At 43.7% G+C, this 72,089-nt stretch overlaps 1 pseudogene; it reads left to right on the forward strand.

Moving 5' to 3' along the window:
- Positions 1-14,965: 14,965 nt before the first annotated feature.
- Positions 14,966-41,357, forward strand: LOC145393974 (trypsin V-B-like; annotated as a pseudogene).
- Positions 41,358-72,089: the final 30,732 nt, after the last annotated feature.

Raw genomic sequence — 72,089 nt, forward strand, 5'->3', positions numbered from 1 at the left:
ATGTAGGGGACATCAATATTAGAAATAGATCAGTGGGTGGAGGAACTATTTCAAATACGTCAACTGGCAACCTTAATCAACAGTACTATATATACATTTTTACAAGTGATAAAAACTATAGCGATACAGTAAAAAAGTCACATCTCTCTGATCAGTCCGGTCTCTCTCAGGAAAGCCATCAGTTTATCAGTCATAACAATGTCCCCATCACCCAGGATGGTGGAAAGGGTGAAGGGGACGTCTGCTGCACCGCAGTAATTTATAAGTGAAGCACGTTCACGAATAAATCGCCGACAGCGTAGGATGATATGACTGATAGATAACACCGCATTACAGATGTCACAGTGCGGTGGGAAGCGTCTTTACATACATGGTTTAATGTGAGTTAAAATGGTGGCATTAAGCCGTAGCCGTGCTAATACTTTTTCCTCAAGGTGACTAGGGCGGGTGGCGGTGTCCCAGTCGCCTAGGTGCGGCTTACAAGTTGGAATATTTAGTCTGGTCCACTGACCTTGCCACAGAAGATTTATTGATTTCTTTCCGAGAGATAGACTCGACTGTAGATCACGAGGAACGTCCCAAGTCTCCTCGAGCTCTACAGCCGACTTTGCAAGTAAGTCAGCCTGCTCATTGCCGTAGATACGACAATGACCAGGCACCCAGATCAGCGTGAATGACTTGTTGCATGAATGCAACTTATTAACGATGCAGCCCTGGATCTCGTGAGAGTCCGTAGTACAAGATGCAATTGCCTGAAGGGCTGATTTTGAATCTGAAAATATGACAAATGAGTCATGCCTAGAATTGAGAGCATAGTCTATGGCTTTGTTAATAGCAAAAAGTTCTGAGGTTAACACAGATGCGTGAGTCGGCAACCGATACCTAAGTGCACATTCAGTCGACCACACACTTGCACCCACACATTCACTCGACTTTGAGCCGTCGGTGTACAATTGATGGGACCCCAATTGACAAACAATGATGTTACGAAACAAGTGGTGGACCTCCGCCTCCGACGCCTTGGCCTTTGGTGCTGGGAACCATGAGACATCCACTGTAAAGCCGGGTGGCTCCCAAGGCGCTATATTTTTAAATACCAACTTGTCACAGTCAATGGGGTCCACACCAAGCTCCTGAGTCAGTATTGGAGGCGAACGGCAAGTGGCTGACGCACCCCTAACAGATGGTGGTGGTATTGACGCAGGGGGGTACAGGCCACATTGCCGATATTACTTTTCCTAAATGTCCTTACGCCGTAGGACAAGGCCAGGTGGTCACGGCGAATACGGAGGGGAGGCACATTCGCCTCCACTTCCATACGAGCCACACGGGTACATCGGACGGCTCCAAGACACATTCGCAAACATTTATTCTGTAGCACATCCAATCCTTTCAGCGTGGCATCGGATGCCGAGCCATACACCTGTGCGCCATAGTCTAGCTTCGATCGAATAAGGGACTTATACACCATTAATAAAGATTTTCTGTCGGCACCCCAGGTAGTACCCGCTAGGTACTTGAGGACATTTAACGGTTTATCACAACGAGCAAGCAAAGTATTAACGTGAAGTTTAAATTTCATTTTATGATCAAAATGTATTCCTAAAAATTTTACAGAATTTTGAAAAAATAGGCTACTGCCTGATTATCCAAAGTTAAGAACAAATTATACGTTACGATTAGTGAAGACTACAGCGGCACACTTACGGACGGAAAACTTAAATCCCCACTGCAAGGCCCATTGGTGGACGGAGTCAAGGGCTGCTTGAATCCGCCCAGCCGAAAATTGTGCATTACGGGAAGAGTGCCATATTGCACAATCGTCAGCGTAGAGCGTGTATTTAAGATTCCTTGGGATGGGAGCTGATGACAGAATATCATTGATCATAATACTAAATAAAGTAGGACTAAGCACACTTCCCTGTGGCACCCGGTTTTCCTGGATAAACATATACGATGTTACGTTACGGGGCAATTTGACAGAGAAAGTTCTGTCCCTTAAGAAATTTGAAATAAAAATAGACAAATTTCCTCTTAAACCATAAGCATAGAGCTTCATTAGTATACCGTGTCGCCATGTCATGTCATAGGCTTTATGGATGTCCAAGAACACCCTTATCATGAATTCTTTATTGGCAAATGCCTCTGAAATACAATGCTCCATATTCATGAAATGATCTAGTGAACTTCTGTACTTACGGAAGCCACACTGTTGATCATTTAACAAATTCTTCGACTCTAAAACAAAAAGAAGCCTATTGTTTACCATACGTTCCATGACCTTACATAGACAAGAAGTTAACACAATAGGACGAAATGAAGTGGGATTCATAAGACGACCAGCCTCTTTGGGTATCGGAATGATGTGCACAAAGTGCCACGAGTTTGGGAACGTTCGAGACGCCCAAATCTCATTGTACAATGCTAACATCTTAATCAGGTTGTCCTGATTAAGATGCTGGATCATACCGTACGTGATGGTGTCTGGTCCAGGGCTGGTGCCTTTACAGGATTTAAGAGCAAGGAGCAGTTCATCTAGCGTAAACTCTTGGTTGTACGGGGAATCTACGTCTTCTGTGGCAAAGTCTAATATCTGTAGCTCAGCCATGCGTTTATGATGTTGAAAACGCAGATCATAATTGGCTGAGCTACTTACATGAGAAAAACTCCTGGCGAGGATGTTAGGAACGTCCACAGGCTCGTCATGGATGTTATTATTAACCTGAAGGGTGGTGATTGGAAAATATGGGCCTTTATTATTTAATATTCTTATAGTGGACCAGACTTTACGTAATGGTGTTGTACGAGTCACCGTGGACACAAAGGACCGCCAGGAGTCACGTTTGGCCCTTCTTATTATTCTCCTTGCCTCAGCCTGTGCCTGTTTGTATGCAATAAAGTTTTCCTCAGTGGGCTGACTATCAAAAATCCTGTATCTCCTATTGCGTTTTCTTAATGCTTGTCGGCAATCCGGCACCCACCAATGTACTCTATGCTTCGCATGAACTGTAGAAGTCTTGGGAATAGCGGCCTCAGCTGTGTGTAATATGGAAGTAGTTATATTTTCTACCTTAACATCTATGGTCTCCCCAGATATATCTAAATTGGCGATCCTTGAGAAGGATCCCCAATCTGCTTTCTTATAGTTAAATTTTGGAGGTGGAGGGTCTGAAACGATCTCGCGTGTATAAGAAAGACAGATGGGTAAATGATCACTTCCCAAGGAGTTGTTGTAAGGGTCCCATGAGAGATCTTGATGTATACCAAGGGAGGCCAAAGATAAGTCAATGGCCGAAAAGTTACCAGTACGATCATCTACACGAGTCGCTCTACCATCGTTCAGAAGACAGAGGATGGACTGTAGTATTAGGTCGGCTACTTGCTCCCCACGACCATCAATCCTCAAGCTACCCCATTGATAGTGATAGGCGTTAAAATCGCCCAACACTAACTTATTCCCAGGCAGATGTTCAATTAGTGAATATAAAGCATCACTATCAATGAGGCCATGTGGAGGACAGTACAGAGAGCAAATAGAAAGATACGTGTTATTAAATTTTACTCTGCACACGACCGCTTCCAGAGTAGAATTTAGAATCAGTTCCGTTTGTGGGTGTGATTTGTGTGTGTAAATGGCTACTCCGTGACCTTCATATCTTCTATACAAGTGATAGTGTTTGAACTGTGGAGGATCAGGATGATCCTCCAGGCGCATCTCCTGTAAACAAACAACGTCTGGCCTGTGTATTGACAGCAAGATTGCTATATCTTGTAACTTATTCCCAATACCTCTATAATTCCACTGTAATAGAGTGAATGCGGCAGTTTAAGATTTTCATTGGGGGCCAGTGTGCTTCGTCTTTTTTTGTCACCCGCCAGTAGGCTAGCAACTACCGGGGGACCTATCCCGGTGCTTGTTGATGGAAACCTCCATATTTTCATCAATAACTAGGTTCCCAGCCTCCCCCGAGGAAGAGCTAACCTTTCTCTCCCTCGCTGGAGTAGGAACCAAAAGGACATGAGGACGTGACTGTTTCGTGAGGGTGGTCATGTTATTCTTAGTAGGCCTATCAGGCTTCGCTTTAGGCCGTACTGATGGAGAGGCAGCAGCAGCCTGAGAGTAAGTTGAAGCTTTAGGGATGTCAGTGAGAGAGCTGGAACGGACAGGAGGTCGAGATGGAGATGTACTGTGAGTGGCAGGAGGGAGAAGGACAGGGTCATTCTGCGTCTCGACAGAGCACATCACAGGACGGGATATTACCGCCGAAGCATAGGACCTATTCGGCGTGGGAGTTGCATGCAACTCCTTAACCTTTTTCATAGCTTCGTAGTAGGAAATACCCTCAGTTGCCTTCACTGTGCAGACTTCCTTCTCCTCCTTCCACTTGGGACAATCCCTAGAGGAAGTGGAGTGAGTACCCTTGCAGTGAAAGCAACGTACTGTCTCTGATGTGCAACTTTCCGCATCATGACCCTGGCTTGCACACTTGCCGCACACTGGCTGGGAAGCCCGACAAGTCTTTGTACCATGCCCATACAGCTGGCATTTCAGGCAACGCAAAAGGTTAGGGATGTACGGCCGAACGTGAATAATTTCGTAACCAACTTTGATATCACTAGGAAGAGAAGATTTGGCAAACGTCAAGATGATAGTTGCTGTCTTCGTCCTTATGCCTTCCGAGTAGCGAGTTATGAATTTAGCCTCTATGACATCTTGCTGCGCCAATTCACTTACGATCTCGTCCTCGCTCATCACCATGAGATCCCTGCAAGTGACAACACTCTTGCATGAATTCATGGAGACTGGGATTTTGGCTGCGACATCGTAACAATGGAATTTGCGCAGTTTCAACAAATCCTTTACCTGTGCCGAGTTCACAGTTTTGACCAGGAGATCTCCATTAGCAAGATTTTTAACTTGTTCGACTTCTCCCGCACAGTGGTCAATCACCTTCTTGATAAAGAAGGGATTGAGACTGGACAGGGGAGTGGAACCTAGCACATGAATGATGACGTAGGTCGCATTGGCTACAGGGATGTTAAGTAGGGCTCGAGTCTGGCGTCCGTCAGTCTGGGGGTGGTCAGTCCTGTCATGCCTACTATCGTTAGGACCACCTCCCCCCCTGAAGGAGGGGGAGGCAGTAGGGGCGTCCTCCATAGGTACCACTTCCCCCTCGCAGGGGAAGTGGGAAGAAAGAGAAAAACGAGCAAGGGACAGAGCATCTTGGGAAGACCCACCTAGTCTGAGATTACCCTCTCAAACCACTCTCGGGAGGACGCACCTGTGTGTCACTTACACCCCAGAGCAATCAGTGAGTAATCAGAGGTGAGTAAGCAAAGGCAATCTCAGGAAACAGATATAGACACTTACTATATCTACTAAGGCCAGGGAGGAAAATGAGATCTAGCTAACCTAACTTTTACTCTCCTATTTACAAAACTATTGCCGGTGAGGCAGCCCTAGATCGCTAGAGGAGAGAGCAACGAATACACGACTGCACTCTCCGCAACTATTCATCAAAGTCCCTCCATAACGTGAACAATGGAGACACTTATTATATTCAGATGGACTGCGTTACTGAAGACTAATCTTCAACTGGCATCGTCGTTTTCTTTTCCTTCACTCTTTATTTCTTACTTTTATTCTTTTATTTCACCTTATATACTTCTCACTTCCTTCTTCGATGTTCATTTACGTTGTATTTTATTTCTTATTTCGTCTTGAACCTCTCTCTCTCTCTCTCTCAGTAATATAAACTTCAGTCCCCCCCCCCCACACACACAGACACATTATAAGGTGTAGATATTTCACGAGAGAATCACTCTACAATTAAAATTATCTTAGAGTGGAAAGGAAGAATTGGGGCAGAGGATCAAAGCGGCAGATGGTGAGGAAGTAAATTTCACAAAAGATGCAACTGCCAGGACTTCTGCTCATACTGTAATTGCGTTTGAATAAGTCGTAACACATGTTCATTAGCGATTTAATCTGGACAATACATCGCGTTGTCTTTTTCTCTGATCGTAATAAAGGTTAATGAAGATACTAATATGACATGGAAAACTATACATAAGGATGGTAAGATTTATTATGCTAAATAATTGCCAAGGAAAATGTGCTACATTGGCCTCTGTTGCCCATCGACTGACAGCACATCCGCCACCAGATTTCTCATCGACTGGCGGCTATTGGCACAGACGTCCATCGTAGGATGTCCCGTCGACTGACGGCGATTCGCATGGTCGTCTGCCATCGGATGTCCCGTCGACTGACGGCTATTCGCATGATCGTCTGCCATCGGATGTCCCGTCGACTGACGGCTGTTCGAACGGTCGTCCATCATAGGATGTCCCGTCAACTGGCGGCTATTTGCACACTCATACACCACCAACTGTTCGCACGGTCGTTGTCTCACGGCTATTTGCATGGTGGTCCGCCACCGGATGTCCCATCGACTGACTGCTATTTCACGGTCGTCCATCATAGGATGTCCTGTCAACTGACGGCTATTTGTATGATTGTCTGCCATCAGATATCCCATCAACTGACGGCTATTTGCATGGTTGTCCCCCACCGGATGTCCCGTCGACTGACGGCACATCTGCAACCAGATTTCTCGTCGACTGGCGACTATTGGCACGGACGTCCATCGTACCATGTCCCGTCGACTGACGACGATTCGCATGGTTGTCTGCCATCGGATGTCCCATAGACTGATGGCTATTCGCACGGTCATCCATCATAAGATATCCCATCGACTGACGGCTATTTGCATGGTCGTCCACCACCGAATGTCCTGTTGACTGACAGCTATTCGAACGGTCGTCCATCATAGGATGTCCTGTCGACTGGTGGCTATTTGCACGGTCGTCCGCCACCGGATGTCCCATCGACTGACGGCTATTTGCATGGTCGTCTCCCACCAGATGTCCCATCGACTGACGGCACATCCGCCACCAGATTTCTCATCGACTGACGGCTATTGGCACGGACGTCCATCGTAGGATGTCCCGTCGACTGACAGCGATTTGCATGGTTGTCTGCCATCGGTTGTCCCGTCGGCTAACGGCGATTTGCATGGTCCATTATTGTTATACTCAGTCTCACCTGACTCATACCATCCATCAGTCAATTGACCAACATAGAGAAAATCATGCGGTAGCCTTGATATTTCTATAGCTTTTGACTGAGTGTGGCACCGTTCCCTGCTATCCAAACTCCCTTGCTATGGACTAACGTCTTTTGTTCCTCTGATTGTCTCATATCTCAGCGACAGGAAGATAAGAATTAGGGTAGATGATGTATATTCCAAATTCCACTTGATTAATGCCGGTGTGCCACAAGGACCAGTACTAGCTCCAACCCTATACCTAATTCATATTAATGATCTCTTTTCCGTCATCTATAATCCCTTCCATTCATATGCAGATGACTCAACACTTCATAGTTCATTCACGCTTAAACACCCATTCACAAGGTTCAATATCTAATGAACGACTCAGTACAGCAGTTTCCATAAATCAAGACTTATCTAAGATCACTGAATGGGAACAATAACCTTGTCTCATTTAATGCTGGTAAAACCAAATATATACAATTTACTAATAGATGGATTTTGCCAGATTCGTATATTTCCTCCAATGCTACTATAGACACGGCGCGCGACTCTGAGGTTGTTGTTATCGTGCCCTGGCAACTACCATTCAAAAGTGGGTCTGATTTCGTGTATCGTAAGACGCATGTGCTTCGTGTGTAATATGTTCATGTATAATAATATTCGCATATAATATAGTCGTGTACAATAATATGATTCGTGTATAATATGATAAGAAACCGGACGCACTTTTGAATGGTAGGTTGCCAGGGTACGGTAATAACCACAGAGTCGTGCGCCGCGACTATAATAATCCTATCTCTAAAAGTATTGAAATTCTCTGTGTTTCACTTAACAGTGCCCTCAGCTGGACCTCTAATGTTAGATCACTTGCTAAAACCGCTTCAAAGAAACTTGTATTACTGTACAAAGTCCATAACTTCTTCACTGAAGAAACAGCTAGCTATAATTTGTAAGAGTCATGTGGGCTCTCAGTAGGAATATTGCTCACCCTTGTGGAATGGATGTGGAGAGGTTGCACTAAAACAACTAGACAAAACTCAGAACGAAGCTGTTAGAATTATTTATTGACCCTGCTATTACAAATGAACTACCTCCCTTACAAGTAAGAAGGTATGTTGCCTCCCTTTCATTATTTTACAGATACTTTTATGGCAAATGCTCAGACGAAGTTGCATCCACTGTGCCACCTCTCGATGCCTGCCCCTGCTCTACACGGGCATCTGGTAGCGCCGTGACTGGCTTCCACACTGCCATGCTGCAGATCTCTTGCCTGCCGGAAATCTTTTATTCCCCGAACTAAACCTCTTTGGAACTCGCTTCCTCAGAGTGGTATCCCCCCAGCCTTCAGCCTTCGGCTGTATAAGTCCAACTGTTATAGATTTTTTATAAATGGAGGACACCTGTAATCTGATGTATGTTTTTTTTTTATTAATTTGTTTTTCCATGCTTTGTTCTGTTATTAAAAAAAAAAAAGAAAAAGAAAAAGAAAAGCAAGAGAATTCAGGCTATTTGTCAAAAAAATGCAACACCTTTGTATTTGGGAGCGGCTTACTCGTTATGGCTTATAGGCGCGTTGCAGCCATCCTTACATAGTGTCTACTACTGATGACATGGCGCTCCCTGTCTAGGTACTGTAAATTTCAGTTTGATATGGTTGCTGAGACCCATAATACAAACAAAAAAATACCGTAGCTTTGAGAAGACCAAAGTAAAGCAAGGTTTGGTGAGGGAAGTAACTATATTTAAATTCTTCCAGCTTTATTTGGTATGATAATTAAAAATATACTACTACGGTCAATGGCCACTTCAACCAGACGGCTATTTTGATGTCTTTAAAAAAAATATATTCAGCTAAGAAGAGACTTTTTGTAATTTAGAGTTGGCGATCAGTTACTTCTTCGTAGCAAGAGGCATCGTCCAAGCAGAATAAACTTGTCTGAGGTTAGCTTCAAATACATTACCGGATTGAAAAGGTGAAGATTGTCAGGGAGAGAGGTCATGCATCGAAATGAGTAATTTGCGATAGAAGTAGACGTCAAAATCATCGAAATACTTTCAGATTATGAGTGACAGTCCAAAAGAAATATTAAACCAAATGTTAATAAATTTGTTTACACACCTTTTCCAACGTTCAGTAGCGAATGAGTTATATTGGTGGCTCATTCTGCGTCGATGCATACAGATGAAAATGGCAGCAACTGTAGTAAATTCCAGCAAGAATATTATTCTGAAATTCACTCTTCACTGTAGCTTTCTATAACACTGCCACATCATAGGTGAGAATGTCGATTTTCAGTAAGTAATCATCATTAGATTATTGTACTGAAGACAGCCAACTCTTCAGTGAGAGTGGCGATCTTCAGTCAGTGATCATCATTAGATTATTGTGCTGAAGACAGCCAACTCTTCAGTGAGAACGGCGATCTTCAGTAAGTGATCATTAGAGTATTGTGCTGGTCACAAAGAAATATTTTGGAATGGATCCATTGCCGTAGTATTATCTTATCCCGCTTTTGAGTTACGGAAAACAGGCTGGACAAGGACGAAAATCTCCGCCAAGTAAAGGTGAATGAACTATTGACGATTGCATTGGGCTTAAGGGAGATATTTCGAACTCGATAGGTTAGATACAACCTTCATTTACCTCTTCACTGCAGGAGGTTTCCCCCAAACTGACTAAAATCAGCCGGAGGCAGCAAGAATGAACCAGTACAATACGTCACCGGACTGAAGGGTGAAGGAATGGAGAAAGTGAATGGAACCAAACGAAGATATGACAAACAGAAAGTGCGAATCTGGTCACAGACTACGAGTACAAAAAAATGTATCGAGGAACAGATACCAGTATGGTATTATTAAAAAAAAAAAAAAAAAAAAAAATTAATGCAAAGATATTAGAGTCAGTCTTTTTGCTAAACGGAACTAGGCCACTCCCACACCTTTAATACAGTTCTATGAGCCCATGTAATGCCGACAGATGAGTCAGATCGACCTTTCAGTCTGATTACATTGGGCCATCAACTGAATGTGTTAAGAAATGTTCGTTATGTTATAACAAACGCACTATATTAGTATCATTATCAAAGAGTTTGCTCAGAATTGAGAAATGGTAAACACAGTCCTTCCCAGCAATGTATAAAATGAAGTAGAAAATGCCTCGAAAAGTATCAGCGCTTAAGGCAAGAGGAGATGATGGCTTCACCACTGATGATGATGGTGATTCTGCAGTAAACAAGATGTAAAAAACTCAGAGAAATATCGAAACCAAGGAAAAAGCCTTCATTATAGTGCAGTTCAGTCCTTCACAAAAGGTTATGTTAAAGAATACGAAAATGACATCGTCGTCATCATCATCATCACAATCCCGACACATTTGCTTTTTTAACCTCCACATTGGGTGAGGTATGGTAACGGGCGCCAGGAAAAGGAAAGAACAGGATAGCGGGAGAAATAATCAACAAAAATGCCCGATAAAATGGGTTACACTCTGATTCGCTCACCATTCAACCCCCTGTCTTCACAAGGTAGGTACAACCGTCCACAAGTAGCTTCATATTTACAGCTGAGACAATTCAACGATTGCTAAGTTAAAGGAAAGAGTGGCAAACCCTTGCCATACACTCGTCCGTCCAAAATCATTCATTTAATTTGAACCCTTGTCATTTCCCTAGCCTCGTCAGCTTCCATACCTCTCATTCACACACGCTTCCTTTCTTCTTTACCTACCACGCCTTCTCCCACTTTCAAGCTCACCCACATAACACAGTTTTCACCACCCTATTGATATCCATTCACTTCATCTGACCAAAACAGTCTACGTACGCACACTCTCTTCAGCTCCCTTGTCCACAGACATCTTTCTTCTGTACCTTCCACGAATCACATTACTGTGATCTTAATTTACACGAAACTGAATTACCATTTTATTTTTCTCTATTTTGAAGTACGGCTCTGTAAAAAAAAAAAAAAAAAAAAAAAAAAAACTAATTTTTTGTTTTAAATACACGAATTCTCGAAACACCGCATAAATTTCAGAGTATTTCCGACTTATTGTGGCGTCACATTTGGTAAAAAAAAAAAGGCCGTTTTCACAAGTAATTAGCCATAATAACTAAGAGAGAGATTTTGCTTGCAACGAGAAATGTAAAACAAGTTTGGCTTGCGGATGGCTACTGTGATTATTACCAAAATGAGGTTAATATCAGGTTTGTAACTGTGAGTAAAATATTTTGTTGGGGAATGACGAAATAATAATGAAGATTATTGTAGAAATAGACACTGAATCCTGTGTTTCTTATTTTTTTTTTCTTGTACCATAAAGTCACCCGTCGAATAATCTAGCCACGGACAACATATTGTAAACAGACTTCATCATGGTCTGTTTATTCTTCTCTGAACGTATTAGACTCATTACTCAGATGTTAGAAGAACTGCATCAGTTTGCCGAACCACAAGACACTATGTTAGAGCTTCTCTCACTGCAGAATCAATGCCGACCACCGTCTGCATGTCTCGTTAAGCAACGCAGGACATCACGCCATTCGCAGGTGTGACGATCACTTAGCACTGCCAGTCGTTCTCGCTCGCCATGACCAATATGTCTGTCAATAATGCCTTATTTGAAGATAATAAATACTCTAAACATTGTAAGGTAAGAGATGACTGTATGTACAAAATGGTAGATAATCATTATGTAGGGTAAATATGCGCAGTTATTTACTACTTTACACCTTAACCCCCTCGCTTACCTTTCATTGTTATGGGATAATTATGTATAAATTACACGGAAATCAAATAACACGACCGTATAAAGAACGCAATCCTCCAGTAAACTGAGAGATGGCTGTATTTCTTTTCCTATCCACGCTCAGCACTCGACACACGTTTCTCAAGAATCCAATCGCCACCACTCTAACTCCTGAATTTTTGTTTTCGTGCCACAGGGGAGTCTCATACCCATACAGTAATGTCGGAGCAAATACTCCTTCATGCAGTCCACTTGCACCTGCCACGCGAAGATCTCTGTTTTATATAAAGTCTTTCATAGCATCATTCATTTTTCTTCTCTGTGCCACTCTATTCTCCCTATTCTCCCCTTCCTTTCCACGTTTACCCATTACTTAAACTGTCTCACCAATTCAAGTCTCTCTCCATGTAGGCTACCAAAAGATCGCACTGGGAGTCATCTTCGCTCTGAACAACCGTTATTCTTATCTGTATTAACTTTCAAGGCACAGACATGGACAAAACCAGCATTGTTCCTCTTCACAGTTAGCCACGAACATAGCATCATTTTATGTATCGCATTTGAAATACTTCCTTCTTCGCCATTCATTAATATTCAGATCCCTGTCTTCATCACTGTCCTTCTCATAACCTCACCCATAATAATGAAATGTATTATCAATAAAGTCTTCTGTTTTTTGTGTAAAAACGGTGTCCTGAGCGATATCAGACTAACAACGAAGTAAACGAGACATACAGATATTATGAAACCCTTACGCGTGGTATTTATTGAAAAAAAAAAAAAAAAAATCATTTGGTTCGTATGAAATGCAGTTGTGGTGAGAACTTTTGAATACAACGAGCAGGAAAAAAAAAAACTGTTTAAAGATACTACAGGACTTTTCTGAGATGGTATAATTATCATTAAACTATATATGGATTGCCAGAAAGTACACATAAAGAAAGGTGTGACACACAAAGACAAGTTTTTCAAAATTATTCACAGCTTCAAATGGGACATTTCTTAAAATTACTTTGGTATGGTAAAGGCATAATAATCGACGTTTAGCGAATGAACAGTCTTTGACCTGCTGATATTTTCTTTTTTTAGCATAATTGACTGATGAGGATCGCAGTGCTAACGCAGAGGGAAGAATGCCCAGAGGTTGGCCGAGGGCAACATGGGATGAGGTGCTGGATGGACACTTCCCGGCTCCGGTTCTGAGGATGTTCAAAACTCTGATTGCGACACAGGAACAGTTGCCATCAGGTGATGGGGACCACTGAGCTCTATAATATGGAGGGGCTTTCTCATGAGTAGCGCCGCATACCTTGTGTGCTTGCCGCCAGGGCGGCGCTGATGTAGTGGGAGCCATGTTAATGCACCTCTCCTGACGCCCGCGCTTTTTGAAGTCAGCCGATGAATCTGGAAAATATAGTGTCATGGTCCATTGTGCAGCTTACGGATGCAGAAATGGGCACAGGAATTCATCAAAGAGAGATGGCATTACATTAACGTAACAAATATATCTTGTTACTAATTCTACGAGATTACTGGTTATGTTAAATGACAAGAAAAGATTCTTTCTTCAGAAGATATTTGAGTACTTTTATTAGTAAGAGAGACAGGGGAAGCCTCCTCTATGCAAGTGAGAGTGTAGTTAAAATCTATGATAAAACTGAGAAATGCATTCCAATTTTGCAGAAAGAAAAAAAAACTCTTAAAACATCACTTAACGCCACTAGTTATTTACACAGCTGTGTTACACAACATCTCGCGCAGTAGTACTATTCAGAGGATATTTGATAACCCAAATACGCATATGTTTGACGCCTCAGTTAAGTATAATCATGTTCACAAACCAATAAAACTGGTATCACATTGCTACAGAATTATAAGGGTACATCACATTAAAACATTTATCACAGAGAAAGCTATTGGTACTAGAGCAAGAAAGCACCCGGCTAGGTTGATTGTATTTGAATATCAGTAAGAAATAATTATGGAAATATGTTTATGTATGTGAGGATGTGTACGTTGTACTGTTAACAGCTAATATGTGATGACAATTTTTTACTGTATATAATGTGCTTATATACATTTGATGGGAAATTACATTATTTTCATATATGTGCTCTTTCCATCCACTTCAGTTTTATCTTTACTAGCATACTTAAACAGACATTAGGGTAAGGCGGTCAAAAGGAGAAACGAAAAAAAAAATAATGTTCTGCACTGCAGCAACCTATGACTTTATTTTTTATGTTCATGGCTAAGTGTATCGAATAATTCATAGAGCTGGGCAGAAAAAATCATAATCTATACATATTTTGTATTATGATAAATATGTATACACAGAAGCAACAGCGAAACAGAGACAGCAAGCTAAGAACAGTGTTCCAATTGCATTACCATGGTGGAGGCGACGAGTGCGGGTGTTTCAGTATGGCAGCCAAAGTCACACGCTCGCTGCGAAGATAGCAACTCCATATTATAGAGCTCAGTGGATGGGACCCACACACGCCAACATGGTTAATTATTTATAAACGCAAACGTAAATGTAAATGACTCGGCGGGAGAAACTACGTGAAATGATACTTGAGCTAAGAGCAGCATCTGAAGGAAAGCTTGAAAATGAATATGACGAAAAGGAAAGTCACGTATAACAGACAAGCTCAGGCCTGCAATTAAAAAAAAAAAAAAAAAAAACAGGATATGAAGATGTTGAGTATGCCAAGGTGATATTTACTTAGAAATTTAAACACTCCCATTTCATGACAGTGGAAAAGAGCAAACAATAGGGATGGTGTAAAGTCTTTTGGTAACATAAAGTGACTGATTTGTCTGTCAAAAATAGAGTTGTATATAATGTAAATACAATTATTTCAATGCTTCGTTTTACAAAGGGAATATAGGGACTCAGAAAGTACGCTTGAAACTTTCACACATCAAAGATATCTGGAGATTATGAGTACCCGTACTAACCGTAATAGACTCTTTCAGTGGCAGTTGGGATACATATGGAGCTATACATTGAGAGGAAGATAAATTACCGAGACTGTGACATTTCCACCCACACCCCATCCAATGAGTGAATGGTGCCGTCAATAGGCTATACAACATGTGTGTCTTTAAAGAGCAGAGCTGTGGAGGTCACAGGTGAGGGTGGTGATGAAGTAAGTGGACTGAGTGGTGTATTTAAGGTGAAGGTGGTGGAGAAGAAGGCACAGTCAGGGACATCACCACCCACTGGCTGCCACCCTCCTCCTTCACCATGACCCGTTACTCTCACCTCCTCGTACTTGTCCTCTCCACACTAGTAAGACTGCACCAACCATCAGCTAGTTTCTCTTATACAGTCTCCATCATGACACCTTACTTTCATCGCCTCATATTCGTCCTCTCCACACTAGTGCAATAAGATCTCAGCAACCACCATTTACTCTTTTATTATTTTTTCCACTAAAGGCTTACGGCCATATCACACTGAGGATGGAATTCGACAGATTCTGAGCCCTATTGTCCAAATATTTAGTACAGGGTGATATATGGAAACCGAGCACTTCGTTTCGTTAGCCGATGGAAACGGGACATTTCGTTTCGTTAACTGATTTTCAAGATTGTGTTTTTTCTTTGCTACTAATGTTATGTCTGGAATGGAAAAATGTCCTGAACGAAGTCAGTGTAAAGGGGGGTTTGTGTCGAGATACAAGTAGTCCACTGTAACCTTTCTTATCCTAAACTAACCTAACTAAAGGTATTATAATCTGACACCTTAACCTTGCCTATTCTTCTTTTACAAGCAGTAATGAAACATTAACAGACACAGACTAAGATAATCTCACTCTCACGCAACTAAGCTTGACCAAAAATAACCTAACTTTACTTAACCCCTACACCGCGGGCTTGTTTACCGATGTTTTGCGTGTCCGGCGGGGTTATTCGGGCTCCGATAGACTCTCAAAAAATATTTGCCAAAAATCAGTTATCAGTCCTAGAATAATAAAATTACATATGCTTATGGCACATACCTTCAGCTTTCTCCTGGAATGTTTGTTGAGCCTTCGTCTGTTACCGTAGGACTTGTGGAGACCTCTGAAGTAGGGTAACGAAGTCTCCACTTTACACTTCCCGACAACCCGTAATATGATTACCACAGCCAGATATAAACACTATAAACACTATTCTATAATTTTCAAGTAGTTTGGGATCCATACTCCAAAAAAAAAAAACACTGTGAAAGCAATGGAAATTACGAGCGCGTCTGATCGTCGCACTTGCACTAGTTCGCTCTTGGTACTCTGTCATTTATTATTCATAAAACCCCTCACACCTTATATTTCTATTACTATATCACACTTATATATATCTGGAGTCTTTCTCCATAAGTTTCCTTCAGTCGTATTAGTTTATTGTCACTGAAGTCATTCAATTTTCCATTCAGTAAAATACGTAGAGAGCCACGGATTCACTTTCACTGTTATAACATAAATTATTTGTACTCATATTCTTATATTACTAATTACTTACATTACTATTTACATTTTCTATTCTATTTTCAATATTTACCCTTCTATTTTACTTACACGATGTTATTCACTGTCACTTTCAGTAAGATAAAACTATAATACACTGTTCAATCATATGTACTGAACATCCATTGCTTTCACCTGCTATTTACACATTATTTACACATTATTTCCGAATCATTCTGCTTCCACACTTGCACTGTTAGAACTGCTTCTGGCTGTGGTAATCGAAGAAGCAGGTAACACAGAGGGGAACCTGGCACTCAGCACGCTGCCAAGAGGTGCGTTTGTGCTCAGGTGTGCGGCGGGTGGTATGCACACATACCTGACACCTGCGAATCGCAGCCTTCCTTTTCCCTGTGGCAGGCATAAGCTCAAGTCTGTGCCGATCCATATACGCCCTCTGCTCAAGTCGGTCGGGAAGTGTTACTGGATGGCGCCTTGGAGTTGCTGCTGTCACCCTGCCATATCTTTCCAGCAGCTGCTGGACACAAGTCCTGGCAAACAACCTCAGGGAGAAGGACTTGGGTGGCTTGACCTTCATCTTGTACAGGATGAAGGCGTTCAGCATCGTCATACCTATCAGATGCAGAAAAACTTTCCTGTACCACCTAGTATTCTTCCTGAGGCAGTCGATCTCACCAATCATAATGTCGGACTTGTCCACCAGCCACATGTTGATATTATAGTCCAACACAGCATCAGGTTTCATCACAGGTTCGCCTGTCCTACGGTCGACCTTCCCACTGTCTCTCATCTCCCCCTTATGTACGGTGGTGAGCATGTGCACGACCCTCTTGTCATGCCACCGTATTGCCAGCATCTTCTCAGACTTGCGTAGGTGCACGTCTCCTCGCTGCTAGGTTCCCGCCTCTAGGAATTTGGGGAAGTGGGCACGATTACTTTTCACAGTGCCGCAGGAGCCAATGCCGTGCTCAGAGAGGTATTTGGCAAGTTTCGGTGCTGTATAGTAGTTGTCTGTATAAAGCACATGATTCCCACCAAAATACTTTTCTAGGAGCACTTTCACTACACAGCCTGAGAAGCCAAGGGGGTGTGTTTTATCCAGATCGACAGTGCTGGTTGAATATATGACGAAGTCAAAGATGTACCCCGTCTTACAGTCGCACAGTACAAAGAACTTAATTCCAAAGCGATGGCGTTTGCTTGGAATGTACTGAACAAACCGAAGACGTCCTCTGAACAAAACCAAGGATTCGTCAATGACAACCTTCTGAAAGGGGTGGAAGAATGACATAAACTTATCCTTCATTCTGCTCAGAATCTCCCGGATCTTCCAGAGTGGGTCGGTTTGGGAAGGTACATCGTTGTCGGCAAAGTGCAGGTTTCCCATGATGTTCCGGAAGCGATCTCTGGCCATGTACTTATTGAAGGTGGGTGAGGGTAGTAAGGGATCCATGGACCAGTATTCTTCCAACTCATGCTTCTTGGAGTGTGGCATGAGAAGCATGAGGGCAAAGAACACATACAGCTCCTGCACTCCCAGCATGGACCACTGTTGCATCTTGGCTGCACCTGTACCACTTGCAGCACGTTGTGATTCATACCTGTTGGTCTCATCACATATGTGCTGCATGACTTCGTCATCTAGGAAGGCCAAAAGGTAGTCGACACACTCAGCATTTTCGTCCATAGTGAAGGCAGGCTGAACTCCTGAGGAGCTCTCATCAAAAACTAGATTTTCTGGCACAAAATCTGACCCTTCCGTCCACGCGAAGGCGTCCAGGATTCCCTGTCGTGGTAGTGTAGGGCGGGTGGTGGTGGTGGTGGTGGAGGTTGGCTGTGAGGGAGGTTTATCTCGGTCAAGGTCACTCGCACTGACCCTACGTTGCCGTACAGCACTAGCAGCCCTTACCCTACTAGCTACACTACTTTTCAATCTCCTTGATTTACCTCTACCTCTACGGCCTGCCTTCACTGTTGATGCTGGTGGTGACTCCGACGACGAAGACTCCAGAGATAACTCAGCCGACGATGATGAAGAAATGAGTGAAGTGGGGCTTGGGGAATGGGGAGGTGAATGCACTCGTGACTCATGGCGGGCTGGGTCACGTGGGGGCATTGTTCTGGGGCTAACACGCCGCCTTTTCACTCCCTTCCCAAATTCCTGTCCTTGCTGCAATAAAGGCTCCTTTCCCTTGGAGCTAGACACTGATTCACATACTGTAGCACGATAACCTCACCCGGCTCATCACAAGATTCACCCGAATTGTCATAGTCACTGTCCATCATAATCATGGACAATTCTGCCAGTTCACGTGCCACTGCAGTCACTAAGGCCTTTCCTGCTTGCCTCACTACTTTTCTTAGGAGTAGAGGTCACGGGGCCCTTTGCAATAGGCGCAGAAGCAGCAGGAATGGCGGGGTGTGAGTGCGACATTGTTTCTCTACAGCGGAGGACAAGGAACTAAATGCCGCTGCTTATCTGAGAAGGGAAGGGTTGACAATGACCCTTTTGGCTGACTGATGCTAACTTACATGCTAGTTTTTTATAGGTAGAAAATCTCGGCAATACATAAAGAAATAGGTAGTTCCAGGTGAATGTAATTGTCAATTAGGATTCTCCCTTCCTTTCTGATATATATTTTTATTACAGACATCGATTACAAGGCATAATTCAAAGGGGAAATTACCGTGGTAATGTAGCAAATGAATGCACGTGAGGTTTTGTCAGGTGATAATTAGCCAATTTCTGGTGTATAACACTATCACTTACCTGTTTTTTTTTTGGTATATATTATTTTGTATAAGTATAGGGCATAGGCCTTATTTCAATGGATGAAATCTGTGGAAAAATCTGGGGGAAATTTGCGTAGCACAGCGCGGTGTGGGAGGTGAGAGGACAGGGTAATGGAGGGCAGGTAGGGAGGGGAGTCGCGAAGGGGGTAAAATCGCTAAATTGTCAACAATGGATGGGAGTACAGATGAGATTTGGAGTGCTGACTAGTGTTGGACATTGGCAGTACTGATAGATGATACAAGCCACCACTTGAGAGCCCGGGATAATTCAAAATAACACAGAATCACAAAAGTGACGCCCCGCAGTATGATCCATTGTGGCCGAGCGTCACAAAAGTGACGCCCCGAGGTTAAGGGGTTAATACAACTTAACTCAGTGTAATCTCATCTGACATAACCGACCTAATTTAGACTAAACGGACTTATTTTTGCCATAAATACTCATCTGATACAGCTTAATTACAACGTCACCTTCACCATACCTTCCTTGACCTACCATAGCTCTACTTAATCCAGTTTTTGCTAAACTAACTTAACCTAATATGGCAACTTAATCTATCATGATACAGTTTTGCGTCATCTGAAATATTCTAAGAGATATTTTCAACAAACCCAAATTGAAATAAATTAATATAGCTTCACCTTATCCAACCTAACCTACCCTATTGTCTCATTGCAGTGTGTGTGGGGTGGGAGCCAGGCGTTCCGCACACAATCCAGGTCAGTACGATTTTGTTTCACCTGGTATCACACTGTACTCTCAACTTGTAAATCTGGCTATACCGGTATGGTAGTCTTTCAGTTTTAGGAAACTGATATTTTGTTATTTGCAACAAATCATAATTCTGTTTTAGCATAATCTGAGATTCGACTCTCTTTAGTAATACAATATTATAATGTACACTATCCACACCAGCTATATTCCAACACTGTCTGAACTTCCATCCCGCACAGAGTGAAATCAGAGGCCCTGGCAGAGTTTGATGCCATGCTGCAGAAGTTACTGGGTGCTGGAGGCCACGTCCAACCCCGAGGCAACGAGACCGGTCACATCATACCCAGGAGCGGCCATGGCCATGTACAGCCTAGGCAAGGTGGGTCTCAAGGCAGGCGCTTTTGGTCCCATCACTCTTACAACAGTTATATGTCTTACTGTCTTGTTCTTTGCCTAACCAAACCCTATTTCTCCCACTGGACTGAATCTTTGTACCGAAGGGTAACCTAACTTAATCTAACATATGTAACCCACTCCTCTCCCGGAGCCAGTCTTTTTAACCAGACCTAACTTAACCTAACATAACCTAATCTAACTCTATCTAACGTAACTTAATCTTACCCAAAGCACCACACCCAGCTTTCTTACTTACGTAACATAACTTAAATTAATTTAATCCATCCCCACACCTACCCCTCAAAAAGCCTTCCTAACCAACCTTAACCCACCCAGACCTAACTTACCCAAAACATTCCTTCACCAGATCTAATGTAACCTAGCATAACCTAACCTAATAATTTTAATCTTCCCAAACCTAACCTAATTTAATTCAACCTAACCTACACTAAACTAATCGGACTGAATTCAATATTATCCTCCCACATACATAAGTTTACTTAAGCCAACACTTCCTTCCTCAGACTCGGCCTTCCTGTCCTGTGGCAGTCACACTATCGCGCCGGGCTCCTCTGTCCAGATAGCATCCAGGAACTTTCCTAGCAAGTACCCAAATAACTACAGATGCAGCTGGTCGTTCAAGGTGAAGTTTTGACACCTGCAATTATCTACATATACTTACTTACATGCTAGCTTGCACTTGCTATTGATGTTGACATCTACCCAGTTTGCATGTGGAATTACTTGGAGAGACAGAAGACAAATGAGAAAGTGAAGAAGCGATGGGGTGTTGATGTGTATGTCCTGGAAAAAGATGGATATTCCTTGAGATGTTTTGAACACTTGAAGAGAATGGAGAGAACAAAATTGTCTGGATATGTGTAATGTAAGTGAGGTGGAAGAGGAGCGTGGAAATTGGTGACCGATTTTGAGGTGTGGGAATGGGACAGAGTGAGGACTGTGTGAGTTGGAGAGACGGCAACAAGATGGCAAAGAACAGAATGGCATGGATGCAGTTCGTTTGTGGCCACCCCTTCCGGGATATAGGTGTGTGGCTGTAGACAGATACTGCACGTAGATTTAGTAACAATTCAATGACTTACTTAACTTTCTGACCTTATATAGCAATATACAGTCAGGGATATCAGTAGGTCGTCTTCGGTGAGTGACAAGTATCACGTTCTAGTAAATTACTGACAGTTTAATTTGGCCGAGATTTTAGTTTTTTTGTTACTTGATTCATGGAAGTCGGTGGCGGAAATAGACAATGCTACAGCTCAACATCTTTATTGTATCATTTCTCTGTGACTAGCATCATATCCTAATGATAATCTATTGTTATAACACAGACTTCAATATGGATGGAAGGAAATTTTCGGAACAGTTAAAGAAAACAGTAAATATTATTTTTAAAAAAGTTCTTACCATCTCCTTTCCACGAACTAGCCTTATTCCACGTGTTATTTGTAGCTACGGGGAAGTAAGGGAGGAAGTATGTGGAAAGGTTTAGACATCCACTGAGGTAACCTCTGAATTGCAATGAAGCCTTTTCTTATTCTGTGCCTCCTTTGGACAGATGAATTTATTCGGCTTAGGAAAGACTCGTAGTAGTGAAGAGGATATGTAAAGCTACAGCTTCAAACCGTCTCTCCGAGCAAACTGAAATCATGTGGCCAAGGCGAGAATAAAATGAAAAATAACGGCATCCAACTGAATGTGTTAAGAGACCTGTGCGTCAGCATCTTACTGGTATAATAAGATTTAGTCAAAATCCAGCATGTGGACTATATATATATATATATATATATATATATATATATATATATATATATATATATAATTATCAACTCCAGTAACTTCACCAGTCATAACACAAACCAACTCCATTACCTTCACCTCTGAGAAAACCCTACTAACCCATTTCGTCACCAACATAACCCAATTCCACCACAAACTCCATTCCATCATCGCACTGCGTCACTAACCCCACTCCACCACAAACCCCAATCCACCACAAACCCCACTCCGTCACTAACCCCACTCCACTACTAAACTCGCTTCACCGCTAACCCCAATCCACCACAAACCCCACTCCGTCACTAACTCCACTCCGCCACTAACCCCACTCCACTACTAACCCCACTCCACTACTAAACCCGCTCCACCACTAACCTCACTCTACCTTAAGTCTCTCACTCCACCACTAACTCCACTCTGCCACTAACCCCATTCCGCCACTAACCCCACTCCGTAACTATCCTCACTCCGCCACTAACCCTACTCTGCATCAAATCCCACTGCACCACTGACCCGGGTGACCCCACTCCACCACTAACCCCACTCCATCACTAACCCCACTCCACTACTAAATCCGCTTCACCACTAACCCCAGTCCAATATAAATTCCATTCCGTCACTAATCCCACTCCACCAAAAACTCCAATCCGTCACTAACCCCACTCCACCATAAACCCCACTGCACCACCAACCTCTCTCTAACACTGTCCACTCCACACTAACCCCACTACGTCACTATCCCCCATACAACAACCAACCCCACTCCACCACCAGTCCCACCCCACCACCAATCCCACTCCACCACCAGTCCCACTCCACCACCAATCCCACTCCACCACCAACTCCACTCCACCACCAACCCCACTCCACCACCAACCCCACTCCACCACCAATTCCACTCCACCACCAACCCCACTCCACCACCAATCCCACTCCACCACCAGTCTCACTCCACCACCAGTCCCACTCCACCACCAACCCCACTCCACCACCAGTCCCACTCCACCACCAATCCCACTCCACCACCAACCCCACTCCACCACCAGTCCCACTCCACCACCAGTCCCACTCCACCACCAATCCCACTCCACCACCAATCCCACTCCACCACCAATCCCACTCCACCACCAACCCCACTCCACCACCAACCCCACTCCACCACCAACCCCACTCCACCACCAGTCCCACTCCACCACCAGTCCCACTCCACCACCAACCCCACTCCACCACCAACCCCACTCCACCACCAACCCCACTGCGCCACCAACCCCACTCCACCACCAACCCCACTCCACCACCAACCTCACTCCACCACCAACCCCACTCCACCACCAATCCCACTCCATCACCAACCCCACTCCACCACCAACCTCACTCCACCACCAACCCCACTCCACCACCAATCCCACTCCACCACCAATCCCACTCCACCACCAACCCCACTGCGCCACCAACCCCACTGCGCCACCAACCCCACTCCACCACCAGTCCCACTCCACCATCAACCCCACTCCACCACTAATCCCACTCCACCACCAATCTCACTCCACCACCAACCCCACTCCACCACCAATCCCACTCCACATATACCACACTCCACCACTAACCCCACTCCACCACTAACTCTACTCCACTAACTCATCCCACAACTAGCTCCGCTCCACCACTAACCACACTCCACCACCAATCCCACTCCACATTTACCACACTCCACCACCAACACCAACCTCAGTCCACCACTATCCCTTTTTCACCACAAACCCCACTCCACCACTAACACCACTCCACTAACTCACCCCACCACTAACTCCGGTCCACCACTAACCCCACTCCACCACTAACCACACTCCACCACTAACCATACTCCACCACTAACCACACTCCACCACTAACCCCGCTCCATCATTGAAGCCAGTCCACCAATAATCCCACGCCACCACTATTCTCACTCCACGAGCTTCAGTCCACACTAATCCCTCTCCTCCACCAACCCCACTCCACCACTAACCCACTCAGGCCGAGTCAGCTGGGTCCAGTCTGTCCATCTCGTGTGGGCCGTTCATCGTGAAGAAGTCCAGGGGCTGCAAAAAGGACTACCTTCAGCTCAGTGACGGCAACTCCCTTAACAAGAAGTAAGTGACCCTCTGTCTAAAGTAGTGACCAACATTTTTGTATTAAACTCCTGTCCACCCTCAGTCCCACAACTTAATGCACACACACACACACACACACACACACCTCGCTGGTGCAGTGGTAACGTTCTCGCTTGCCATCTGGTAGACGGGAGTTCGCGTCTCGCTCAGGTTGCGAAAAGTTTCACTGACGAAGTGGGTGGTTACTGTCCCCCTTGAGCAAGGGGACGGGTGTGTGGGTGTGTGAAGGTCACAGCCTTGCCCTTAGATCGGACTATATGAGCTCTCAGCTCCCTTCCGGGAGGGTAAAAGCTGACGATCACGACCATCAAGTGATCCTGACCGACCCGGTGAATTACACACACACACACACACACACACACACACACACACACACTTGGTGGTACGGCTAAAACACGGGGTTGTAAGTCATAATAACCAATATTTAATCCTATATTCAGCCGTGCTGTTAGTAATGGGGAGAGTTGGTGCTGTGATGCAAGACCTGCAAAGAGTTGAAGTTTGCAGAGTAAATATTAGACAGTGTCTCTTTGTGCCTACGCCTCACTCCTGCTTCAATTGGGCTTGGCAGTGTGACGGTGTTTATTACGAAGCAGCCATAGTAAGTCTGGTGACGAACTTGGGTTTGGATACTTGTAAGGAGTGCATCTTTACGTAAGTCACGGAAAAAAAATGAGCATATAATACACAAAACATAACCCAGATTACACACACACACACACACACACACACACACACACACACACACGAACGCTCGCTTGCGGGCTTAATGGACCTCACTTCTTGGGAAGTCCTACACAGGTGTTCCAAACGCGTTTAATGATGTAACCAACAACGTTTGTGTGTCACAGGTACAGAGGAAAGGGTTTGTGAGCCCTGAGACAAAGATTGGCAACTTCCCCTATCCCTCTTCACTCTCTATCTATCTGTCGATCTATCCAGTTATCTATCGCTCAGGTAGAGTACATTGTGAAAGTGACGGGTAGTGCTAGGAGTGACACTGGCAATCAAAACACTCTCTCTCTCTCTCTCTCTCTCTCTCTCTCTCTCTCTCTCTCTCTCTCTCTCAGGTACTGTGGGAAGGTGACTGTGAGTGCTGAGAGCGAGAGTGGCAGCCTAAACGCCATCTTTAAGACCAACAGGTGGAGAAACGCCAAGGGATTTAAGTGTGTGGTTAAGGCTTCAGGTGAGTTCAAGTGTGATTTGAATATAACTGTGTTTTAAGTGTAATTTAAGTGTGTGGTTAACGCCTCTGGCCAGTATAAGTGTGCTTAGAATATGTGTTTTAAGTGTAATTTAAGTGTGTCGTTAACGCCTCTGGCCAGTATAAGAGTGTTCTAGAATACGTGTGTTTTAAGTGTAATTTAAGTGTGTGGTTAACGCCTCTGGCCAGTATAAGAGTGTTCTAGAATATATGTGTTTTAAGTGTAATTTAAGTGTGTGGTTAACGCCTCTGGCCAGTATAAGAGTGTTCTAGAATATGTGTGTTTTAAGTGTAATTTAAGTGTATGGTTAACGCCTCTGGCCAGTATAAGAGTGTTCTAGAATATGTGTGTTTTAAGTGTAATTTAAGTGTGTGGTTAACGCCTCTGGCCAGTATAAGTGTGCTTTAGAATATGTGTGTTTTGAGTGTATTTTAAGTGTGTGGTTAACGCCTCTGGCCAGTATAAGAGTGTTCTAGAATATGTGTGTTTTAAGTGTAATTTAAGTGTGTGGTTAACGCCTCTGGCCAGTATAAGTGTGCTTTAGAATATGTGTGTTTTGAGTGTGTGTGGTTAACGCCTCTGGCCAGTATAAGAGTGTTCTAGAATATATGTGTTTTAAGTGTAATTTAAGTGTGTGGTTAACGCCTCTGGCCAGTATAAGAGTGTTCTAGAATATGTGTGTTTTAAGTGTAATTTAAGTGTGTGGTTAACGCCTCTGGCCAGTATAAGAGTGTTCTAGAATATGTGTGTTTTAAGTGTAATTTAAGTGTGTGGTTAACGCCTCTGGAGTGTGTAGCTGTGATCTGAAGTTTAATGTAATCTAAGTTTGATTTTAGTGTGATTTCTGTGTGACTGTATGGCCTGGGTTGAGATGACATCCAGTTTAAAATTAAGTGTGATTTATGTGTGTGATTTAAGACTTTGGTAAGTTTATGCGTGATTTAGAAACAAACGTGATTTAAGTATTATTTAAATGGGTGAATGAAGCCTCTAGTTAGTTTAAGTAGATTTTAAACAAAGTGTGATTTAGAAATGATTGAAGTGTGTTGTGAAAGTGTCGGGCTGCTTTCCCTTCAGCCGATGATGTAATGTGTAATTTACTCTATCTGTCTGCAGACGATTTTATTAAACTTACACAGACTCTTCTAACTGGAGGAGTTAGATACAACCTTCATTAATCCCTTCACTACTTGAAGGCCTTTCATAGCTAGATGAAATCGTTACCTATAAAAGCTTGATGAAGTTGTCTCCTACAATAAAATACTACTACATGGGACTGAAGGGGCCAAGTGTGTTATAAACATTAGTGTGGTGTAATTTAGGTATGTGGTCAAAACCTGGGGTGAGTCGCACCCTCTGGACTGGCAGTCACAAACATAATTGTCATCAGTAATTCCTGTAGTAAATGAGATTTGTTTTTGCAGGAACGACGAGAAGATTGTACAACATCTTGAGTCTCCATGTCCTTTTTGTATAAACACATATTGGTTAGAAAAGGATAATTTTTTTGAGAAAATTGTTTTGTGGTAAAGACAAGGAGAGTGAAGAAAATTGCCGTGTCTCTTGTTCTTCCTACAAATCAATATCTGGGATTTGAAGCCACTGAAAGTTTTTAAGAGTTCTTTCACCTTCACTTGACCCAGTTTTCGTTCCTGTGCTGCTTATTTCATGTAGCTCGGAGGTAATGCCTCCTGAGACAAAGGTAGCCATCCACCTACTACCTTTCGGCGGGCTAACGGGTGCTACACCTTGCCCATCGGTGACCAGGGACTGTGCAGAGAAGGGTGTTCATCTTCCCTGAGCCAGACACGTCTTCAGGCCGCATACCCAACATCTCATAATAACGGCAGGGGAATGATCGTAAATTTCCTCGTTAATTACAGTCTCACCTGACATAGCTTACTATATCAGAATAATTGCCGTTTTCTTGCTTAATCCATTATACAGACTGCTCCATATATTCCGCATCCCTCGTCCCTAACTGGAAAAACTCTCGTGTTTTGCTGAGACAGTTTAGTCGGCGATAATAGTGTGTACCCAGCATGATTTTATACTTCCCATCACCCTTTTCATGGTTTATAATGTTTGTGTATTTTCGGCTACTGACTGCATGGTTGATCAGGGATTTCACAAACAGCGTGAATGTCTGTGTCTTCACCTGATACCATCAGATTGAGCCGTCCCCGCAGCACACAAGATACGGGACACATTATATGAGTCACTATGTACTCTATAGTTCCCGGGCCGTACACTGTCCTCATGTGAACCATCAGTTCACAATGTCCCTCAGGTTCACTTCAACTCACTGGTACATCCACACCTCCACTGATTTTTAACAAGCTCACCTGCATTACCCAAAACATATATAACAAATTTCAGTGGTGATAATAAATTCTACTATAAATGAGAGAGAGAGAGAGAGAGAGAGAGAGAGAGAGAGAGAGAGAGAGTCAGTGATATGTTGTATTTTTCAGGCGGTTCTTCTGGCACCACCGTTGAACCCAACACATCTCAGTGTGGTAAGTGACATGCACACGGCTTCTCTATTACTCTCGTTTAAGTGGGGATAGTTGGTAGCACATATTCCATAGTGATTCATTCTGCACATTACACCTCAGTACCCTTTTGTTTGTTATCCTCAGGCAAACTGTGTCGGTACAAATATATATAGGCATAATGAAAGAGAATATGAAGGTGTACTGTGCGTAATAAGTCGCTGACACAAAGTGTTAAGACTATGTCACCAAGAATAAGATTCTTGGCTTGGCAGATTTTGTAACACCTCTTCCTCTTCCAATTGTTTAGTCAGATGTATTTTAGTAGTCTCTCTTATGTGTATTATTTTTATATTTTTTAAATACCGATTAAGGTTGTATGAGTGACATGCAAGAGGCTATGTAGGTGGAATATACACAGTACATTGCAAAGAAAGAAGTGCTGCCAAATGTTTAATGCTGCTTAGAGTAATGACCCTAAATTTCTTCAGTCCAATCCCGTTTTATTATAATGCACTCTTGCTATCTCCAGACGCTGATGTCCAGTTAAGGTGAGACTTTACGCGGCGGCAAGGCGTTTTTGCCCACATATCTATTAAAACACTGAATCCAATGGCGTATTACTTAGTTTTGCTACCTCTTGATTACGGGCGAGAGAGCGAAGCCAGCAAGTGATGTTTACTCTCCGTAAAGTTTGGAAATGAATGGCCGGCCCGACCCGACCGTCACGCTAAGCAGACGCTAATAACTTTACTCCTAGGTGAATTAGATTTGAAATTCTTTCAGCATGTGATAGTCATTTAATAAATTTTGTTGTCAACTAAAAACTCACCCATAAAGGAGCAGGAACCCCTTGGAGTCTCGAGTTTTCCAAGGGAGTGTTCGGCTGTAGTCGGTGAACCCCTCAGTTACGAAATCAAATTTTACAAACATTAATATTCCATCGTAACACTCTGTCGTTTGGCATAAACTAAAGCATTAAAATATCGGAAAATCTGCTTTAGTTTTAAATTAGAGGGAAGTTGTGATAACATGGCGCTCGCACTCTCATCACGCGCTCACAAAGTACACTTTTCTGGTTTTATTTAGCATAGGAAATATTATTCTTGCTGCTGGGGTTAAATGAGGCTATATCCAAACCTGCAGTTCGAATAGTCTCTTGTAAACTGAATAACAGCATCTGAAAGAATAACATGAAAACTACGTCATCGTAATTAATGGCTTTTTCTAGAATGATGACCTTTTATATATCTTGTTTGCTGCTTCCAGTCGACTTCATTCAGACTAGGAGTATCCTATACTAATGATAAGTTTATATGAGGTTTTATGTAACCCTTCCAGTTCGAAAAGTGTCTCTAAAGCCGAACAAAATCGTCTTGAGAGAAGCAATAAATGAAATGATGTCAGCGTATTCAGATGGTTGACATCTTCAGTCTGATGACGTAGTAATAAATCTCATTCCTGCTGCCTTCAGACAGTTTTATTCACATTACGAGGGACTGATTTCACTGTAAGAGTAAGACATGGCCTTCATTAACCCTCTGCAAAGCTGAATAACAAAGTTGAGTTGGAGGAAAACTAAAACAACAAAAGATGTCACCACATTCCAGTGTTAAATCTTTAATCACAATGTTGGGGAAGCGAGCCACCATGTTGACGCGCCTGCATCCCACATTACTGGTGCGGTTAGCAACGGTATAGCCTGCATCCCACATTACTGGTGCGGTTAGCAACGGTATAGCCTGCATCCCACATTACTGGTGCGGTTAGCAACGGTATAGCCTGCATCCCACATTACTGGTGCGGTTAGCAACGGTATAGCCTGCATCCCACATTACTGGTGCGGTTAGCAACGGTATAGCCTGCATCCCACATTACTGGTGCGGTTAGCAACGGTATAGCCTGCATCCCACATTACTGATGCGGTTAGCAACGGTATAGCCTGCATCCCACATTACTGGTGCGGTTAGCAACGGTATAGCCTGCATCCCACATTACTGGTGCGGTTAGCAATGGTATAGCCTGCATCCCACATTACTGGTGCGGTTAGCAACGGTATAGCCAGGCCAGACATGTTCTGTCTCGTCACGTGCTTTGCAACTTATCGTCAAAAAATTAGTGGTTTGTTTGTCTCAATGTGATTATGGTTTTATGCATAAAAATGAAATAACTTGAGGTTGTATTCTAAGTGGCATAGCAGATTTCGTAACATCTTTCCAATAGTGACTTATACATTACACCTCAATATCCTCTTGTCTATAATGGATGTGTACTACATTATATCGACATCAAAATGACATACAGAGAATACAAGAGAAAGTTAAGGCGTAATATGGTTTGCGCTGAGAAAGAAGTGCTGTGAAGTTTTCTGTGCCGCTTAAAATACAGAACTTAATACCAAGTGTTGAGCCAGTCTCATTCTCCATTCAGATGTTAAGATTATTAAACACTACTTTGCCTCTTGTCAACTGCCTCCAGCTTTATATTCTTCACTGGGTCCTCAGTACCTTAATGAGGCTCGTACAGTCGCCAGGCATTAATCTTAACCGTTCATTGTGTGTTTGCAGCGTCGTGTGGAACCGTGAACCGAGAAGAGCGGATCGTGGGTGGACAGAACACCCAGGTGAATGAGTACCCGTGGCAGGCGGCGCTGGTGGTGGCGGGTACCAACACTGTCTTCTGTGGCGCCTCCGTATACAACGATCTCTACGTTATCACCGCCGCGCACTGTGGAGTTGCGTATGTACTTCTGCACTACATTCTATTACATCACAGCACAGCTCACAACAGCACACTGTACTAAACTCCACCGCATTGCAATACACTGTACTACACTGCCCATTGTATGTAATTGTACGCTACACTTTACTACATAACAGCACAGCTCATAACAGCACACTGTACTAAACTCCACCGCATTACATTACACTGTACTACACTGCCCATTGTATGTACTTGTACACTACACTTTACTACATAACAGCACAGCTCATAACAGCACACTGTACTAAACTCCATTGCACTACATTACACTGTACTACACTGCCCATTGTAGGCAGCGTTGGTAGTACCTGGTATAGTGGTCTACCAATATTGTCTTCTGTGGCGCCTCAGTACATAACGACATCTACTTTGTCATCGCCGCGCTCTGTGGAGTTAGGTAAATACTTCTGCACTACTCTTCACTACAGCACACACCACCACAGCACACCACACAACGCCACACTGTACTACACTACACTACACTATCAGTTGTAGGCAGCGTTGGTGGCACCTCTCACTATTGTCCATCAACATTGTCTTTTGCGTTGCCTCCGTTTACAGAGTTGTCACCATTGAGCACTGTGGAGACGAGTAAGTACTTCTACACTATACAGTACTTCACTACACAAGACCACTACACTACACTACACTATCCGCTGTAGGCAGCTTTGGTGGTACCTGGCACTGCTGTCTACCAGCATTGCTTTTGGCAGTGCCTCCTTATACTACCATCTGACTTTTCATTGTCGCGCGCTGTGGGGCTGAGTAAGTACTTCTATACTACACTACACTACACCACACTACACTACATCACACTACACCACAACATATTACACCACACCACACTACACAACACCATGCCATACCACAGTACACCACACCACACTGTACTACACTACACGACTTTAGTGAACTACACAATATACTGAGCAACACCACACCACACAACACTAATCTACGTTACGTTATGCTACACTGGCCTGCACTACACTAGCCATAGCAAGCAGAAGTGCTGGTGGTTGACTGCTGGTGGCTGGTAACAGCTAAGTTTTCTGTGGTCCCGCCACACAACAACCTCTAAGTTGTTCCCGCCGCGCACTGAAGAGGTTGTGCATTTTAATTCAAGAGGGCTTAACTCTTTCAATCCGATGGCTTAGTCCTATGGTTTATTATTTGTTTGCCTTTTCTGGAAGGGGATACTCTGTTTAGGAGAGCCCCATAGTACTGAAGGGGTTAGCGAAGACTATACTCTTTAAGTTCGAAATGACTCTCATTGGATGGATACAAACACACAGTGGATAACAATAATAATAGAAAAAAAGATGTCCTCAGACCTAAGCTGTTAAGAATCTCTCTACATTTCCTCCGCACCAGCTAATACGGGGGCCCCAGTTTTCATCAGCTTCAGAGACTATGAGACGCCTCCTCCCTACCTAATATTGCTGAATATGGTGTGTCGTCGTCCTCGTTGTCATATAAAGGTTCCAACATGCTTGCATGAGCTGGCCTTGTTCACCTAGTGGTGGTTCTTCACGCTGCTCGGTCTCTGGCAGCCTCCCAGTTCAGTCCCTATATCCCTGGGGTCACACTCTATGACCTCATCCAAGGACTTTTACGGTATCCGTCTCACAACTCTACTCTCTAAGCTAACGTTTCTCATTTACCGCAACCAATTATCGTCCTCCACTGTCTCCACATGTCCACACCATCTCAATTCTACCACTCATCACACCACCAATACACTCCAGTCCCATCCTTCTTCTAAACTCTTCAATCGTAAACCTAGCCTCCCCAGGCCTCATATTCCGGGACGTGGCTTTGGCACACCTAATGTCTGACTTGGTTCATACAGTATCTCCGACTGGGGTAAAAGTAATCTTGTTTTTAATGCATCAAAAACTCAGTTCTCACATCATTCAACCCAACAAAGTCTTCTGCAGGAGTATCCTCTAATTTTTAACAATATTCAACTCAGTTCTGCATCGTCGTCAAACATACTTGGGGTTTCATTCTCTTCAGATGGGGTTTCATTCTCTTCAGATTAATCTTGAAAAGATCATATTACCTCTCTTATAAGATCTGCTTTCATACTATTAGATGTGCTAAGCCGACTCCGTGCCTTCTTTACCCCTGCACAGTTGTTGAATTTATACACGGCTTTTATCCGCCCCTGTGTGGAGTACAACTCTTATGTATGGGAAGGCTTGCCACATACAGCTCTTCTCAAGAAGGTGGAGTCAGAGTCTTTTCGTCTCATTAACTCTCCTCCATTTAGTGGTTCTCTTCAACCTCTGTCTCTTCGCCACACTGTTGCATCTTTATCTCTTATCTATCGCTACTTCAATGGTCACGGCTCCACTGAACTGTCTGTTTGCATCCTCCACCACTACGGCGGGCATGTAGCACCAGTTTAGCAACAAACTCTCATCCATTTTCTGTCCAACTCACTAATGCAAGAGTTAACAGTTACTCGTAATCCTTCATGTACGCAACAGATGAACTCTGGAACTGTCTCCCTGTGTCTGTATTTCCTACTGCCTATGATCTCCAGGCATTCAAACGCATTTTGTCCAGGCATCTCGAAATGAACGGATCTTGTATTTGGTTGTCTGATTTTTTTTTTTTTTTTTTGTGAGGGAACAATTTTTGGGCTTCTGGCCTTTGGTTCCTCCTTTCTTGCACAAAAATAAAAGAGACAACAGCTCCCTTAACTTCTTCCAACCAATCCTCACTCTTGCCATAAAGCCAGCTCCAGCTCCACCTCCAGGACATAACATGTCTCCCAAGTAAGGGAACTCTTCCACACATTCAAGAGACTCACCGGCAAGATCAGTCCTTTCACACCTGTCGATCTCCAAATCTATCCCGGACACACTGCATACACGAATCAACATTATCTCACAGTCTACCTCAAATACCACTACATCTCTTCTTCACCCACTTATCACAAATACTACATAAGATGGAGTTATTTCCCACTTCCTTGTGGCAAACTGCACTGCCACACTCTCTCTGCTTTGACACTGCTGCCAGCAGCACCAGATATAAATTTTGTTTTATACAATTTTACTCTCAAACCCTTGTGCTTCACTCTGTCTCACCACCTCCTAAGTCTCTCCTCTGCCTCCCTTTCATTTTCTACAGTCAGCTCCAAGTCCAAGTCATCAGCATACACTGTTTCCCATGGGAGTCCATTTCTGAAGTCACGTGGGAGAGCTTCAAGCACCATGGCAAAAAATGTGAGATTCAAGACTGACTTCTGATGCACACCAACATTCATAGAAAAATCACTCAAATCTCCTTTCACTCACTCCTGTGTGCGAGCACCCACATACATAGCCATAACTCTTCTGATAAATTACCAATATGCTGGGAATCGAACCAGGGACTCTCAGGTGAGAGCCAGGCAGCATACCACTACACCACGACCAGGTAAAAGTTAACTCACGTTGTCACAATCTTGTAACCAACGTCCCTCCGCCCCCACTGTGGGCATCAAGAGGATGAGTTAACCCCCTGGCACTCGGGCAAGTAGATGCTTTTAATCTATCCCAAGCACTTACGGCAAGTCAGAATGAAGGGAGAAACCTGTACTGTACACAGTACAGGTTTCTCCCTTCATAGCCATAACTGCTCTAACTGGCCACTCCTCCATCCCAAGCTTTCTCATTACTCACTTCACCACCTCCCTGGGAACTCTGTCAAAGGCCTTCTCCAAATCAAAATCAAAGTACAATTCCCTTTTCTCTCCTACATATTTTTCCTGAGGCTGTCGAACAATGAATTCAGCCTCAGTGGTCCCTTTGCCTGATAGATCCAAATATTCGTTGTTTCCCTAATCATACCTTCTAGAACTCTCCATTACCTTCATCATCTGGACCACAAGTTGCCTCAATAACTTCCTTTTTCCTGTGCATCACCCTTCTCATTGTACACATTTATGGTCACACTTCAGCCACTCATCTGGAAGAACACACGTATATAATAATAATCATATTTATCACTTCAGTAACCAAACCCTTTCCCACACCTCTTGAGGCCTTCAGTGTTTCAGCAGTCAATGTAAACACATCTACTGCCTTCCCCACCTGCATTCTGCCTATTGCCCTGCTCACAGTAGCAGCATCAATTGAAGGCCAAGGGGCAAACATTGGATCTGATGACTCCAAACCTTCCTCATTCAGCAGTTGGTTATAATGCTTTCTCCAGAGGTCTTTAATATCCTCACTGTCCACTATCTTTCTTCATTATTCTTCAGACACTGCTCACCGGTGATCTCCCTGTTTTTTCTCGTCATCTGATTTGCCATCTTAAATATATTGTGGCATATGTCACATGAATTAACTCATACCGTATAATAAAAATTACTGGAGAACCCCTAAACTCTGTAAAATGTCACAATATTGTGTAATTTCCTTATCGTACAAGGGTTTGCATGAGGGAAGGTGTAACTTCAAATACTGGTACAGGATCGAGCATTTTAACGATCAACATCCTGGTTCCTGATCGCAGTCACGTTCAGTACCCCACAGTACACTTCGACAGTTTTCCCTTAAGCAGTATCCAAGACTCAAATTCAAGTCTCGGTTTTTAACCTTATCCCTTGTTTAAACCCTGGATTACAGCATAAACCCAGATCACAGGTATCCCGATCGAGGGCTTGGTCCGCTGTGGCGTTTATTCCGAGGTTTAGTCCATCGCGGTTTAAACTATATCGAGGCTGGTAAGTGTCAACATAAATACGAGATTATACTTTCCAAACATTTCTACAGACTGAAGAGTTTGTGAAGAGGAGATTATTTTGTGACATGCGTGATAGTGTCATAAAAATTAAGCACCAAACTTCCTTGTCCTCTCTACGGTGAGAAGGCTGTGCAAACCAGACAGTAGTCTATTATTACCGTCACTTTACTTCTCTTTCACAGAACTTTGTCAGCCGTGCAGATATTCAGGCCTGAAGCTTTCTTCAATATCTAGCGGGTTTTGAAATGTAGTATAACGCGAAATTTTAAACTCTTCACCTTTAGTTTACCGCGTTCTGAACTTCAATTTAGCGCTTGTCCTAATTATTTCTGTTTGGTATCACTGTGTGATTACTCGCCTTTGGCGGCCCGAACGCTTCCTCACGCGCTGGGCATGGGAAGGGAGGGGATTGCCGTACTTTTGCATGAAAGCTGTCAGCTGAGCAAACACTAACCTATTATATATCGCCATACATTGCTACTGTAGAATAAAATGTCCGTTGTGCAGACAGTAGCCCACTGTTATATTCCTGTAAACGCTTTCATCAAAAATATATTTTTCTAGTACGCAATGCAATTTAGAAATTTAGATTTGGTTCAGAGAGGGACATCATTTAAACAGCCTATTTATAAATCCCCCTTCCCTATAATGCAGTTAGACTGAAGCAGTTTGACGATTTGCTTCAACTTCTGAATTTTGCATATGACATAGTGATAGCTGACGTGGAAATACAGAAGTATTGAACTGTATCTTGTTTATTCATTTTATTCATGAAGTCATGGATTTTTTTATTTTTTTTATTCACTAGTATTATGAACATTTAATTATATATTCGACTATACTTTTGCAGTGTTACTCTATAATTTTTACCTGTCCCCGTCCCGGGGGATTGTGTCCTTTATTGTGTTGTTAGTCGTCAGTGTTTTCCTTATCTGTTTTGTCTTGCCTGTCCTTCTTCTTTTAGCTGATGTTTTAACTGAATCTCCGGACCCTTTCTATTGACCGTCTAATGTTTATAATTTGTGTTGGTCTTTTGCATGACATTTGGTTTTATACTTTCTCTCAAAGGTTTTATTCGTTTTTGAAGCCATAAAATATCTACATAATGTCTTGTCATTGTTTTATTGTTTTTTTTTCCTTTACCTGTCGATATCCTATTCTCCTTTCCCGTTTCTGTTTTATTTATAGTCATATATCTTTGTCTGGAATTAGTACCATATGATCATTGATACCTGGCACTAGGAATACATTATTCAGGTTAATATATGTAACTCCTACAGGTCGACAATTATCTCCCAAACACAACAAGTGTCTGGTATTAACAGTAATGATCTATAAAGGACTTCGCTGTGGTAATGACCTACCGTAATCTGGGAGAATTTTGGATGCTTTCCTTGTCAGTAACTGGAAGGGATTTACGTACCCTAACCTAAACTAACTTAACCTAAGGTAACTGAACTTGTGTGGTGCAGGATCGAGCAGTACAACATCAAGGCCGAGGTGCTGGTTGGTGCCCACAACGTCAAGTCGCCCTCCAGCGCACAGCAGCGAGTGGCTGTAGCGCAGATCATCAACCACGAGAGCTACGACGATAACACGCTGGACAACGACATTGCTGTGTTAAAGCTGGCAAGGAGGATCACCCTCAGCGACCTTGTTAAGCCGGCCTGCCTGCCCACCGCCGGCAAAACATACAGCGGCATGACCGCCGTTGTGACCGGCTGGGGCGCCCTGAAGGAAGGTGAGACGCCCTCTGTCCACTGTCGATATTTATTAAGTCAGTAGCCACCACAGTATGGTGTGTGTGTGTGTGTGTGTGTGTGTGTGTGTGTGTGTGTGTGTGTGTGTGTGTGTGTGTGTGTGTGTGTGTGCCATGCAATTTGTGAAGAATATAACTCCTCAAAAAATCACCCAACATGGACCCAACTTGGTGGAAGTGTTTAGGTTGTTCCCAGGATTTGATATATTATTTTTACAATAGTAGGTCACATGGCGAAGTCATATGGATATTTTTTATCCCATTTAGACCGAACTTGGTGAAAGAAAGCCAGGCTAAGTTGGTTCGATTTTGAAAATGATCAGTCGAATGTTGAGGTCATATATCAAGGTCAGATGTTTGACCTAATAACTGAATCAGCTTAGAGTCATTTTCGGCCCAGCTTGAAAACTTTGAAGGTCAGGCAAAAGAACAATTAGTCAAGGGTTACGGTGCAAGGAAATAGTTACGACAGTTTTCATCCAATTCGGACCGATCTTAGTGAAAAACTGAGGGTCTGGCTTTGATGAATAAATCTCTTATAATAAAAGTTGGTCTACAGTTAAGGTCACAATGCAAAGTCAAATGTTCAGCCCTTAAACCAGTTGCAGGGCATGAATATTGCGCTCTGCCAGTACTGCTTCTGGTTTGCTGTCCTTTGATGACTTTTTTAAATACAGACAATCCTTGTTATATACAAGGAATATACTGCAAACTATCGTTACAATTATATACAACTGGTACTGTAAACTGGAAAGCTGGCAGATCAGCTTTATTGTCAATAACACGGCTTTAACAGATATTTCTTCCATAATTTTCTCTGCACACTATAACGCGAAAATATAATCAAGAGGTGGCATATAACGACGATATAGTACATAAGATGGCAGCTCCAGATATTAATGCAGCACCAACAAGTAGGCAAACTCGCTGTCTGAAGCAACACTTATCTGGCCACACGAGGTTGCCATCTTATCATTGTCATCATCTCATCCCTAATTCGCTCTTAAAATAATCATCACAAATAATGAATAAAATTCACTGGATGAGGCAATAGTTATATTTCAACAGGAGGTCATCATCATCATTATCATCGTTTTTCAGCCTTAATTCACACCTGTATTAATCAGCACAAACTATTAAAGAAACTTCTACCTTAAACAACGCTTACACCACTGAAGATCAGCAGCCATCAGTCACTAAATGAACTTGTAATCACCTCATTCACTCACCCACTAAACTCAATCACTCGCTCTTTAGTCACTAAATCAAATTACTTTATCAACCCAGTCACTAAACCACTAAATCGACTCATCCAATCGCTCACTCACTTATTTGTTGACTGAACTCACTCACTTATTACGCAATAAATCAAGTCACTCTCACTCGCCAAATGAACACCCATGTGTCCACAGGAGGTAACCAGCTGACTCACTAAACTCATTCATTCGTCACTCACAAAATCAGCTCATTCGCTCACTCACACACTCACTACATCAACGCACTCACTCACTCACCCACTCACTCACTTCATCAACGCACTCACTCACTCACTCACTCACTCACCAAATGCACACACATGTGTCCACAGGAGGTCGCCAGCCATCCATCCTTCAGGAGGTTGAGGTGCCAGTCATCAGCAACCAGAAGTGCCGGGAGTCTTATGGTTCAGACGTGACCGGCAACATGCTGTGTGCCGGCTACGACAGGGGTGGCAAGGATTCATGTCAGGTGACCTCTTTTTTTTTTTTTTAGGATTAATAAGTTCAATTTAGTGCGACTGTTTTCACCTGACGAAGACGCGTAACCCCAGTCAGCTCAGCGTAGTCAGACTAGAGAGTCAACCTGTCTAGTAACCAAGGATTCATATTCCTACATCATAAGTAACGTCTGTCAACTTTCATGTACCCAATACTTATTATTTAAGTTGTGGGGGCGGCCCAGTCCCGTCACGTGAAAACAAACAGATAATATTTTCCTGAAACACCTATGATGACTAATGATAAGTGCCGACAGTCTATGGTTCAGTCCTGACCGGCAACGTGATGTCAGCGGCTACGACAGGGAAGGCAATGATGCAGGTCAGGCAAGGAGTGTTTCCTTAACCTTTGGGCTGCCAAATGCTGACCCTTCTTGGCATCATATTCTGAATTGCATCGGATGATTTTATAATGCAAGTGAAATCTATGGCATCACTAATTTTGAAAACTTTCATCATTTAACTTTGGGTGGAAAATAAAGATCTTTGTATTTAATTTCACCTCTGGACATACGATTTTGTTCAGCTCACAACACGGACAGTAAGTAAAACAATTTTAGAAAAGGCAGACCATACTAACGGCAGAATTAGGTAGATGAAATTGTTAGTGGTATCACTGGCTTCATTTATAAAGAAGAAGAGAAAATATTGATTCTTTCCTCATCCGTCATTTATTTCAAAAAGATAACACAGTAAGTAATAATATAACTAGTAAGAGACGTATTGCTTGCTATAAATAAACTTTAAGATCAACAGAAAATCAATGTTATGCAAAATATTCCCTGGAAATCTAAAGGATTACCTATCTATCTATCCATCGATCAGTCTGTCTATATACGGTATATATTCAGCACAATGAAAAGAGCGTCTTTATGCGAAAATTTAACTCAGATATTCAAAAAGAGCTTTGTATCAATATCCTTAATAATTTAAATTTTGCAAAATTTTAAGAACCATGTTAGAGGAAAGTTTGATAGACACAAGAAGAAAAAACCCTCGCACAAGATTTCCAGCATGGTTGATGCAACAACTGTTAGTGTTTCACCAATACCCAGGATTTTTTAGGGGCAATATCATATGTGAGATCAGACAAAATCCCTTGATATCATCCTCCTTGGTTTTCGGAAAGTACTGTTTGCCATCCCCGTTGGAAAACTTTTGAGGAGTTCATAGCCCATGGCTTCAATGACCATGTACTTAGGTGGTTCAGTAACTGCCTTATGAAACATACAGACATAATTACCAGAAAAGAGTCGGAGTGGATGATTGTTACAAGTGGAGTGCCGCAGGGTTCAGTCTTAGGTCCTGTTTTGTGTCATACTCGTGTAAATGGAGAATTATTAAATTTGCGAACATTCCGTATCTTTCGAAGAAGTTTTAGTGTAGCTCAATTGCACACACACACACACACACACACACACACACACACACACACACACACACACACACATATATATATATATATATATATATATATATATATATATATATATATATATATATATATATATATATATAATTAGAGAGAGAGAGAGAGAGAGAGAGAGAGAGAGAGAGTAAAGTTCATAGTGCAAATATCTGAAAAATGTTTTGGCACTGCTCTGCCCTTTTTATCAAAGTCTTGGCAAGCAAAATGTCTGACAGTGCTCGTCTCTCTGAATGTTCCTAGGCTAGTGAAACAAATCCAACGCATCTCCCTGGGTTGGGATGGGGTCTGGGGATCGTCTGATAGTGAGAGAAAGACTCTGGGTTCTCGTGCACGTGGTGTTCTGCGCTAATGGGTTCTACTAACGCTAATGGGTTCTACTAAGGTTTCTAATTAAGGTTGGTCATGTGTCATTCCCCAGGGTGACTCTGGTGGCCCTCTGGCAGTGCAGGACGGGGCTCGCTGGGTGCTGGTGGGTGTGGTGTCCTGGGGCAACGGATGTGCCAGACCAGGCAATCCCGGAGTGTACGCCAGAGTCACTGGTGAGTGGTACACACACACACACACACACACACACACACACACACACACACACACACACACACACCTGAATGTGCATGTGTTTACATAAGCCACATATTACGCACTTTCTAAGTTAACTTTAATTCAACACAGTCCAAGTATTTCATATCATATTAGTTTATCATAACCTATCATTATTTAGACTAACTTCTAAAATTACATGGATGATACAGCAAAGGCCATGTAAAAGGGAATATACATTACAGCATTTAGGGCAGCCTAATAACCTGGGTTTACCTCCCCTGATAGAGTACCTGGGTTGGCTGGACAGCAAGACAAGACAAGGCGACAACAACCTGTGTTCAGGCCAGACTACCTCAAACCCCAACCCTGCCACCATCCCCAACCCTGTCATCACCACCCCCAACCCTGCCAACACCACTCCACCACCCAGCACCAAGTGCAGTGAGTATATCAATGACTGTCAGTTTTAACTCTCTCATGATCGCGACAACTCACTAAATACTGATGAAGGATGGAAAGACAGAAAAAGTATGAAACTGAATATTGTGGATTTTGCCAAGGGAATCATGGATGGTCTGTACAGTGCTACAGTCCACTGATATACTTCAGCGTAAAGTGCCAGAAAGATTATTAAATATACAAGAATACTGGATCTGATTTGTGGGTGTGTCACTTGACCTATAACTCCATCGATCTCTTTAAAAGATGTGAATATAAAATGAAACAAGGTACTTGATGGTATTTGTCCAACGAACAATTCCACCACGTATGAAGCGAATTGTGAAGAATCAGTTGAACTGAAAAGAGTTTGAAAGAAAGAAAGGACGAAAGAAAGAAAGGGAGACAAAAGAAGAAGAAGAAGAATGAATGCCAATACAGCATGTCTTCACACATAGGTCTAAAAACCTAATATGCTCAAAAATAGGACCAAAGTTAAAAATATCGAATCTATCGCTACCTCACGTCATTATTGTCAGTTCTTGAACAAAATGCACAAGGATATCGTCATTCATTTCCAGGTATGGTAAAAGTGCCAGTAACGTCGTTCCATGTGTGGTGGGAAGGTAACTGAGGTAATTAAATAGTATCTTGTGGGCAACACAGATTCAGATAGAGGATGAGAAGGAGGATGAGACGAGGAGGGAGCTGAGAGAGGGGGAGGGACGTGTATATCTGATTCAGTGATGTGGGTTTCCTGCAAAGCATGTCTTGGTGTGGAAGGTTAAAATAAGGCGTTCTGATTCCAGTTCGATACTAGAATTCACGAGAAATTCCTTTGTATAAATTTGCTGTGACCTGTTGGATGCTGATCTAAGTAGCGTAAATCTGCATCTTTACCAGAAACGGTTCACACACACAAACACAAACTGGTTCCTGAGTGTAAACAGTTCGTGTGTACCGTGTGTGGGACGGTGAATCTGTGCTCTCTCTCTCTCTCTCTCTCTCTCTCTCTCTCTCTCTCTCTCTCTCTTTCTCTGGCCAATTCGTGTGTGTGTGTGTGTGTGTGTGTGTGTGTGTGTGTGTGTGTGTGTGTGTGTGTGTGTGTGTGTAGCTGGGCAAATCTAAGCTAACTTTAGCATCACCTAACTAACCAAGTCCTGTGTATGTGTGCACAGCGTGTGGGCTGGTCAACCGTGCTGACAGGATCGTGGGCGGAGTGGAGACATCAGTGCACGAGTACCCCTGGCAGGTGGCGCTCACTGACAAGAACAGCAGGAGACCTTTTTGTGGCGGCTCTGTCATCGCTGATCGCTGGATCCTCACTGCAGCTCACTGTGTTGGCAGGTGGGTGAGGCAGGCAGGCACAGTGCGTACGTTGGGTTAGGTCATATGGGTGAGGCAGGCAGGCAGGCACAGTACGGACGTTGGGTTAGGTTAGATGAGTGAGGCAGACAGGCAGGCAGACACAGTGCGTACGTTGGGTTAGGTCAGATGGGTGAGGCAGGCAGTCAGGCACAATAGGTACGTTGGGTTAGGTCAGATGGGTGAGGCAGGCAGGCAGGCATAGTATGTACGTTGAGTTAGGTCAGATGGTTGAGGCAGGCAGGCACAGTGCGTACGCTGGGTTAGGTCAGATGAGTGAGGGAGGCAGGCAGGCACAGTAGGTACGTTGGGCTAGGTCAGATGGGTGAGGCAGGCAGGCAGGCACAGTAGGTACGTTTCATTAGACCAGATGGGTGAGGCAGGCAGGGAGGCACAGTACAGTAAGTACGTTCGGTTAGGTTTGATGGGTGGGGCAGGCAGGCAGGTACAGTAGGTACGTTAGGTTAGGTCAATTGGGTGAGGCAGGGAGGCAGCGACAGAGGTACGTTAGGTTATGTCATGAGGATGGGGTAAGCAAGAGTTAGGTTAGGTGGGTGAGGCAGCAGGTTTGATATGATACCATTCTGTGGCGACGGTGTCCTCGCTGACTGCTGGATCCTCAGTGCAGCTCAGTGTGTTGACAAGTGGGTGAGAAAGATAAGGTAGGCAGAAGGGTGAGTCATGGAGGGTAGGCGGAAGGATGAGAAAGAAGGATAAGCAGAAGGGTTAGGCGAGGAACACAGGGAGAAGGATGAGGCTATACCATCGCTGATCACTGGATCCTGACCGCATCTCACTGTGTTGACAGATAAGGCAGCAGAGGCTAGGTTAGATTAGGTTTGGTGAGCGAGGCAGGCAGGCACAGCAGATTGGTTACTGTAGATTAGGCAGGGGAGGCAGGAAAGCAGGACTTATACAGACCCAACACTTCCCAGTTGAGCAAAGCTAAGAGGAGTTCCTGCTATAATTCTTGCTAAGGCGCTAGAACATGAAAATGAGCATTAGAAGGAAATTAGGTCAGTTAAGCTTTGTGTTGGCTTCATTTGTTCATACCTGTGTGTATGTTAATTCTCAAGGAACGGAATTTTTTGTCTGTTATCAGAATCTTAAATGTGTGTGTGTGTGTGTGTGTGTGTGTGTGTGTGTGTGTGTGTGTGTGTGTGTGTTATTGAGGTGAGTACTAACGCCTTGTGGTATATGTTCTTTGCGTGTTATCAGATGGTCAGTGAACGATGATGTGGTGGTGGTTGGTGAACACAAGTGGACGACCAGTACTGAGACCACCGCCACCAAACGTCGTGCCATCGCTCAGGTAAAGTCTGCCTACCTGTCCCTACTCAGTAAACCTCTCCGCCCACGACACACCATCACATTTCCTTATATACAGTACAGTACTGTTACACCACGGCGGTGGCTGAATCGGTAGAGAGGTGGCCTGCGATCCTACCGGACCCAGGTTCAAATCCCCGCTGGGGCAGGGAACAGTTTAAGGATTTGAATTTAATGTAATGCAGACTTTACCGATCTACCAGAAGACCCGCCGACATGTAAAAATACCCCTGCTAATACCAATACACCAGTCCTGTATGGGACAGCCCTAGCAATTATTCAATGTGGACGGTGGGTGTTAGCGCCGAAGTGGTGACATGTAGAGGTGTATGATGTGTAGAAGGACTACTGGGCCTTGGGAGCAGGCTGTGAAAGACTATGCCCAGAGTCGAGAACATAAAAAAAAAAAAAAAAGACACTTCTTTAAAGACAGTCCTGTTACACCACCAGCCTTCCTTATATACAGTACTGTTACACCACCAGCCTTCCTTATATACAGTACTGTTACACCACCAGCCTTCCTTATATACAGTACTGTTACACCACCAGCCTTCCTTATATACAGTACTGTTACACCACCACCCATCCTTATATACAGTACTGTTACACCACCAGCCTTCCTTATATACAGTACTGTTACACCACCACCCATCCTTATATACAGTACTGTTACACCACCACCCATCCTTATATACAGTACTGTTACACCACCAGCCTTCCTTATATACAGTACTGTTACACCACCACCCATCCTTATATACAGTACTGTTACACCACCAGCCTTCCTTATATACAGTACTGTTACACCACCACCCTTCCTTATATACAGTACTGTTACACCACCAGCCTTCCTTATATACAGTACTGTTACACCACCAGCCTTCCTTATATACAGTACTGTTACACCACCAGCCTTCCTTATATACAGTACTGTTACACCACCAGCCTTCCTTATATACAGTACTGTTACACCACCAGCCTTCCTTATATACAGTACTGTTACACCACCAGCCTTCCTTATATACAGTACTGTTACACCACCAGCCTTCCTTATATACAGTACTGTTACACCACCAGCCTTCCTTATATACAGTACTGTTACACCACCACCCATCCTTATATACAGTACTGTTACACCACCAGCCTTCCTTATATACAGTACTGTTACACCACCACCCTTCCTTATATACAGTACTGTTACACCACCAGCCTTCCTTATATACAGTACAGTTACACCACCAGCCTTCCTTATATACAGTACTGTTACACCACCAGCCTTCCTTATATACAGTACTGTTACACCACCACCCTTCCTTATATACAGTACTGTTACACCACCAGCCTTCCTTATATACAGTACTGTTACACCACCACCCTTCCTTATATACAGTACTGTTACACCACCAGCCTTCCTTATATACAGTACTGTTACACCACCACCCTTCCTTATATACAGTACTGTTACACCACCAGCCTTCCTTACTAGTATATGCAATGGTATCACACCCATACACACTCTTTGAACTTGCCATAGCTCAGGGAAAAAAAAAAAAAACTGTCACTACTCGGTAAGGACCCCTCCTCTCACCGCACTCCAATTCCAGCCAAGGATGAGAGACATCTATGATACTAGTATATCTTACATACTGTCGCACGTTCGATCTTATTCGAAATGGCTGTGAATGCTTCGTAACACGCATTTCTAGGCTATTTATCCTGTATCCTGCACGTCAGTGATCTTTTGTTTATTATTATTATTATTATTATTATTATTATTATTATTATTAATAGTAGTAGTAGTAGTAGTAGTAGTAGTCATAGTGGTGGTAGTAGTAGTAGTAGTAGTAGTAGTAGTAGTTGTTGTTGTTGTTGTTGTTGTTGTAATAGTAGTAGTAGTAGTAGTAGTAGCAGTAGCAGTAGTGGTGGTGGTAGTAGTAGTAGCAGTAGTAGTAGTAGTAGTAGTAGTGGTCGTAGTAGTAGTAATAGTTGTAATAATAGTAATGGTAGCAGTAGTAGCAGCAGCAGTAGTAGTGATTTCGATTTTAGAACGATATAAAATGCATGCAGGAGAAAGTGTAAGTGAATTGTTCAATCTAAATCGCTAAGGGATAGGTGATACGGATCCCCAGATGTCACACATAGTACACCACTTGTTACTCTACCTTGTTCTCGGTATTTCCCTCCTGCCACTCCCAGGTCAACTCCTCATGAAAATAATGGTGGCTGGCAACATTTTTTGTGGCAGCTACACAGGTATGTTTAGCTTCTGTTGTGCCGTAACGCCGTCTGTGGTGTTATGTGCTAAGCTGATGAATCCACGCGGGACGCCGGGTTGTATTGGTAGTGGTTTGTAAGATTTTGTAATACCTCTTCCTGTGAGAGTTATTCTGCAGATCTCAGTATCCTCTTGTATGTTTTGGTGCATATTATGTTGATATTAAATTGACATATAATGCAACAGTAATAATGCTGTATAATATATGACTGAGGCTGAGGCGGTACAAAGTCTGCTACGCCGATCACAATACAGGACAAGGCGTACAACACACCTTGGCAAAGCGTGCTCTGATGAAGTCAACGTTAACTATGTAGCTACATGGATCGTGTTACTGGTGGCAAGTCAGTGGTCCCAGGGTGGTACTTCAGTCACGGCAAAGTAAACATTTTCCCTGGAAATACCAAGATCATCCAGGCATAACACTTTTAGGTCATAGACATCGTTTTGTCTAACCATACAACATACACGCTTTTCTTTAAGACGACTTAGCACAACGCATACCAATGTTTTTATTGCATATGGTTGTATAGGGTTGGGTCTGTTACAACATTCGTAGAGGTGCAACACATTCAACGTCATTAATGCTTTCCATGCACCTAACACTACAGAACCCTGAAAACACTTCGTATTCTGACACTGATATTTAACCTGTAGTGGCATCGCATGACGCTTAGATATGTTTGGGTTATATTGTGTCCCATGTGGTTGTGTTCCTTGCATAACAGCTGGAGGTGTTGGTGGTGCTGTAAACATGTTGGTATCTAAGTTATACCAGCAGGAAGTGTTGTTGTTACAGACTGTGGTTTAACTGAGGTCCAACGACAACACGAGGAAGAACATTACCATAATCTGCTTTGCTGAACCTCTAGTCCTAGTGTAGCATGTATAACAACAGAATGTGGTATTATTGTAGATGTTGCAGATAAGTTGTTTTTGCAGGTTGTTGTTCACCCTGAATACAACAAGAATACAATGGACAACGACATCGCCCTGCTCCGCCTGGCCGAGCCTCTGGTGTTCCAGAGTGACAACAAGGTGGCGCCCGTCTGCCTCCCGCCGCCATCACAGCTCTTCGCCAACGTGCAGGCCACCGTCACAGGCTGGGGCACGCTCAAGTCAGGTCAGGGCACCGAGTGTCAGCATAACCTGACTTTTAACAAGTCAGCAGGGAGTCAGCTGCCTAGTCTAACCTCACCGGCTATAATGTCAAATGAATCTACCCTAGACTGCTTCTACCTTAGACATACCTAACCTAACCCAACCAGCTATAATGTCAATTGAATCCACCGTTGCCTTATCCTATCTTAGACACAACTTACCTAATACATAACCTAACCTAACCTGCAATACTCGCATTGTCAAGTGAATCTACCCTAGCCTGCTCTAATCTTGGACCTAACCTAGTCCAACTTACCCTAACTTAACCTAACCTAGCCTAATCTAACCTGCTGTAATCCCATATAAATTTGGGTAAACTTCCTCTTGCCTGTTCAGGAGGGAACCAGCCCCCGTCGCTGAATGAGGTGACGGTGCCAACCATGACCAACGCCAGGTGTAGCCAAAAGTACGGACCCGGCGAGATTACTAACAACATGATCTGTGCCGGACTAGAACAGGGTGGAAAGGACTCGTGTCAGGTGGGATGCGCTCTCTCTCTCTCTCTCTCTCTCTCTCTCTCTCTCTCTCTCTCTCAGTATTCGCTACTTGTAAATATGCTAAATTATAAATACAAAGATATACTCCTCTTACTGTTCAATCCTGTGAAATAGTTGTACTAATTTTTGTAATGTCCGAGTTCTTGGGCTGGAGTTTAACTGTGTAAAACAATGTGGGATTCTTGTGATTGCCGGTTTGTTTGCATGTCACGGAACTGCCAGACACCGACAGTATAAAGAGTAAGTTGTGGTTGTATGAAATTCAGTAAGACTTCATTATGAGGCAGGAATGTGTCATTGGTTACTGGTCAGATGTATCCTCCAGTCTTACTACACATGGCCATGAACTAAACTGAAACAGGTTTTGGGTCATTGTCAGGTTAAAATAAGCCGAGTATAGTAAATGTGTCCTGGGAGTGTAGAGGGATGTTGTGATATTAACGGATAACACCAAAGACAACTATTGCATTTACCACTTTGCAACACAGATTGTGAGCTTTGTTGCTACGTGGTGTTGGAATGGGACGCCTTCGTGTGGCGGCACCGATATAACCAGGCGGCTCAGCTGCCAAGTTAAACAAACATCCCTTAACTACTTCCCTGTTTCCCGAAAGTAGGATGATAGGCTGCAGAAGGGAACTTAAGCCAGCAGTCCACAGGGCTCGTGCTTCAGAAAAGCCAGAGACAATAACGACAACAGCACAAACAACAACAACTGTAACTGTGCAAAGTAACTGAAGCAAAGTAGTCTTGTTACTGACACAATTGATCCATAGTAAATGATGAGCCTCTTGATTTTGAAGGTTCTGTATACAAACGGTAATAAACAAATAAATAAATGAATCAGAACCGTCAAACAGGATGGGCCTGATGACATTCGTAATGTTTCAAACCATCTCCACTATAATACACGGCTGACTTATTCCTCGTCCACGCTTGATATTATTTTGTACATAATGAGTGCGATACCTCTCTCTCTCTCTCTCTCTCTCTCTCTCTCTCTCTCTCTCTCTCTCTCTCTCTCTCTCTCATGTATCACAACTTATGGATCTTGACCCACCTTCGGATATGAAGCATCCTTACCTCTATTTACGACTGCAAAGATTTCAAATGGTTACAATTCAGTCTTTAAATACGAGCAAAAAGTGCTTGAAGAGAAAGGCTGAGAGTGAATTCCTTTTATCAAGCCTAGTTTGGCGCCACTGTCTGTCGGTTCCGTAGATCAACATGACAACCCCCTTGCCCATCACAGATTGGTTGCCGTTTATCATTAAATAGGTCACATTTACATGTGTAAACTTTTGCACACACAACAGGTCCATTAAAAAGATCAAGAATACAGATTTTAAAGTCAATGGTGGGCCCTAATTTACCTGACGGAGCTGGACCACAAACACAGCTTAAAAACTGAGTCGTGGTTCCAAAACATTCGATGATCCTTTCCTTTCCGAGACATAATGAGTCTCCATGGTTACAAGGCAAATCAGTCCTCAAGTCTGCAAGTCTATTTCATGGTAGAACAAGCGCGCTGTAGTACCCCACCCTCTTTCCTCCCCCACAGTGACTGGTGTGTAATTCACCGGGTCGGTCAGGATCACTTGATGGTCGTGATCGTCAGCTTTTACCCTCCCGGAAGGGAGCTGAGAGCTCATATAGTCCGATCTAAGGGCAAGGCTGTGACCTTCACACACGCACACACCCGTCCCCTTGCTCAAGGGGGACAGTAACCACCCACTTCGTCAGTGAAACTTTTCGCAACCTGAGCGAGGCGCGAACTCCCGTCCACCAGTTGGCATGCGAGAGCGTTACCACTGCACCAGCGAGCGGTGTGTGTGTGTGTGTGTGTGTGTGTGTGTGTGTGTGTGTGTGTGTGTGTGTGTAAAGCTTTTTTCTTCCCCAGGGTGACTCTGGTGGCCCCCTGGTGACCCCTGGTGGTGACTCCCACATGGTGCAGATCGGTGTGGTGTCGTGGGGGTATGGGTGTGCCGATGGCCGCTACCCGGGGGTGTACACCAGAGTTAACAGTAAGTATTTACCTACATAAAGACCTATGTATACCCCAAATGCCTATGTATTCTTCAGTATCTAGCTGCCTCTGCCCATGACTTCAGTCTTTCAAAAGCAATGTCTTAAGGCGTCTCGTAATGAACGGATTTGCATTTTGCCTGGGATGAACAACACTTTTGTAAGTTTATCGTCTTCAACGCTTTCCTTTCCTTGCACTGAAAAAGACTGGTGTTAAACTAAGCCTTCATCTACAGCAGCGATTCCCAAACTTTGACAACTACACTACTACTGGAACCCTGTCGTTCATTGTTGTTTATCAGAACCCTTATCGTACTGTATATATATATATATATATATATATATATATATATATATATATATATATATATATATATATATATCGTATTGCAAATAACCCATTAATTTTCAGCACAGTTTATCCTAAAGTGATCCCAACCAAACAAGTAATTACAGAGCATCATGAGTCTACCGTTTTTAGTGTGGTGGGTGGCCTTGTTTTTGATGACAGAGGCTATCAAGTCTGGAATGATGCTCGTTAGCTACAGGCGCATATCAGGTGCTGCATCCAACTTATTTCTGTATTGCAAATGGTGGGGATGTAGCATGAGAAAATGGCTGTACAATTAAAAGTTGTTGCAAAAGAACTGCAGGGCATTAGGTGTTTCAAAGCTCTTTCTGTAATGTCAGGATACTCGTGAAAGAGCTTTACCAAAAGGAAAGCAGAGAGCCCTTGTTATATGTTGTTTTGAGTCTGAGTCAGGATACTCGTGAAAGAGCTTTACCAAAAGGAAAGCAGAGAGCCCTTGTTATATGTTGTTTTGAGTCTGAGATCAGTTGAAATGTCAGTTATCTGCTCTTGTTCTTTTATTGTCAGAGTTTGATCTGTTATAGAACTTGAATCCATTAATGGATTACACAGCCATATTGGATAGTTTAACTTTTTGGGAAAATATTCCCTCAAAACATTCATTAACAGCTTTAAACGCTCACTATGCAGTCTCTTGAACTCCAACTGCAAGGTATTTTCATTAACGTATTTATGAATATTTTGGGAAGCACCCCCTCCAAAAGGTACTCTATAGGGGAAAAGAGATAATTTTGCCTTGATTTTTTTATTTGTTTATTTCTTCAACTGGTCCGGGTTTCTAATTAAAATCATCATTGTTTTTCTCAACTACTTCATGGGGCATTGTTTCCGAGTGCTGTCTCACCTTTGCAGGACGCAGGCTGCTGTTTGCTGGTACCTGATGACATTCCCCACACTGCGAATCAGGGGTGTTTGCTGGTACCTGATGACATTCCCCACACTGCGAATCAGGAGTGGTTTCGTCACCAACAGACATAAAGACAAAGTCTATAAAGCAGTCATTTATCTTACGTTACTTGGCCTTTCCACTCACAGATTTACAAGATCCTAACGTCTGTGTCACTGGTGCAGACGTGTGTGGTTGATCCACCACTTCAGCACCAATGCCTCCATGTTCATCATTGTAACTACACGTGCCAGCGTGCTCACCGCCATCTTGCGACTTTGGTTTTAACTTGCCGTATTTTAAGCCTCTTTCCATCTCAACGCAATACAAGTACTGAATAAACACGACTAGGGAAGGCAGATTCTACCTGCTTTCAAGGCCAGACCTGTGGCCACATTACCGACCCCTTCGTTGGCTAACATAACCTTTAAACCCACTACTGATGAAAACTTAATGGAATTTAATTCAAACAAAAGCTTTATTTCGTATCTCTTACAATTATATGGAACATTTTAGTATATAAATATGACATCCAACAGTACACAATAACTTCACCTTCAGTATTATAACGTCCCGTAATTTCCGGTCCATCACTCCTGAACATTGTACGTACTTGTCAGAATTAAAAATTTACTAAGCCAGAGGCGTAGCAGACACGTGATCTGACCCATGGAACCCTTGGTAGCTTTCCCGGAACCCTAGGGTTCTGTTGAACACAGAATGGGAACCACTGTTCTACAGGATGGGTCATACATAACACAGTCATATTGTCCTGCATTCCTGGGACATCCCAGTCACCGTTATCAGTGTCTACCCTGTGGCATTTCCTACATTTTTTTTTTTTTTTTTTTTTTTTTGCGCTTATCTGCTTTTTATGTCTAGTGACTGCATGGTTGATTAGTGATTATACAAAGCAGCCAAAATATCTACACGTTCACACTTGGAGCCTGAGCCGTTCACGCAGCGAACAAAAAATGAAGTGCTTTTTATATGTACTGTACAACTCCAGTCCTTAACCATGTACACTTGTGTCAACAGACTACCTGGACTGGATGGCTGGTTACCTCGCTGACTCCACTACCTGCTCCCCTGCTGCCGTTCGTCGCTGAGGTCTGGCATCAGACCCACAGCCCACACACCAACCCTACCCTAACATTACCTTTCATAATGGTGCCAGTACTACCATTATTATACCATTATCACAACTCTTAACCCATTAGCTAGGATAATGCCTCTTGGATTTGTTTTTGACATTCCCAGAAGATTTTATCCAGCTCAGGAAATAGCTCTCAGGCCGAAGAAATAAAAATTATAGGTGAGCGCTGAAGACCAAAAAGGCTCTCCTAAGCTGAAGGAAATACTGTGGTTGTATCTGGGATGGAATGTGAATGGCGTCCTGAGTGTACATGAGATCATACCAAATATTCTAGATACCCCACACACCCCTACCCTCACCATCCCTTCCATAATGCCACCTGTTCTACTATTAATACCCAAAGTCTTGGCGTCGTATTCCAAGACTATTTGGAGAGTTTTCGTAGCACCTCTTCCTTAGCGATTTTGCTGTACAGTACAGATCATTACCTTTGTGTGTGTCGTTGATGTAACTTATGAGAGTATTAAAGCGATAAAAAATATGCATAATATGTTATGCTTCAATATAGAATATAAATCGTTAAGGAGCATGTAGCCTACTACGATGCCTCCTATGCCTTGGAGTACGGCTTCAGGATGCCTTACAGAGCTTTGCCTGGCCATACCTTCCCTAATGGCACCAATACCACAATGATACCAACATATCCTAGAGACTACCATGAATATCAGGATATTTCCACTCTTCCACACATCACCATACCATCCATAATGGCATTAGTACTATCATTCAACTCCATTACTAACGTACCCAAACTGTCAAAGATTCTCTGATGCCAGAAATAGAAGAAAAACTAGTGCTTCCTTAATCCACTGAACCCTGGGACGTCTTTTTCATAATATTTGCCATCTTCATCTGATTCAGCTCAGGATAAACTTTTAGGTTTAAAGTGGTTAGATAATAGCCTTTAAAAAACCTTCAGTTCGAGAGGCCTCTTTTAAGCTGAGTAAAGTCGTCAGACAGCAGGAAGAGTAATCTATTAATGAACTCACCTAATTCAAGGGGCTGTGATCGAAGCTCCCTTCATGAACTTGGGCGAAATACGACGATCATCATACCGTTTGTGTGAGGACTGTGGTTTACTTGCAATAAATAATTTTGCATTGAATAGCTGTGTGATTTTCCTACATAATAGTCAGCTTGTTTCCACCAGACGGAACGGGGCCACTCCCACACCTTGAATATTAAGTAGAATTTGCAAGAAATTCGACGAACCATTGCTGTGCGGTACAGTAGTAATGAGTCTCACCAGGCAAGTCGATCCTCCACCTACAATTGACTATCAACTGAGCTGAAAGGGAGTATAGATCTTTGTCAGGTCAAAGCAAACCAACCAACGATAGGCACTGTTGGCAACAAGAGTCGTGTGTCAAACCAAATAAAATCTTGCTAAGCTAAATACCAAAAGGAAATTAGTAAACTTGGTAAATCATCACAGCACCTCTTTTTTCCTTCCCACAGTCCAGAAAGCAAAGAAATGAAAATAAAAATAAGTATGATAGTGCGAGAACTATTAAATAAGTATGATAGTACGAGCACTATCCAGCAGCTTTCCCATGAAAATAGTTCACACTCATTCACTCTTCATTCCAGCCCCCGGAATCCTGACTCCTCATGATTTACAAAGTTTACACACGTAGCTCTATAACTACCTGTCAAGCAATCAAGCCGACTATCAGGTTAATAAAGGGACGCCAGACGCCTGTCATGCAATCCTCCGCACAAACAAATACATTTAATAAACTAAGTATATTTGCAGGAATTACACTTTAGTAGGGAATCTCAAGAAAATGGCTATAACTCTTAACGCTTTCTTTGTAACTGCATTCATAAGTTTAAAATAGTGCAGAACAGCCACCCCTTACGGGATTGTGGCGTCTGACTATAGAGAGATACAAACGGCTTCCTCCCACACCTGGAAGATAACATTTAATGACGCCATGGTTAGTAAGACAAACAATGTGCTCCTTATCAACAGACATAAGACTATCATCACTCCTGGGCCTGCCAGAATATCACATCGAGCCATTACATGAGCTTTCCATCATGCCATTAAGGAATGACTTTATGCCTCAATACTGAAAATTATAAAATATAATTTCCAAATAATGATATAAAGCCTATAAATTGCTATCCAGTGATAATATGGTAGTTGGTAAGTACAGTACTTTAAACCAGATTAGCCTGTCTATCTATCCATCAGTCTATCTGTCCGTCTGTCTGTCTGTCTGTTTGTCTGTCTGTTTGGCTGTCTGTCTGTTTGTCTGTCTGTCTGGCTGTCTACTTGTTGACGATACGGCCTACGACGGGTGACGTCGACTTTACAAAAGGACCTCCAGGGGTTTTTATCTTAACTCAGTAGCACCATCGTTTTCCACGACACAGAGTCCTCCATGAAATGATTTCGCACTTTATCTCTCCATCCCGTTTTCGGTCTCCCTTTCCCCACAGTAGTGTATTCACAACATTGCACTGCACTACTACCTCGCCCTCCCTCCCTCTCTCTCTCTCTCTCTCTCTCTCTCTCTCTCTCTCTCTCTCTCTCAATCTTATCTCCTCCGTGCTAGCAATACAGCAATACCAACGAACTATACACCTCGAAGCAGTTTGAGATAGTAATACAGGTAAAGATGTATGACTCATATCGATGTCACAAAACTCTTTCTTCATGTAACTGAGTCTATCGAGGTTGACTGTTGTACATAGCCAGTAACGTCATGTTAGCAACTGTTCAAATGTTAGAATTATCTTACGGTGGGGTTAAGAAAAGAAAAACTATCCATAATACCAGGTACTGGAGAAATTAGAATATTTTTTTTCTTTTCCCATATTACTTTGTATGTGACACTCTTTCTCATATTTATACGTCTTTCTTGTCTGGTCATCTTACAAATATGCTCATCAGTTCTCTTCCAGGGTCTCACTTTTATACTTTCTGACTCCTTTAACTCCTGTTTTCTCCCTTTTGAACCTATTGTACTATCCATATTCTTCCTATAATGATCAGTTAGTCGCTTCAGGTTTTTGTTTTATCCTATCCTCGCCTTCTTTACTCATTTTATATAACTCTAGTTCCTCCTATTGACAGATGTAGTTATAAGTCGCTTAGCATAACAAACAGCCAGATTAATGTTTGTCGGTAGCCTGAGGATCATTAAAGTAACAAGTTATTTGTGCTCAGTCCAAATCACCCACTCAGTAAATAATGTTGCCACCGAGTACTGAAGGCTTCCTACATCTTCCCTTGTGGTCAGCTGATGTAACAAGATTTTCACTCTAAACTACATCCTTAAGACAGTTAACTTGATTTTTCCTTTCTAGCCTTTCATCATCCATAGTTGCTCTCTCCAGTGATGGTAAATAGTCAATCCCTTCAAGGTCTAGGGACCCAAGGCTAGGCCACCAGTGCACAGAGCATCAAAGGGTAGCTGTTTTGATCAACTCACTATACTTCATCCGGTGGCATTACACAATCGAAAAACTCCCGTCACCTCTTGGTAATCCAACCCACTATAACCCATACTCGTTGGTAGGGTCGTCACTCCGACTATACTCGCATGTAAGGCGTCCTAACTCTAGGTTAGACTAGTGTTCCATAAAACAGAAACATAGACAAAGTAGAGTACCAGACCAAAAGTCTAGGGTCGTATTATACAAACAGTGAAGCATTATCTAAGCTAACAGGCACTATTAATCTTCTGACTGGCACCGTGAAAACCTTGGTCCTGGAACCTTCCACACGCTCACCAACCGCGCCACTCTTTTGATGGTATGTACTGTGGAGCTTTTCGATCATGGTCTCGATTTTTAATCCGCGCTTTCGTAATACACCCACGATGGTGTGGGTGTATTATTGGCTGGAAAATGGGTGGATGGTACTCTACAAGTGGAGTCTTAACTCTTATGGGGGAACACCAGACCAATGTAAAGAGCTGGCTTGGTCCACAGATGGCACTGTGGTCGCCGATGTGTCGTCTGTTTACAGAAGCTGATAGACGGGATGCAAAAGTTCGTAGTGGTACTAATAAACATGGCATCAAAAGCTGGACACCGCTGTGTTGTTTGTGTGAAAAACTTACGGGCTGGCACTGGCTTACGTTTTCATTTCTTCCCAGAGGACAAACGATGTACATACAATGAATGTGAGATAACCAGTTAAGCATAAACAAATATACCATGGTCAGAAATGCAGGTGTAAAGTATGTGGAAACAACAGCTGCTATCAGTCTTCGGTAAGTAGGCCTGAGAAGGAAATCAGTAGGAAATCACTGATTCATTCCACATAATTATAATGAAGGATACGTTAGGTATTGATACTGACGGACTCCTGCCAGAGGCGACGCTGCAGTCTTACCCTGACAGCGGCCTGACAGAAGGGAGACCGCAGACATTGGACTCCTGGCTCCTTCCCCACAACCCCGGGGTGTGACCTCTTCAGCCCCAGACGATGGCAACCTTCTCCCCAGGGTAGGCGCAGACAAACATGGCTGCTCACGCTGTTTGGCTCGAGCCCCAAGAACCAGACTACCCCGCCAGGCCCCACGAGTAGAGGGCCTTCCATCACGCCCGACCACAGCTCCCAGAAGACAATGTCACCTTTGAGGGTCATCCCGTGGCCCTTTCGAGAAGGGACACCAGATGGGATCCCTCCAATACCTGGCAAACACCTGGAGACCACCCAGCCCCTGCAGCCTAGCCGGAGTCCCCCGGCCTGCCCAGTGTAATAGTGACTGCCCAGACCTATAGTGACTATAGTGCTCAAGATAAATATGTACAATGTCGAACTAGTGCCCTAGTGACTATGTAGTATGCATATTGTCTATGTGTGTACTGTGTTGTACTAGTGCTTTTACCACTGTGGTGAGACACTTATATTCAGATAGATATCAGAGCCCAAGTAACAAACTGTGTGAAATCTAATACCCTTCATTGTGCAGTGTCAGTCCAGCATCCTTCTGACTGGCTAGCATCCTGCATGATACCCACAAACCAGCTGGGACCCTCTAGTCTGTCCAGCATAGTTGAAAGTAAACAGTGTATTGTTTACAACTCCCATACATATTGTATGAAGGTTGTAATTTAGATAATACATATGTAAGGTTGTTGTCCAGAGTTTTTATTTCCTGCTCTTCTCATTGTCTGTTCTAGCTCCAGTCTCGAAAGAGGACCCTGGCTCTATTGCTGGTATTTCTAGGACAAGAAGTTGCCTGTAAAACACCTAGCATAACACTGGTGGCCAGCAGTGGTTCTTGACCCAGGCAGAATACAAGGAGGAATAAACAGGGACAACAGCAAAAATGGCAACAAAACCTCACGTACAGTTACCTGAAATCGACCAGGAACAATATGACATACACACATACCTATCTATAATCAAACCGCTGCTAGACATAGGGTTTGACGACAACAGATAAAAAATGGCAGTCACCCTACCCCTCTTGGGCAAAGCAGCGGTCAGCATCACACTGAAAGTCGTCCCGGAGTAACATGGGTGAACTTTACCAAAATAGTGTTCCAGGCCATCACACCATTACTAGGAAGAGTTGTGGCACTCTCGCAACTCGACAGTTTAACCTATGATGGAAACCTGGATGACACACTCATCCAGGCCAAGCGACTCGTCACTGCCGCATACCCAGAGATGGATGTATTAACTCAGGAACAACACACATTCAATACACTGCTAAGAATTCTCCCCAGTATGGTCAAGGAACATTTTACAAAACACAACCCTATGGGAGACCTAGATCAAGATATCCAGCTCATACGATGGCTCCTAACCTCCCGCTCCACCCCACAACAGACCAATGTCGTCAGTAAATTCCCCACACAAAGACCAGCACCACACAACAAACCTCTGTGGCCCTCAACCCCACGCCAACACCCAGCCCACCCAAGGTGCACCCCACCAACAAGTGCCCCAACCCTAAGAAGAACCATAATTTAATTTCCAATAACCCATGGGAATTTACCACTTGCAGCCACAGATGTCCACTCCACGACATCAGAGAACAATTAAAGGCTGCCAGGCATAAACCAGCCAAACAGGGACAACGAAAAGTGTCCTTCCTTGATAACAAGGGCCCCAAGAATGCCACTGCACCCACCTGGGACACTGACCCCGGGGAAACGGAGGTGGAAGAAGACGAGATCCCGCAGCAACTGGATTTTTAGGCCCGTCCCCGCACCTTTCCACTGTGGTGGGGGCCACCTCTCAGAAATGCCGCCCCCAAGTCTATGACAAGATGAGACTGAATGGGGTAAAAGAGAGGTTACTGTTTGACATGGGAGCAGCCAGATCCTGCCTCTACAGTCATTTTTACTCCCATAATAATTCGGCTTTTGGCCTGCTTTTCCCTACATCAGCTCATCTTGTGGACGCAGGGGATGGCCCCCTACCCATCTGTGGGGAAACACGGGCCCTACACACCGACACCCACCAACAAGTCTCCACTCAGCAGAAGTTTACTGTGTTCGACTCAACCTGCTGTGCGTATGTTGGATATCTGGGATTGGACCTCCTGCAGAAGTTATGTGCGAACATTGACTGCCACTAGTGGCAGATCTAATTCTGGAAGCCCCCAGACCCCCCCCTCCCATTCCCCCCAGCCCATGTGCATGTGCAGGCCCCCTCCTCCTCCATTCCCCCTTCCCCCCCTGTTCCCCCCTCAGCTCTTCCCCCAGCCCACGCCCCACACCCCACCATCCCAGCAACTATTGCATCTGTCCTAACAATCCCTCTCCACCACGAGGCTTGGTTACATCTAAACAGGCCAACTGGCACCTCCATCCTGTTCTCCCCTGATCTACCACCCGGGGACCCTCTCGGCCTGTCTGCTGTCCTCCATCTTCCTCCCCCCCCACATCGCTGCAGTCAGAATAGCCAACATCTCCAACACCCCCCCTCACGCTACCTAGGGGATTAGTAGTAGGAGAGATGGAGGAGGCCGAGCCTTACGCCACATTCCCCACTCCCCCCCGCCGCCCTACCACCCATACCTGAACATCTCTCCCCCCACGAGGCGGATAGCTTCCGCTGCCTTCTCCTGAACTTCCAAGACCTCTTTGCATCAGGCCCTACCGACATTGGCCACACCACCTACCTGACGCACGAAATACATACCACAGGACCACCCATTTGCCAACCATCCTGGTGAAAACAAAACAAAACAAAACAACAGGCTGAGGAAGACCAGCAGGTCCAGTAAATGACTGGTGCTAGTGTTGTATCACCCTCCACCAGCCCGTGGTCCTCCCCCATCGTCCTCATCAAGAAGAAAGATGGCACCATGCGCTTTTGTGTGGACTACCACTGATTAAACGACATAACCACCAAGGAGGCCACGCCCCTTCCAAGGATAGACAACTCCCTCTGCTCCTTATATGAAGCCTCTTGGTTCTTGACCCTATAGTCTTTCTATAACATCGAGATCTTTTGGGTGTTGTCCCTCACGGGAATTCCCCTTCCCACAGTGCTGCCGTACCTGCACCAACACACACCTCTCTGTCTCATGTCAGCGATTTACTGCTTGTAAATGAAAATTATTTACAGAATGTACAGCCGACAGCAGAAGTTCGTCCCTCTTAGCGTGCGTGATACGAGCCTGTTGATCTGGTAACACTGTATGAGATAGAGTTGACAGGTACGCTTTAAATGGCTAATATTAAAGAAATGTGTTCGAAGATAAGAACACATTCTCTAATGATAATATTAATTTGCAGCAGGTGGGATAATAAAGTTATTGTGAAATGTTTGACATTGGTGTATGAAGATTCTTCGTTACGGACACAGACGCCTAGGATTACTTGGACTGGACTGATGTTGCCAGCAAGTATTATATGAAATATTATAGAACGATTGCAGTCTTAAATGTGAGGATGCAAGAAAACACTAATTACGATGTCAGTTACACACTAAACAAACACAGAAACTGCCAGTTCGTGTTTCGCCAGTATGCGATTTTGTTTTATAAGTTAAGTCACTTCCCTTTCCGACCTCTCCCCCCACCCGTCTCTCCTTTTCCAAGTCATGCTCTGCCATCATCCACGTTTTATCGTTAATGTTGAAAATCGTATGTCTGTAGGTAAACTGTGGGAAATAATATAAAAGTGTCAATGAGCTTCTTTTCCTCCATCGCTTGAAGTGTTATCAATGACTTGAATACAAATGTTAGTAACATGAATAAATAGTCACTGTGGTGGTTAGGAGACATTTCTCGTCATCATTTATGTAACACCTAACTATCGTTCTTACAGTGCCCAAAATACACTCCCTCTCCACCCCCTCGCCGTCTCCTCCCCTCCCCCTTCCACTGTTTCCATCACTTCTCCCCCCTCCCTCCGCCCCCATTTCCAGCAACCTTTGTTTCTAGCCTGCAACACTCCGAATCCCTCCCCACCGTGTTATTGTATTGACCCTGCCCAACTTCTCTCCCTTGTCATTTCAAATGTCTTTTTCTCTCCCTTTTTCATTTTTGTCTCGGGAATCGAACAACATAACGATGTTTGGGTCATGTTTTTGTATAGTATCCTTTAATAATGTGTAATATTATAATGACCGTGACAATGGCGGTCAAGAGCCATTAACTGTTCAAAGGACGGCAGTCAGTGCCTCAGTTTAATGATCATTTTATTTCTCCTCCTCTAGCCATTAATATCTTGCTTACACTTATTTTATAAATCCCAACATACATAAAATATGAAGCACAAACGTCCTTCTTTTCACCAAAGAAAGTATAAAATGAAAAATAATCATTGCGTATGTTGTATGACTGAGGTGGTTTGGACATGTGGAGAGAATGGAGAATGAAAGACTAAGAGGGTGTATGTAGGTGAGGTGGAGGGAGGGAGAGGGAGGGGTAGACCGAGGATGAGGTGGAGGGATGGAGTTGAGAGGAATATATGGGGGAGGGGGGGTTGAGTTGGGGGGAGGGGAGTCAAATGGTGGGTGACAGAGCGACTTGGAGGCGTTCTGTCTGCGACAACCCTTTCGGGATTAGGGCGTCGGGCTATAGATAGATAGATGTTGTATGATCTACACGCATCCAGAAAATATGTTATTAAAAGTACTGTCAGTATTCTTGGTGATAATTTGTAGATCTTCAGTTACGATTAAATATAGCAAAATAGATGATAGTCACAAAAGCTGTATCCTCATACATTTGGCTACCATAATCATCGTAATATACGATGAAGGGGGATTATACCCCTCTGGATGAGTAGATTAAGCCCTTATCGGAATATGCTTGTCATGAGCCCAGACAGCAGGCAGATGTAAGTGGAAGTATGAGATTGTCGCGGTGTAAGGGTTAATTATGGTAAAGGTTCGCTTCCTATCCATCCGAGTCCTTGTCACTCCTGTATCGATAATATCGGCAGTTGCAGAACAGATGTTCAGGGCGCTGACGGACAGCCATGCCGTTACCTTTTGTTCTAACCATGCAATGCAGCTATGGGAATGGAATGATAGGGATAATCTTGCTGACTGCATTCTCTGACCTTGTAAGATCATGCGTTGAGGGAGTTCAGATCAAAGTATGTCGATGGCATATTGTTTTAAATTATATATAAGTAGACGTATCTCATAGGTCTCACTTTAGTGCGGAACACAATGTGTGTGGGGGGGGGAGAGGATTATGGAAGCAGGAATACTTTGGGTGAGGGAAGGGATTACATATATTACAAGCTGGGACACAGATAAATATGTTATAACGTGAAGGGAGGAGTGAGGGATACAGAAAGCGGGAAGGAGGCGAGGAGGGAAGGAATCCACAAGGGGGGGATGGTATTGAACACTTACGATGGACATACTGTATTGTTGTGTAAGTAATTTGGTTACTTGTATGTAATACAGTTGGCAATATAACATGCACGAGTATTGTGTTTATAATGTCATTACAATTAAGACTCAAAGTCCTGTAAATGGTAATAACTGTATTCAAATTATGAAGAACCGATCTAGTTAGGGAGGTAAACAGAAGCAGAGTCAGTTAAATGAAATCGTTGGGAAGGGTTGGGGGTGTTGAGGGAGAGAAACAAGGGCACCAAGGGGTACTGGTAGAGGGGGGGAAGGGAGGGGGGAGAAGTGATGGAGACAGTGGAAGGGGGAGGGGAGGAGACGGCGAGGGGGTGGAGAGGGAGTGTATTTGGAGCACTGTATTAACGATGGTTATATAAATGTTATATAATGTGACGAGTAATGTCTCCTAACCACCACAGTGACGATTTATTCATGTTACTAACATTTATATTCAAGTCATGGATAACATTTCAAGCGATGGAGGAGGAAATGAAGCTCATTTGACACTTTTATATTGTTTCCCACAGTTTATCTACAGACATACGGTATTCAGCATTAACGATAAAACGTGGATGATGGCAGAGCATGACTAGGAAGAGAAGAGACGGGTGGGGAGAGAGGTCGGAAAGGAAGTGATTTAACTTGTAAAACTAAACCGCATACTGGCGAAACACGAACTGTCAGTTTCTGTGTTTGTTTAGTGTGTAACTGACATCGTAATTAGTGTTTTCTTGCAACCTCACCTTTAGGACTGCAATCGTTCTATAATATTTCATATAATACTTGCTGGCAACATCAGTCCAGTCCAAATAATCCTATGCGTCTGTGTCCGTAACGAAGAATCTTCATACACCAGTGTCAAACATTTCACAATAACATTATCCCACCTGCTACAAATTAATATTATCATTAAGGAATGTGTTCTTATCTCCGAACACATTTCTTTAATATTAGCCATTTAAAGCGTACCTGTCAACTCTATCTCATACAGTGTTACCAGATCAACAGGCTCGTATCATTCACGCTAAGAGGGACGAACTTCTGCTGTCGGCTGTATATATATATATATATATATATATATATATATATATATATATATATATATATATATATATATATATATATATATATATATATAATAAGGCTATACAGAGTAAGAAACGTTTGTTGTTTTTAATAACAATAACTTTTTATAAGTACCTCAACACTTGGCAACATTGCTTTCCAACGCTGTGATGCTTGTAGGTGAGTCAGTGAGGGTGGATCAGGTGTCAATGCGCAGGTCACTTCCTCTCTGACTGCCATCAGAGATGGAAGCTCCTATCCCAGCTATTCGTATAGACTTTTTATTGAACCATATAGACTTTTTATGGAAATAAATCTCCATAAAATGTTGATTTCGTATGCAAAGAGAGAGAGAGAGAGAGAGAGAGGGAGAGAGACTGAGACAGAGACAGACAGACAGTCAGGAGACTTTTCCTCAAATACTAATAATTCATAAAACCGTATATACTTTTCACAGAAATAAAAATCTACATAAAATGTAGATTTTGTATGCAGGGAGAGAGAGAGAGAGAAAGAGAGAGAGAGAGGTAGTGAGCTGGGAGTGGGGGTTGTCCCTTGAGCTTTGTCTCTAATCGATAATTTGCCCAGTACAAAGTTTGGCAACGTCACGGGTAGGGGAATTCCTGTGAGGGACAATGCCCAAACAATCTTGATAATTTAGAAGGACTATAGACCTCCAATCGGGATATTGGCAAGTCCCCGAACACCCCGAGAACAGGGGGAAAACTGCATTTTCCACTAGGAGTGGGAAACACTATGAGTTCAACATTCTACCCATCGGACTCTGCAACGTCCCTGCCACCGTTTCCAGATTAATGGAGTCTGTCCTGAGCAGCCTCAGCTGGGAAATCTGGCTGTCCTACCTGGACGATGTAATTATTTTCAGCCAAACATGAGCCGACCACCTCCAATGCCTTAGGAAAATCTTTCTGCGTATTCGCCAGGCCAGCCTCAAGCTCAGGCCCTCCAAGTGTGTCCTGGCAGAATGAAACATTGCCTTCCTAGGGCGCCTCCAAGGATAGAATCTCACCTGACCCCGACAATCTGCGTGTGATTGCAGACCTCCTTCTACCACGAGATGCTCATGAAGTTCACACCTTCCTGGGCTTCACATTGTACTATCGGCGCTTCATGAAAGGGTTTGCCGACATCGCCAAACCCCTCCATGATTTGACCAAAAGTGGCAAGCCTTTTACCTGGACCGACAAACGGAGAGCTGCTTTCCAAGAACTAAAGAGCAAACTTGTCACTACCCTGATTATCACCTTCCCCGACTACATCCTGCTCTTCCATCTACACACGGATGTATCACTAATAGCAACTGGTGCTGTCCTCACCCAAATACAGCAAGGGCGAGAACACATCATCGCCTGTGCTAGCCACACCCTCAACCAAGCCGAAAGAAATTATGTCGCTACAAAAAGAGAGTGCCTGAGCATTGTCTGGGTGCTAGAACACTTCCGGGCTTGCCTGTCGGGTTTGAACGTCACTGTCATCACAAACCACCAATCACTCCAGTGGCCTCGGCAATCTGACATACACAACGCCCAACTTATTAGATGGAAGGATACACTAGAAGAATTCAGCTACAAGATTTCCTGACGCCCCAGCAAACTACACACCAATGGTGATGCCCTATCCCGACTGCCAATCAACTCGATCCACAGCGACTTTGAATTCCTAGAACAGTGGTGCAACAAAGACTGCCCCCAATGGCTGCCACCACACCTGTTCTCTAAACACCACCAGCAGGGTGACCCAGTTGGGACATACAGTGCTTGACCCCAAGACTACCTTGGACACTGTGATGCACCTCCACTCTGACAGCGGGAATCACCTGGGCATCAAAAAACTGCTACAGGTATTTAATGACGCCTGCTGGATCCCTAACCCCCAAACCTAGCCAGAGAAGTCACCCAGTCTTGCCGGGCCTGTGCACCAGGCAAAGATACCACCCACACACCAGACCTGTCGGGAAGCATCACTGCTCACAAACCCTGGCAATTACTCTCCGTCGACGTAGAGGGCCCCCTACCACCCAAATCTGGCTACAGGTATATAATTACTTTTGAAGATACCTATTCAAAATTCCTCATTGCCTGCCCAGCCAAGGAACACCACACTGTATCAGTGGCTGATGCCCTCATCTGCCACGTCTTTCATTATTTTGGGATTCCCCAAAACCTGCACTGACACAATGCCCCCGAGTTCACCAGTGCTGTGTGGCAAGAGCTCGTGAACATCTTTGGCTACCGCCTCTCCTGCTCCTCCCCACACTGGCCCCAAGGAAATGGCATATGAGAGAGGAGCCACCACACCTTCATGAACCAGGTGCAAACCCGAATAGAGGAAACCAAAAACAATGACTGGGTGGCCCACATCAAAATTGTTCAGTGGGTAATCAACTCCTGCCCCTGAGATGACGGTATATCCCCCCACAAAAGGGTATTTGGGGAGGTCCCCCTCCTCCTGCTCCTACGACAACACCTGCAGCCTCCTGCCACGTCCCCCATGTCTGACCCTCTCTACCACCTCAAGAGACGATTGCACCACCTACAGAAAAACCTAGATCTTCATCAAGACACCACCCCCTCCAGCCCTTACAAGCCGGGCAACTCAGTGGTGGTGGCAAAGCTACCCACACATAATAAAATCTCCCTGTGCTTCATGGGTCCATATACCATCACTTGTGTCCCGAACCCCTACCAGGTTGTCATAAACTATCACAACACACTGCGCACATATCACAATCGCCATGTGCACCCGTTTCCGACCACCACCACCCCACGCCACGATCCTGCTCACCCCCTTTCACATGCACCGCCTCAGACCACCCACCACCCCAGATCCTCCATCTGACTCTTACAGTTGCTACATCACACCCTCCTCCTCCCTGCCCTTATCCCCTACTCCTTCCCCACCAGTCCATTCCCCCGCTACACCTCACACCTCCTTGGCCGCCACCTCACCATCGCCACAAATCCACCCACCTGACCCAGGAACCCTAAATCCACCCCCCTCTGTAGTGCACCCACAGCCCTACCTGCCATCCACCACTGCCTCCACCCCCAAACCATCCCCCCTACCGCCACTCCTCGCTCACCACCCACAACCCATCCCACACCTCAAACTATGCCTGCCACCACCCTCCACACCACCCCGTCACCAAACACTCAGAAACCACGCTCACCCCTGACACTGCGGCCACATTTCCCCCTCACCACCTACACCCTCACCCCGCACTTGAATAGCACACCTGATCCCAGCACCACAAGGCCGCACTCCCACCTCACCACCCACACCCACCCTCAAAACCACCATCACCCGCTTCGGCTGCCTTTCATGTCCATCAGCCAGATACTCCACCACAACTTCCTCTACTCCCTCCACCTTGCCCCCACCACTAGATCAGATCACCCCAACCCCTCACACCTCCAACACCACCCCCATAACTCTCAGGCTACACAAAGTCCTATGAAAACCTCCACCCACCCCTATCCCGAGGGAAAACAGCTGCACCTACCCTCAGCGACCGCATAAAACCTCCACCACCTCACCGGTCACCAGCATTCAGATAAAGTATGCCGTACACCAGCCACCACCAACCATGAAGGTAAGGCATGTCACTTGAGCCACAGCCTATGGAAGGAAGCAACAAGTCCGTGGGCCCCACCATATTCTCTGATTCCTCCACACAATGCATCAAGCTTCCACCCTCTACGTCACCCATGCCCTTCACCAGGACTTGAACATACTCACATCACATTGGACTATACACGCCTACAGCACCATCACCACCGAAACCTACTACCTCCAGCCATGGGGACATGGCTTCCCCCCAGACGGTGGTGAAATATTAACTGTGGCAACTGAGCACCACCAGGACAGAGTGACATCCCCCCAGGTGATCACAGGGGGGTTCAGAGGGCGTGCGCGATGCCAAGACAGTATGGATGTATGTCCCCAACTACCTTGCACCCTTATTCCCCGGAAAAGACCCAGCAGGATTGCCACAGTCCGTGTGCATTACCTTCCGACCGGATTAGCCCTCAACAGGTTTGGGGTGGAATTGAAAAGACAGTCCTGGGCAGGGATGCACAAAACTCCGTCGGATGGCAGCCTTAAGACTGGCCTTATATGAAATATTAAAGGCGGCCCTACGGCTGCCTCTAAGGCCCATGCACGACGACCCCTTGCGTTGTCTTAAGGCTGACTTAAGTTTCGTGCATTGGCCTTAGCTAAGGCTAGCCTTAACTGTAGGGAATGTTTTGGGGAAAATCTCGTGCGTCAGCTGAGACTCTTCCGACCAATCAGACGGCAGAACACTGAAACACTGGGCCAATCACAGAGCTTCATGAATCAGCTGGGGGTGAGAGGCGACAGCGTGTGTTTATGTTACCGGCAAAGTGGGAAAACCGTCACATACTGTAGAATGCCTCGGTAAACTACTGTATGTAATGCTAAAATTTGAAGACAAGGTATAAGAAAATCATTTGTACACATTTCCTTGGTATTCTGTAGATTACCGTGTTTGTTTTTGGCAAAGTGAGAAACGACCAAACTGGAGCAAACCGGCAAATGTGAAATCAGTCATTTCAGTATGTTAGGCTAATTTAGACTGCGGTTAGGTTAGGCTGGGATAGTGTAAGCTACGTTCAAGTTCGATATAGGTAGGTTAGGTTAGGTTAATTTAGGTAAACGCCTAACACAGCGCTCTTCTAAATTAGCTTAACCTAACCTAGCCTAACCTAACCTGACCTGACCTAACCTAACAATCTTAACCTATATTATCCCAGCCTAATCCCCTGTTGTTTATTATTATTTCCCATAAAAATGCTAGACATTCTGCAGAATGCCTAGGCATTCTATTAAAATCCTTAGGTAAAATGCATAAAGTCAGAATGAAATAAGCTTATTTCATACCTTGCCAAAAAATGCTGGACACCCTATCGAATACCTGGGCATTATATACAATACCTTATTTTCACACTGCCGGTAATATTTACACAACAGTCAAGGATAAGCACGTGAAGTACCAGTAATTAATTGAAAACAACGTCGGGTGCAATGAAAGGCTCTCCAGCATTACACCCACACAACCTTTAAAACATTAGTAAGATGGGAGGGTTTAGGAGTAAAGAAACAAAATAGTAATATGAACGGGAACTTATTATGCTTGCCATGTTTTACCTAACCATTGTCTAACTTCACACAAAGTAATCAGCAACCACAGTTACCTAGCAGAAAACTGTCACCATAGACACCTTGGTTCACATCTCTGGTGGAGGTTAGAATTAGCCCAGATATAGGCAGTGTTATTGCTGCCATCTGTAATTACAGCTCAGTATCATTTGCTGCTGTCACAACTTGCAAATCCAGTGAATGGAACCCATTGCAATTGACAAATACATGTTCTTTGTGATCTGGGGCCTTAATTGGTATGAGGGTTCAGTCCATTGCTCCAAGCACTTAGGAAGTTAACAAAGAAGAATTATCACCACTCCATAATATGGCTGCATGGCAAAGCAGAAGTAGAGGGAAAATAAAGACCATAAGAATCATGCAAACATCAAGAAAAGGGGGTAGGACAGAAGACAGAAGAGGACAGTTAGGAATGAAAGATTGAAGACAAAAAGGCTCCTCCTTAGCTGCCATTTACAAGCAGAGATACTGGGGATGTGTTCTTTCCCTTCCTCTTCATGGGGGACCCAAGCACTTTAGAAAAATTATTTATTTTGTGGAAACCCCCTAGTCTCTGTCCTTCTCAGCAAAGCACTGGGCATCTAAATTTTTCTGTCATTTCCTGTATAAAGCATCTGTCACACGTGATATCACTTTGGATATACTTGTTGACTGATGAATACCACTCTCCAACAAAACTCTGAAAATTCCTCTGGGTTGCCAAAAATTGTTGCGTAGGCAAGAATGGCATAGGAGTATAGCGTGACACTCCCAGTATGAGGCTTAAGTTCTGTTAAACGAAGGAATTTGCTCCTGGGGAGATGATATTGTCTCAATGCATGTTCATCATTTATGTTATGGGGGTTCAGTGGATCCAGGAAACCTCCATTCCCTTCGCAAAGCACGATCTAGTTCACATGCTACCATCAACTCCCTACCGACATAATCAATAACAAGTTTGGTCCGGTTTGTGCTATAGAGAATATCAAATCGGAGTTACTTTATTTACGGGTCTCAATACAGTAAGGCTGCTCCGACCCAGCCTCAGCGGCTGAGGCGGCCTTACCGAGGCTTACCCTCCTGTAGGTGCTTCGTGCATGGGCCTTAGCGACCTACGGCCTTAAACTACCCGACTTAAGGCCGTGTGTAGCCTTAAGGCCGTTTGTGCATTCGGGCCCTTGTCTTTAAACAAGATGGCTTATTTATTTATTTATTCATTTTTTTTCTCAGTCTCTATTGTTCATTTCTATGTTGCTCCTTATATTCATAATTACTTCTCTTCGTTTCATTATTCTGCCCACTGTATTTGCTACAACCTGTAATTCATTTTGTTTTAGTATTTCTGTTATTGATTCTTTTCCTTTAATGTCGCTTGTTAAATCTTCGTATGCTTCACATATAAATAAATGATGCTGATTTTCATTCTCTTCTTGGCACATGTCACATATAAGGTTAGGCTCATACTTTTTCTTATAATTTTCCTTCACTTCTAGCATTCTGGTTCGAATAAAAAATATAATCTTTGCGCTTTCAAACTCTATTTCCTCTAGGTATCTCTGTTGGCCTATTTCTTGTTCCACTGATTCCTTTGTCTTACTCCCTTTTCTCATGTCTTCACAAATTTCTTCTTTATTTTTTGTCATTATTTTTTCTTTTATTACCCTTTTTGCCACTCTCTCTTCTAATGTTTCTAAGTCTTCAGGTATGCTGTACTTTTCTTTAATGTCTTTTATTTCTCTCACGTACTCTCTTTCAAAATCTTCACAATGTTTTCTCATCTTTACTTCAACAGCGTCTTCTTCCCTATTCTTGAGTTCAATGTAATATTCAAGTTTTCTTTGATTAATTTTGTGTTCTATTTTTACTTCCTGTGTTTCATATAATAAAGCACATTTCGGTGTTGTCCTTGGTACTTTGATTAATTTTGTTAAGTACTGAGAGTGAACATTATTTAGAGCTTTCTTTTCTTTTTCTCTCAATGTTTTCCCACTTTCCCCTCCAAACAACATTATCGGTAATACACAAGTCATTCTACTCGGAGATCTATGAGGCAGTAGACAAAGATTAAGCTTAAGATGTTATTTATCTGCTCCCGGATGGGAGTAGGCGCCAACAACAACAACAACAACAAGTTTGTGAGGCAGGATCGTCCTTGCCTGGATCCGTGCTGACTTTCGTTTATAAGATTAAATCTTTCTAAGTGTTCTCTAATCTTATTTGCCAAAAATGACTCTAACATTTTTCCTACTATGGAAGTTAGACTTATCGGACGATAATTGAACGCAGCTGATTTATCACACTTTTTAAAGATGGGCACTACTATTGCGGTCTTCCACGCCTGTGGAAAGTCTCCTGAAATTAAAGAGTCATTAAATAACGTTAAAAGTGGCTGACATAATTCTTCTTTGGTTTCTTTTATAATTTTTGCATATATATCGTCCGGACCTGTCGATTTTTGAGGTTCTAACTTAATAATTTCTTTCAATACATCCTCCTTACTAATGGTAATTTTCCTAAGAATATTTTCCGTATTATCATCGTAAATATTTGCTGCTTGAGGGACAAGGTCTAGATTTTCCTTGGTGAATCAATCTATCTATCTATTGCCAGACGCCTAAATCCCGTTTGAGGTGGCCACAAACAAATCGCCTCCATGTCGTCCTCTCCCCCGCCATTTCACAGCCCTGCTCCCAACTCACACCCTCCTCTCTCATATACCTCTCCACCACATCCCTCCATCTCATCCTCGGCCTCCCCCTCCCTCTTCCTCCCTCCATCTCACTCACACTCTCTTCATCAGTCTTTCACCCTCCATCCTCTCCACATGGCCAAACCACCTCAGTGTGTTCCTCATAACACTTCCTATCACATCCACATCTACACCACAACGCTCCTTTATATCCTCATTCGTCAGCCTGTCTCTCCATGTGACTCCACAGGCTCCTCTTAAATAACTCATTTCCACAGATCTAACTCTTGACTTGTGTCCTTCCAACAACGTCCAAGCTTCACTTCCATACATTAGAGTTGGTATCACAATACTGTCATATAGTAACTTCTTCACTTTCATGCTCACTTCCCTGCTTCTTATCACTACTTTCAAGGAACCAGCAACCTTTCTTCCCTACTGTACCCTTTCAAGCACTTCACCCTCCAAACCTCCATCCTTACTCATCACACTACCCAAGTACTTAAACGTTCTCACAATTTCCAATTCCTCACCATCCAACCTCGCTATACATTCACTGACTTCACCTCTCTCAAAGACCATCACTTTACTCTTCCCTACATTCACCTTTAGATTCCGTTTCTTACACACTCTCCCAAACTCGTCCACCAAGCCTTGCAGTTCTCCTTCGTCTTCACTCAACAACACGGTATCATCTGCAAACAACAGTACAGGGAGTTTCCAAACACTACCCTCTCTCACCAGGGCCACTCCAACATCCACTACCTTACCTTGTACCTCTTTTATTACCCCATCCATATACAGATTGAACAACCATGGAGACATGACACATCCCTGTTTCAACCCAACCTCCAAAGAGAAAAATTCACTTAGCTCACCATCCACACGCACTGCAGCCTTAGCACCATCATACATACTCTTCACAGCATTCAACAACTTTCCATCTACCCCATATATTCTTAATACTTT

The sequence above is a fragment of the Coenobita brevimanus genome, chromosome 26 (genome assembly GCF_032717465.1).
Source record: "Coenobita brevimanus isolate Jiangsu-jjx chromosome 26, ASM3271746v2, whole genome shotgun sequence".
NCBI classification, from domain to species: domain Eukaryota; kingdom Metazoa; phylum Arthropoda; class Malacostraca; order Decapoda; family Coenobitidae; genus Coenobita; species Coenobita brevimanus.